Source organism: Coffea eugenioides, chromosome 11 (genome assembly GCF_003713205.1).
Source record: "Coffea eugenioides isolate CCC68of chromosome 11, Ceug_1.0, whole genome shotgun sequence".
Lineage (NCBI taxonomy): Eukaryota > Viridiplantae > Streptophyta > Magnoliopsida > Gentianales > Rubiaceae > Coffea > Coffea eugenioides.
Genome location: NC_040045.1, coordinates 53,047,620 through 53,112,746, shown reverse-complemented (window position 1 = coordinate 53,112,746; position 65,127 = coordinate 53,047,620). Strand labels below are relative to the sequence as shown.

The 65,127-nt window shown below is 36.3% G+C and overlaps 6 protein-coding genes across 9 annotated transcripts in view; 2 read left to right on the top strand and 4 right to left on the bottom strand.

The window, feature by feature from the left end:
- Positions 1–5,685: 5,685 nt before the first annotated feature.
- LOC113753321 (transportin MOS14) lies at positions 5,686–27,133 on the bottom strand. Of its 4 annotated transcripts, none has more exons than XM_027297443.1 (24): positions 26,691–27,133; positions 26,160–26,258; positions 25,852–26,076; positions 25,625–25,744; positions 24,871–24,954; positions 24,724–24,783; positions 24,328–24,456; positions 24,105–24,166; positions 23,665–23,721; positions 23,350–23,473; positions 22,596–22,742; positions 21,496–21,576; positions 17,816–17,929; positions 17,552–17,631; positions 15,925–16,060; positions 15,276–15,425; positions 12,868–12,953; positions 12,006–12,193; positions 10,398–10,490; positions 9,624–9,811; positions 9,327–9,438; positions 8,231–8,388; positions 6,848–6,964; positions 5,686–6,059 (listed from the first exon to the last, which is right to left on the bottom strand). In XM_027297443.1, the coding sequence occupies exons 1-24, from the start codon at positions 26,904–26,906 to the stop codon at positions 5,835–5,837; spliced, it is 3,051 nt and encodes a 1,016-aa protein (XP_027153244.1). In that variant the 5' UTR covers positions 26,907–27,133; the 3' UTR covers positions 5,686–5,834. The 4 variants fall into 4 exon arrangements, with proteins under 4 accessions (XP_027153244.1, XP_027153246.1, XP_027153245.1 ...); XM_027297445.1 differs by having other exon boundaries at positions 22,596–22,730; XM_027297444.1 differs by having other exon boundaries at positions 25,852–26,073.
- A 7,129-nt stretch (positions 27,134–34,262) lies between these two features.
- LOC113752878 (zinc finger BED domain-containing protein RICESLEEPER 2-like) lies at positions 34,263–35,621 on the bottom strand. Its single transcript, XM_027296918.1, has one exon. It carries the CDS (start codon positions 35,619–35,621, stop codon positions 34,263–34,265), a length of 1,359 nt encoding a protein of 452 aa, XP_027152719.1.
- Positions 35,622–41,131: 5,510 nt separating this feature from the next.
- LOC113753711 (monothiol glutaredoxin-S7, chloroplastic) lies at positions 41,132–42,708 on the top strand. Its single transcript, XM_027297938.1, has 3 exons — positions 41,132–41,507; positions 41,791–42,060; positions 42,518–42,708. Exons 1-3 carry the CDS (start codon positions 41,279–41,281, stop codon positions 42,571–42,573), a joined length of 555 nt encoding a protein of 184 aa, XP_027153739.1. The 5' UTR covers positions 41,132–41,278; the 3' UTR covers positions 42,574–42,708.
- On the bottom strand, positions 42,684–53,155 carry LOC113753710 (acetyl-coenzyme A synthetase, chloroplastic/glyoxysomal-like). The gene is made up of 18 exons (XM_027297937.1): positions 52,536–53,155; positions 52,122–52,265; positions 51,809–51,964; positions 51,583–51,705; positions 51,292–51,460; positions 50,020–50,102; positions 49,518–49,619; positions 49,333–49,421; positions 49,130–49,220; positions 47,499–47,612; positions 46,727–46,803; positions 46,546–46,624; positions 46,382–46,450; positions 44,617–44,792; positions 44,404–44,460; positions 44,124–44,214; positions 43,935–44,033; positions 42,684–43,168 (listed from the first exon to the last, which is right to left on the bottom strand). The coding sequence occupies exons 1-18, from the start codon at positions 53,088–53,090 to the stop codon at positions 42,983–42,985; spliced, it is 2,460 nt and encodes an 819-aa protein (XP_027153738.1). The 5' UTR covers positions 53,091–53,155; the 3' UTR covers positions 42,684–42,982.
- A 3,765-nt stretch (positions 53,156–56,920) lies between these two features.
- Positions 56,921–59,904, bottom strand: LOC113754019 (SWI/SNF complex component SNF12 homolog). Its single transcript, XM_027298333.1, has 2 exons — positions 57,870–59,904; positions 56,921–57,352 (listed from the first exon to the last, which is right to left on the bottom strand). The coding sequence occupies exons 1-2, from the start codon at positions 59,348–59,350 to the stop codon at positions 57,283–57,285; spliced, it is 1,551 nt and encodes a 516-aa protein (XP_027154134.1). The 5' UTR covers positions 59,351–59,904; the 3' UTR covers positions 56,921–57,282.
- Positions 59,905–63,412: 3,508 nt separating this feature from the next.
- The window catches only part of LOC113751299 (ATP-dependent DNA helicase At3g02060, chloroplastic), a 10,122-nt gene continuing 8,407 nt past the window's right edge, over positions 63,413–65,127 (top strand). The window contains exons 1-2 of the mRNA XM_027295254.1: positions 63,413–64,361; positions 64,938–65,127. The exon at positions 64,938–65,127 is cut by the window's right edge and continues 36 nt beyond it. Coding sequence (XP_027151055.1) covers positions 63,571–64,361; positions 64,938–65,127 — 981 coding nt within the window. The 5' untranslated portion in view covers positions 63,413–63,570. The remainder of the gene's footprint in view (positions 64,362–64,937) is intronic.

Sequence of the window (65,127 nt, the reverse complement as noted above, 5' to 3'; positions counted from 1 at the left end):
CCTAAACCCTAAACCCTAAACCCTAAACCCTAAACCCTAACCCCTAAACCCTAAACCCTAAACCCTAAACCCTAAACCCTAAACCCTAAACCCTAAACCCTAAACCCTAAACCCTAAACCCTAAACCCTAAACCCTAAACCCTAAACCCTAAACCCTAAACCCTAAACCCTAAACCCTAAACCCTAAACCCTAAACCCTAAACCCTAAAACCCTAAACCCTAAACCTAAACCCTAAACCCTAAACCCTAAACCCTAAACCCTAAAACCCTAAACCCTAAACCCTAAAACCCTAAACCCCTAATTACCCCATACTTTTATAAATTATATTATGACCCTAATATTTTAGGTAAATTATATTATGACCCTAATATTTTAGCTAAATTAAATTATGACCCCTATATTTTTATTAAATAATATATTTACCCATAATTTTTTAAAATTATACTATGCCCCAATATTTTAACTAAATTAAATTATTACCCTATATTTTATAAAATAAGATATTTACTCAATTTTTTAAAATTATATATTACCCCATATTTTAGCTAAATTATATTATGACCCCTATGTTTTTATTAAATAAGATATTTACCCCTAAATTTTTAATAATTATAAATTAATCTCTATTTTTATGAAATTCCAAATTGGCCTAAATATTTATCTAATTTCTAAATTAACCCATAAGCTTCAATGAAATCACAATTTATTCTCTATTGGACCATTAACTTCATCATTTCAATAATTTTGATTTTTTAATCCTTTCTGTATACAATTATACTTGAAGCTAAAAATTCTTTTTGTAATTGTTAATTTGTTTTTAAATAGTAATTAAATTATGAAGAGTATCGCAATAGTAGTTGTTATTTAATAATTATTAATAATAATTAATTATCAAAAAATAGTAATTATCAGTAAACAGTTACTGGTAATTATAAATCGATTGATAAACATTTCATAATTATCAAAAAAAAATAACTATTAATGATGGTTTGATTGATGAACAGTATAACAGTTAATTTATGAACAGTAGGGTAAATAGTAAGTACTGATAAACAGTAATTAATAATTGTCAATTAAATAATGAACAGTTTAATTAGTAATTAATTAACAAATAGTATTTAAACTATAAATTATAAGTTATAAATAAAGTAATGTTTAATAGCTGGTCTTTGATTACTATTAATTAACTATGTAGCTAATTACAAATTGCTTTTTAATCGATAAATGCATGAATAAACGAATAGTGCAATGTTCTTGTCTTAAGCATTACAACTACAAGTAATACTACTACTAAAAAAGTACCACTACCGCTACCATTGCTACTGCTACTACGGCCACTGCCAGCTACTAGGGGTGGGCGCGGGTCGGGTACTCGCCTCTAACATGATTTGGTTGATTCAACCCTAATCTATGGAATCAGCTATTTTGTGACTCTAACCCGTTCATAATATCTTTAGGTACTCGAAAAAAAAGAACGGATCATAGGGTACCCGTCCCTAAAAGAAAATTTATTTTTCAATAAAAAAAATTGCTTTGCACTTAATACCAACATGTTTTTCAATAAAAAAAAAAAACATGCTTTCCAATTAATATTGGTAGAGATATTGTAATCAAAATCCAAACATCACCGCTCTCACGCATTTCATCCAACAGTCAAACCGATCTCATAAATTTAGTACATATTAGAATTATAATATCTAATAGACAAAACGAAGTTTTATGATAATTTTGAGTACATCACCATTTTCACACATTTCATTCTTTTATAACACAGCAAACACAAGGATAATAAGTATCTGGCAACTTCCCCAACTTCCTTAAGAATGTTATGGTACAAGACTATGTTGACCTTGGTTCCTAACTTTTGATGATTACAAAACAAATGGGTGTTGCTAACATCTCCTCAAAGGCTTTTTCAGTAATGAAACAAATCAGGTTCAAAGATTAAGCATATTTGAAAAAGACAGAGTATGCTGAACCTGTCGGACGCTCAAGAAGACAGTACCGGACGTCCGATAATCATTGCACAACTTTGGACGCATGCTTCGAACGTCCGATAGGATCCTTCGAAGTCGACAAAACTATCGGATGCTGAATATGTCTCTACCGGACGTCCGATAGAAACAAGATAATTTTTCAAATCTCTTTGTTTGCTGTCGAACGCACAAAAAGCTTGCACCGGACGTCCGAAAGAATTGAAGAAAATCTCTTAAACTCACTGCCTGCTGTCGGACGCATAAAACAGGGCTATCGGACGTCCGACACTCCAACGGCTAGTTGACTCTTCAGCTACTTTCTATTCGTTGGAAGCACTAATAAGGCACTTTCTTGATCCTATATAAATAGTGGTTGGTCAGATACTTCAAATAACTTTTGCACACTGAAGATACAAAAGATCTAGAGTGATTTTAGTGAGAAAATACTCTTCAAGGAAGATTTGTAGTCTTAGTGGTGTGAGGTTCATTGTAAGCTTTTCATTTGTGAGTGAATACTTCATGAGTGTAGCTCTGTGAGGGTTGTCCTGAGGGATAGTAAAACGTCCTAACTTGACCGAGTGGAGTTCGGGGCAAGGAGGAGGTGAACCTTCATTTGTACACAGGAGTGATTGTAATTCATCAACTTGAAGAAGCTTGTTTGAATTAATCTACAAGCTCAATAGGAGTTGGGTAGTTAATTGGTTTGCAATTCTTTCCTTTTTATTTACTTATTGTTACATTTGTGATCTGTACATTGTTGTTTATCTCTTCCACTTGGTTGTCTTCGATCCTTACAGACTACATCCCAAATGAGTCGACTGTGGAATCAAGTTTAGAAAAGAATTGAACAGAGCTAATTATTTTTAAAAAAAATATAACCAAAATAAACTTGAAAAATCTTCCCCAACTTCCTTACATCTTTGGAATAGACCTTATGGCACTGAAGGTAATGAAAAAGAGACAAATATAAGAGACATAACTGCAATACAATAAATCAAATAAATAAATAAATGAAAGACACAAATGTTTTAATTATTTAGCTAACAGAAAATTGGAACTCCAAACACAAATCTTTGATTAAATTGATGAAAAATTTGCAAGAAAGATCGATGGAGGTAGCATAAAAATAAAAAAAGAAGGAAAGGGATGAACAATTTTTATGATAGAGTTTCACAAATTTTTTTTCATTTTGTTCATTTTATTTAGGTTTCATTGAGAATATTTGCTTGACAATATAAGGAGAGGCTGATCATATAGAATTAAAATATAAGGTTGCGAGTCACTTCACTTACATTTAGGATTAAAAATTATAAAATTATCCCTAATTTTTTAATATTTGTATAATATACCCTGCAGGTCGAGTACCCGTGGATTTTTATTTTTCTAATCTGTATCCGTATTCGTTTTTTGCGAGTATCCGACTTTCATCTGCTCCACTAAGAAAAATCAGATCAGATATCCTATTTTTCGAATTGAATCAGATTGGATTCATGGGATTTTTGGATTGACGGATATTTTTGCCCACCCCTACCAGCTACAACAATCTCGTATTAAGGAAGAGAACACCCTACTACTCCTAAGTACTATCACCACTACTCCCATAGCTATTACTACTACTACAACTTTTGTCTGTAAAGACAAGAAGAATGCGAGTTAATTAGTTAGTGTGATAATAGGAGTTGATGGCGATAATTTCCTATTTTGTTTATTCTTAATTTCCTATTTTGCGTAACAAGATTGCAATTACAACCCAAGAAATAATAAGTATTTAGTCATGGACTTAGAAACCCCCTATTTGTCAATAGAAATATTCAAATGCTAGAACATTCATATTTCCTTTTTTTTAAAAAAAAAAAAAAGTAAACTTTATTTGCTTACATTCATTCACAAAAAGAATGTCAGAGATGATAATTTTTATCTTCTTTATTTATTTATTTATTACTAACTATCCTACTTTTCTACTTTGAACACATGCACTTAATTGACATTCTCTTAAATTTGAATTGTTACCTGTAATTCAATCATGACTTGGACATGTAACTTTTACATATTAATCTTACTCACACTAATGGTGCAAAACTACTAGTAGTAAACGGGCCTAGATACATATATTTATGTATTACCTCATTTGTTCAAATTCATCTCTTCTACTCCACAAACTATTACTTTTCACTGTACACTACCTTCAAACGTCTAGATGTCAAGAATGAAGCAAAATACAATTATTATTTTATATTTATTACCATTAATGGATACCACATACATATATTTTTCCATAATTTGTTTATCAATAGATACTTTTAAAAGCAAAGTAATTATCACCATACGTTGATTTTAATACTTTCTATAAACGAAGTCATGTAGCTAATCCAGCAATGGTTTGTAAATGTGCATATGTAAGCACAGGAATCCTCACATATATTAGAAGGTAATGTTGTGATATAATAAGTATGAAAATAAAAAATTATTAGTTATCTCGATGAAGCTATTGTTCTTATTTTGTGTCCATAACATAGTGCATTTACATCTGACATGTAAAGGAACCAAAAATGATATACACTATGGTAACATCGTTATGGCCAATGTCTAACCAGCCCAACTCAAAGTTATTTCCTAACATGTAATGGAACCAACTAATCATATGATTGTGCAATCAATTTAAATATCTAAACAAGATTTGGTATAGGTGCTATTTGTACACCTTCAAGTTTTTCCTTTCAACTTAAATATGATATAAATGTACATGCATATCTCTATCTAAGTAAATGAAAAAAAAATGCTAAATAGAGTATTCATAAAGTGTCATATTGGGTAAATATTTAACAAATAATTATTTAGTTGCCAAACATTTTAAAGTTGTTAACCAATGATGCCTAACCTCATGTTTACTCATTTTTCCAACTCGTTGCCAAATAACCCATACATACTACTACAACAACTCAATATATACTGAAAAAAAGAAAAGGATCAGCATTCATTTCAAAATTATTTACAGTCATTCTTTCTTGTTCTTATTATTGGATTTGAATGATAATACACATATGATTAGAGAGAACTCTATCGGAAGGAGAGATTAAAAGGTGATTTGACTTTTCTAACATGATAATTGTTTTAGAACATTCCAAAATGAAAAGTATGACACTTTCAATAGAACGGAAAGAGTGTTGAATCATATTTGAATCATGGATTTGAGATGACCCAATTCAAAATCAACCCAAATTAAAATTGGACGAGAATAGATATAATCCATTTAAGTAAAAACCTGATATCAACCCATCCAAAACTCACCCAACCCGTCCAATTGCCAAGTGTACACCTCTCTTTTAAAAGAAAGAAACAAACAGTGACAACCTCATCTTCAAACCATACAGCAATAAGATTTCTTAAGTGCATGCACAGTGACAACCTTTAATGATATCATACACCAATAAATTTACTGTTGACTTACCCTAACAAAATAAAATGAAATAAAACTTCAATCATTGCAATTAATAGCACAACCAACAAAGGAAAGTAAGTCAATCCCATGAACGGCCTGCAAACAAGCTCTACTAGTGCATGCTCCAAGAATCCAATATTTGCCCCTTATTTCATGTCCAAGAATATGATTTGATTTTCCCCTTTCCCAACCCCCTTACCTCTTTTTCCCACGCTTCCCCTTTCAACAAAATTTTAGAAAGAAATGTTTTTACATATACAGCACAAAGATGGGAGAAAAGGTACTTACAATTCTCTAAATGCATCAACAAAATTGGAGATACTATACACTGGTTATGCTACAAAAGAATGAGAATCATGCAAATGGAAGGGATTTCATAGTCAATGATGTTAGCCAGGTCTGAAATTATGAGCAAAACTTATGCTAGGTATGAACAATTCCGGTGGCTATCTGCAAATTCTCGAACCAGCCGTTTGAGAAATCTTCCCCCTTTCCCATTTAATAACCCATGATTATCCTTTCCTCCATCACGGCATCTACTCTCAAGATATTCTGAAGATGCAGCACCGAGGGCCTTCAACCAAGTTGGCACAAGAGATTCAGACTCTCCCTGCTTCAAGTAATCAGCTGGTAGAGCCAGCACCTGGAAATAACTTGAGCTACTCAGTTAAACCTTCAACAATATAAGAACATGAGCACGTTAATTGACGTCATGATTTTTGTTATATTTGCAGTAAAGAGACATATAGGCAATAGAAGAGCTAACATCTGACATCATTAGACAGCAGAGACATAAAGGTCACTTGAGTTAGCAGCAAGATACATATTATGGCATAACCTCTTTTCTGCATAAATTTTGAGTTCCAAGTTGCAAAAGAACCATTCAACCAAACAAAGCAGCTACCTTCCTTGCATGATTTTGCTCTAGAAACCAAAGACCTTTTTATACTCCAATTTCCAGATAATAACAAAAACAACTAACTCATATACCTACCAGTACCAGTCCAACCTCAAGACTTTAACAAATTGGTGGAACCCAACATGCTAGACATGTAGTAAAGGGCTTGGGCAAGGCGTGAAGTGGAATTGAATAAGGGACCAACACACACTATAAAATACATGTGCTTTTAACATAGGATGATTTGAAAAGAACTGAATATGCAAGAAAATATGTAAACTTTCTCTATTTGCACACTTATAACGTTAAAGATAACATGTTCAAATAGCTCTAATAGAAGTTAATTCGTGATCACCACTAATGCCAATAGATAAGCAAATGGCCCTGCTGGCACATAGAAAGCCATAATACATACAGATGAATGAACACATTGTATGTATCATGAGGGCCATTATCAAGAAATTTCCATGGAATAGCGACAGAGGGAAGTCCAATAGGTAACTTTGAACCTAGAGAGAGAGAGAGAGACTGACTGCAGAATGTAGCCATCCATGTAAAGACTCCCAACAAAGAACAGCTTTTGATGTCATTCTTTCACTTAAACTGCACACCGCAGCCAGTTGTTGCAAGATTGTTGCAGACTTGTGAACCTGAGAAAAATAACTAGCTGTGAAAGAAATCTAAAGATGAACAATTTTCATAACATATTCCCAATCATTACAACAAGAACTTCAGCAAAGCATTGGGCTGGCATGTTGAAATTTAGGATTCATTTTAAGTATGCAATTCTACATAAAAGGCACATGCCTCCCCTGATGGTGAAAGGGACTAACTCAATATATCATAAACAGCAAGAAAGAAAGAAATCATTTGTGGACAATCTTTAAAGCTCCTCTTGATATGTAAATAGTTATATTTGATATAGTTTTTACAGACCCCGCAGACGAACATCAAACTTATCAATAAAGCTGTAGTAGACATCACATAACATAGATCAGAATTTACTGGAGTTAAGGTTGTTAGGCTGAAGATAGTTCTGAATCAACTTTGCCTTAGCATACATGCAGTTCGGTTTGCCAAATGTTTTCCACCTTAGAATAATGGTATAACTGAATAAATTGCCAGTACTCCCTCAATGCTATATCCTAGTGGCACAGTTTCTTCATGGCTTTGGATCACAATGTTGCTTATGAGGTTGAAAGTAAAATGTCATGGCTACCAAAGTTCCCCTACATAAAAAGGCCAACTTTTCAGTTTCACTCTCTAGATTATAAGATCATTTTGATAAACACAGGACATGCACTGGTCCAGTAATCAGATACAAAGTAAGAATAGACCGAAGATCATATTAACAAGGAGAGATGTACTGTACACGCAATTTGAAAGATAAAAAGAAAGCACAAAATAGCTCCTTGTGAAAGTTAAATTTAGCTAATTACCCTGTCAAAGCGAACATGCATATTACCATTCTCTGTTGGTTACCCCCTACCTATGTAAATGAACAAACAAGGGGCCTTTTTGCACAAGGTAATAAGGAAATTCAACCTTGCTATGAGGACGGGGCATTTTACATTTTACCCAAAAGGAAATGCATAGAGTTCTTGTTCACAAAAGTCAGCTAGCTATATCTCCATGATTATGCATATAAGGGCTTTTCTATAAATAAAGAGATAATGAAAATTTAACAAGTAAAAACATGTTCAATTCCAAGTTTTTCTAACTTTCAAAGTTTACTACGTGCAAGTATGTGTACGTTTCTGATTTCAGTGATACCCACTTCAGGTACTACACCTATCCAGATCAAAAGATGCAGAATGTTTAAGCATCAATACTTCGGCAAAATCTAAGCCAATCAAATTAAAAGGACATGAAAGACATAGTTCATCTGGAAAGATATTCATTGGTCTAGTATTTACCCTTGACAGTGCTGAAATACCCAGCAAAGCATACACCAGATTTGATACAAGCCCCTCACCACTGTGAGATATGACTTGTATTGCCATTGCCTCAACTGATTCTTCAGCAACAGAAGCTTTACATTCCAGCAAAGAAGTCAGGCCAACCTCCAAGAAGCCTGAGACCCCCAGAAAAAGTAATGGAGATAATTTACCTCACAAAAGCACAAACAAGATAACCCAGGATAGTTGAAATTAACATTGAAGTGGGTAGATATGAGACTAATATCTTGAAATCATCCTCACTTACAGGTGACCTGTAACCTAGACATGCTTCCAATCTGAGTTTTTTTTCTTAGACTTAGTGCCCATTTGGGAGTACGGCATTTTTGCTTTAAAAAAAATTACTTTTGCATGCTAAAAGTACTTCTAAAGGGTTTGGCAAACATCATTCCATAGATTCAGGATTACAGCTTATGATGCCAAAACCACTTGTAGCAAGAGCTCAAAATTGGTGCTTTTAGCACTTTTAGCAAAAGCTCAAAAATGGTGCTTTTAGAATAACTTTTGTGTTTTAAAAAATTAAACATAAAACTTGATCATTTAATCATAAATTATGAACTGAAATAAAGCAATAAATACATCTCAAAGACAAAATCACACATTATCCAACACCATAAGCACTTATACCTTGTATGCATCCAAACAATATATTTAAGCACTTAATAAGTGCTTTCATTAAATGCTCCATTACATGTACATTTTAATAAGCCACCGCAACACCAAACAGGCACTTAGCAATATCAAACTAAATTGTCCCAAAATGTTGTAACCAGCCAATTTACAGGTTTAAGGGTTACATACATGCTCTTTAATGAGAAAACATCCATATGGATCTAAAATTGAAATGCCTATGGAGATAAAATGCTGTGTCTATGGTACTTTTTTCCGCTATCAGGCCATGGACAAGATTCCCCTTAAGATATACACAGCTGGTTAAAAATGTGGATGACGTAGATTCAGAAACATCAAGTCTCCTGACAGACGAATCATTCATCAATCAGCACTTAAATTTCTCGATAGAATTCTGTACTCAGAAGGAAGAAATTGAGCTTACAGGACATATATGACATTGCTGCCAAGGCTGCACCTCGATGCATGGCTGTACAACATATAGCAGCCTTCTGGAAGGATATTTCAAAAATAGAGCCAGAGGCAGCTATTACTTCCTGAGATATGTAAGAAATTTTTTCAATTTCCAAAATTATAACAATAATAACAACAACAACAACAATAATAATAATTAATAATTAACAACCAAAGGTTGAGAAACTCTTAATCAGCCTCCCCTAAATGTGTGCGCGTGTGTACGTAGAGAGAGGGGGGGGGGAGAGCGAATGAGAGGGTATAGCACCTTGGAACAGCTTCTGACATATACAGATGCAAAATTAGTATAGGCTTCCACCAAATCAGGCTCCTGGTCACATATGTATGAAGACGTAAGAGCAATTATTGATCTTGTATAGGTAAATCTCTCAAAAGTGCAGATGTAAAGAGGCCCATATTCTTCTCTACTCCCAAACTCCTCAATAATGTTAGAAGCTGAAACAGGATCAATGACGCATGTCAATAATAATAGCACATTTTGGTCATTAAAGGAGACAAAAACGAATGCAGACAGTTGACAAAAGCTGTGACATTCAAGAAAATCACAACAACATGGAGCTGATGGTCCAGCAACTCCATTTCAAACTAAGCTTCAGTGTTCACAACAATTGCTAGTAAAGTAACACTTTCATCAACTAGCACTTTGATAACACTCAAAAAATTCAAAATATTTCAATATTTTCACATTGCGAGTACTCTAGAACTGCATTTTCTGTCAGAATGATTAATCAACTGACTTGACAGCATGAGCTCATCTGGGATATAAAAACTTCAGAGAAAAGTTTGCTTGTTGGTTAGCTGATTCAATACTTGTGCTGGTATCTATACATTGCTGAATTGCAGGAAACAAATATTTAAGAAATTGTATTTACCCACAGTTTAGGGAAATATAAGAGATGAACTAAGAGCAGACATACTTTTACAACTGCAAATTGGTGGAAGAAAAAGACTGAGCAGCGTCCTTTTCAAACGGTGTCAATAATGTGAATTGCTATAACCTACTTCATCTTAGACAGTTTACCTGTTCTGATGTAGCACTCATGACTTGGGAATGATGTGAAATTTGTTGACAAACAATTTAGAACTTTGGGCACTAGTGTCACAAAGTGATGAGCTGCGGACACATGGAACAAATTGAATGAAGCATAAGGGTCAGATCATTTTCAGTTTTATTAATATATTCAGTAATAATATATATAAAACAAGAAAAGAACAGACATGGCAACTCCAAAATTCACTGTTTGGTACAACTTGAATGCAAATTACGCAACTTGAAGCAAAGGGGAAGATGACAGCTAGTATTAGGGATGCATTTGAAAGCTGCAACTAACCCAAACCTCAGTATCTGAAAATCTCTACGCATGGAGATCCTTTTTTCACTTCAGCAGGTATACAGCATAATGACAAAACTTAAGTAGTTCATTGTGCCCTATTCTCACCTTTCTAGTTTTCCCCTTTTTTCCTCTAAATCCTAGCAAAAGCAGTAGAATTTTTCCCAGGCAACCAAAAATTACAGACATCACATGCTGAATAGCTGGTTGTTTTCCTACATATAGTAAACACTGGTTTAAAATTGATCAGAGTAAGGCAGACTGCCAAACAATCTGAATTGTGTCTAATGGCTTCAGCAGGTATACCAAACTTTACTGCCATAGATTGTTTCCAAGTATTATTATCTTCACTAATACTACTAATTATGGGCTATGATTAAGGCCTCTGAAGTCTGCAGCTTGACAATGAAGTTTGTGCTGTTTCCATTTGCCCAAGACAGGTGGTTAATATAAAACCAAATATAGTGCTTAATCCTTTGAATTAAGTGTTGCAGTCAGACAATGAATTGGCAGGAATACGTATTCCAATATAGTGATTTGATAGCTCAGCTAGTGATGCATAGGTTGCTTCTTCCCACCATCCAACTGGCTAGACCTTAAGCAATAGGTTGGACATCACAACTTTTGCTTACCAGCACAAGACTCAATAATAGGATTAGATGTTAAGAAAAAGTTAAAATTCTTCATTTCAAGCAACCAGCTAAAAGATCTAGTATCTCTTTCAGCAGCAAGTTGTTGTGTAACAAGATCACTGTCTGTTCTTAAAATCTTTAAATACCACTGAGCCAATCTCTGCCAGCGTGAACAAAATAACAACTTTCAGTTTCTAATGAGCCAAAAGATAGGAAAGTTCAACCACCTATTAGTCACTTCTTAAGTCAAAGAATGAAGGCTTAGCGTGAAGGTCATAAAACAAATGCTGAAGAATGATGGGCAGCCCAACTAAGAAAGTAAAGGAAATGAGAGGGAGACGAAGCAAGCAAGAGGTAGAGTGTGTGAAACTCTTTTGGAAGCCTAAACACTCTACAAATCTTTGTTATTGTTGTGCTTTTGTTATTAATTATACACCTTTTTTGTCCCAAGCATCATTAAAAAAAAAGGTCATTATTTCTTTTTTTTTAAGATGTTCTTCATATTAATTCTCTGCATTGCATGCAACCCATTCATCTCGAGTTGGGATCCTAGGGCAGCCTCCACTTGACAGATTACTCTGGATCGGAGATGCAATTGATTTAATCCACTTGCAACGAGTATGTATGAGGTGTCACCAACATCCAGAAAATTAAAAAAAACAATACCTGATGACTTAATTGCTTGAGACAGTGCCCTGCAAGCTGCAGCAGATAAACTTGAATTCTCAATGTGTTCTGATTGAAAGACGTTCTCAAGCACTGGCCACAACACCCCCAGTAGCACAAGAATAGAATTGTCTACAGATGGACCATTGGATACATGCGTTGCTAGATGATTGAATACAATTCCCATTCTGAAACCAAAAAGATCTAGTGCAATTTAGGTTACAGCATACTGATTAAAAGATATGCTAGATCATATTAATTCACTTTGGTTATGTGAAATTATCCTCTAATGTGTTGATTTAGTTATCAGACGAAAGGATACACATTACGAGAATCACAATAATTTGCAGGGCAGAAAAGTGGTAATTACCATATACTAGAGAGCCCAACAGAAAGAACACATTAAACTGGAACCCATAATTTCCTCAAATTATGAAGCTCATTACGACTTAGGAGAGGCCGGAATGGTACATTACTCCAATAAATACAGTTTCCACAAGAAAACTATTTCTCCAGTAACAGTACATTAAATGGAAGGAAACACAGTAAGCTCATTTTCAACGCCAAAATTGTTCGCAGATTATGTCATTTATTACATTGACTTTGTTTGTTAAACATATTGTTGGGACAGCATAAATTCATTATCAAGTAGAAATTATACAGCAAATCAGAAATAAAGAGTTTGGTTTTCCCAAACTCAAACAAGTGAAAAGGAAAAGAAGAATAGTCAAAAAGCATAAAGGTAAGCTTCAAATTATTTATTAAAAAAAAAAAGGAATACTCCACTACTTTCCAAGGTAAAAATGCAGCGAACACTACATACTAAGGAACGAGCAATAAATCTTAAGTAGAAAGATCAAACCTATATAGTCCTCTTCTAGCAGAGTAGATAAGCCGAGTATATATAGCTGGATCTTGCCTCAAAGAATGCTTATGTTCTTCACTGATCTGAAGCAAAGATAAAGAAATTGAAGGGGGATATCAATTTAAGCGACGGTTAAAAAAGAAGCAAAGATGTTGCTTCTCCAATAAACTCAAAGCTGGCTCAAGTAAATACACCACCAATGCAAGTTCGAGTGGCAACAGAAACAACAATAATGGTCTTAGTACAGTTCCTGATTCTGCACAGAAGCCTTTCCCAAAATGCCATAAGTTGTTCAAATAAGGCATGAGAAATGGCGAGCCTGATAACTAAAGACCTCGACTATTAGACCTTAAAAAGGCAGCTCTAAAGCTGGACGATTAGGTCAATGATAAGCTCTCATCCCTGGTAAGGTTGGATGCTCATGAGTAATGACACAGAAAGGCTATAGTTGTACCACTAAAAGGTGTATTGCATGCTGTCATCTTTTCTGATCTCCAGATAATCAAATGAACTTAGATTCAGTGATTTCATTATTCTCCAGGTTTGAGCCATTCAGTCCAGTATATTATGCCTTAGCTAGAACTTAATCACTGTCCTCTGCAACTCTGTATAACTACATAAAGGACCTTATTTACAAGCTATATAATCTGAGTCTCTTAAATCTTAATGGATAAGCAAGCAATTTTGATGATTCTCTCAACATTCTTAAAGAATAACATGCAATATCTGAAGCATCTGTCCAACTTATGACAACCTGATGCCTGCCATTTCATCAATTTTGTGTATAAGTCAACTTAGGACAACCATTTCCAGTTGAATGATTGAAAAATTATAAGCCGGAAATACTTTAAAAAAAAAAAAGAAGGAAGACTTGAGTAGTATAACAAATGGGTTCATTTAGCAGATTCCAGTTTCAAGATGGTCTTGAATTTCAGAGTTACATTAGTGTCAACTCTAAAGATGCTTTATGCTAGGGATAAAAGAGTCATGTTACAGAATGACCCAAGAAATAAGATTTTCCAAAATTTTATTGTGTAACCAGATGTAAGCAGAGCTATAGCTGTCCATATGGTGTCAAAAGCTTTGGTAACAAGTATTCTTGGAGATTAAGCACCCTTCTGGGTCTCAAACTCGTTATCATAAATATGATGTCTTAAGCTCATTTTAAGCAGCTTCAGTGACAAACCCCACTTTACTTAACAACGAGATCTAGTAACCATTAGCTCTGTTTTCTTCTTTAGCTCAAGTCTACTGCAAAACGTGACTTTCAGCTACCTAAAAGCGCCATTCAAAGCCAGCCAACCAGAATTTTGAAGACTCATATCACTAGCCTTAAGCCGAACACCATTGGCCCATTAAATATTTTTTCACCAAACCTTGAAGGGGTAAAAGAACCCTGCATAAGTAACTATTTTTTGGTGCTCCAAATCAAAGATCTGCATCAAACATAGCCCTTCTCACTTCTATACACTTGAAAGTATAGCCTATCATGCTAAAAGAATTGAAGTTGAGGTTCAATCTTTAATGCCATCACTTAATCTATGTACTGGCATATCAAGGTACTGGCATTGCATGGGTCGCATAAGTCATAATTAAGTCACTTAGCGAAGTTAAAGGCAGAGTACAGAAGCCTGATCAAATCATCTAGTTGAATTAGGCCCTCCTTTTTTTTGGTGAAGTGAAGAAGTTTTGTGGCACAAGCATAGATATGCCCTCGCTATGGGACAAGTTTTAATGAGCAAATCAAATATGCTGAGGTCAACCACCATTAATACGGGTCGCTTGGTCATTTGGTCAAAACTCTCACCCTATAACTCACAGAACCTGATACAACGGCCAAAAGAAGTTAAAAAAATAAAAATGAAAATAAACTAATTCAGTTTCAAGAAACCATGCATGCCAAGCACATGCAAAATGTAACGAATCGCAAGCAAGAGGATGTTTCACCTCATATCGGACATGTTATATGTTCTATGGAAGCATAGTTTATCTGAAGTGCTTGAGGAAACTCCTATCAGTTAAGCCTATTAGAGACAAAAAACGCAAAACCAGAGGATGCAAAAACGAACAACACCAAAAGGAGAGATGTTAAATGCTTATTCACAAGACAAAATGTAGATTAGGAACCCTCTGCTTTAAATATTGTAGTTTACCAAATGAGAGCATGTTCTTACTTAAACATTTTTCATATCAAATTCATCTGTTAAAGCAGTTTGTACATGTTTAAAATTCCATGATTACAAAAGTGAAAATGACAAAGGAAATAGCAAGAACATATCGAAGATAATAAGGCTTTACAATGGATCATGAGATAAGTGAGTGTTAACCATCAGAGCTAGACAATTTTGGCACCACCAACCACCATCATAAGACAGAGGATAGAGATCAGGAGATCAGACACTCACAAGCTTTCCAATAGCTTCATAGCTTGGAGAAAGTAATCTAACTAACAAATTATTCTTCAGCTCCTTGTTAGGAACAGAACCAACAACAAAAGTGATTGCACCAACTACTTCTTCCTCGTCCTCAAGAGAAAAGTGCCTCTCTTCCAATTTCTGTAATCAGAAGATTATTAGATATATCAGGAAAAATAGAAAATTTGAAGGAATTGGAAGGATAACGTTTCAAGTGCTAATTTGATAATTTCAACACAAAGGATTACGGTAAATGCTACTACTTTCATATGTTCCACCTAAGAAACTCAACAAAAAACAAAGAAGGTACTCTTGAAGAAAGCTTTATATTTACTAAATATCCCACTAATAAAACTTCGAACTATAACTTCAGAGTTGAAAAGAAATTTCCAAAAGGTAATCTTGCATGGATCATATTAGGTCATCTGAGGGGAGCAAATAAATAGCATAAAGTATCATAAAGTGTAAATGAGTTACTAAGAAAATGTCTCATTATAGAACAAAATGTCTTGGTACATAACTACATTTAGTTATTAATTACTTGCCACAAAATATCCATTTGTGAGTTGATAGTAGAGTTGGAATGCTATTAAAGAGCCTTAAAATGAAGCATCAGGTTCATGCATATAGCATGACACACCTCTCCAATCCAGATTAAGATTTCCAAGTTTGAAGGTTCATGCATGATTGCACAAGCATCTTCACAGAACTTGCGCAGGGCACATGAAGAAGCGTTTGAACAGAAAGGTTTTGAAATCCCTGTGGCAAGAAAAAGCCTGAAAATAGCACATTAGTCTCAGAACAGAACTGATAAGAACCGATCTAGTAAAAGAAAAGCAAAAGTCACAACAAAATGCTACTGCACTACTACAATATAATGGTAGAAATATGTACATTCCATACGCTCTTCTGTCCATACTCCTAATAGTTGTTAGGTGTTATAAGCTTTTATGCATACGATATGATCTCTAATAATAAAGTTAGTAAATTGCCTAAAATACCCCCTCTTAATCTAGGGTAACCTTCATTAACTGATGCAGCATTTTCCAGGGAGCAGTTTTCAACTGTTTGAAGCTTCATTTCCCTCCACTGAAGGCCCAGTTTCCCTTCTGACCATGCTTTTTGGGGCTTCATTATAAAGCGTACCACAGATGCTCCATAAAAAATTTCTGTGTCTTGGTAGGCCATATTGGTGAAAGCACAAAAATTGCTAAAATGGGTAATTGGGCTGGGATCAGCATATGCACATGCCCAAGTAACTATAAGCACATTTAGGTTTGAGTCAATTCCCACTCAATTCCTCCGATTTGTTACATTATATTTCATATATGTTACAGTGCTCAGTAATAACATGATTAGTATTAGGGTTAATTTCAGAAACCTCCCCCGAGGTTCATCCTAATATCACATGGCACCCTCAAAGTTTCAAAAATCTCACTTACCTCCCCTATCAATATGATGCGACTAGAAGTCCCAATCAGAGACATTGAAACGACAAAGTTACCCCCAATGTCTTCCATCTTTTTTAAGTAGCAAAAGGTTGGAAGATATTAAAAAAAATACGAGCTAAAGTATCTAAAAACAAATAACAAGAATGCCATCTAAAATATTTTTCTCCCTCTTTGTTGCAAAAATCTTTGCTTTTAATGTTCGTCTTTGCCACAAACGATTCAAAAATCTGTGCTTTTAATGTTCGTCATTGCCACAACTGATCTCCTAAAATTTTCGTTCTAATTTCCCTCTTTGCAGAACTTTTGTGTTTCATTGCTACAAAATCTTTGCTCTTAATTTCCTCCTTGTTGCGACCAATCTCCTGAAACTTTTACCTTTTTATAATGTTTAATTTCGTCCTTGTTCCTACTTATTGCACTTACACCTTCTCATATTCTAAGTTTAATATTCCACCTTATTTGTCTTTTTTTCATATTTCAAAATTCACAAATAAAATTGCACAAGGATAACAGTGGAAGGATAACATAATCTCTCTCCTCCAATGCATTGTTTAATATTACTTTTATATGTAAGGGGTGACAATGTTACACAAATTATCATTCAAGGGGAGCTATATGAGATTTCTGAAACTTCAAGGGTGCTAGGTGATATTATGATAAACCTCAGGGGAGGTTTCTGATATTAACCCTTAATATTACTCTTACTTGCGAGTTATCTGATAATCATCATTCCCTAACATATTTGTTAGCTTCTTGCTTTTACTCCTAATTCATTTGATATCCCTTATAAGTTGAAAGAAATAAAATAACCCTTACAGTAATGGCCTGCCATTAGTCAGGAAAGCAGATATCCACTTTGAATAGGAACTAATAATGTCTGCAACCGATTTATATACCTGGTAAGGATAAGCAATGGGAGGCAAAAATAGTTAGATTAGTTAACCAAATGCTGAAAAGGAACAAATGTGCTCCGACTAGAACTGGTGCAAAGATATGTCTCTATTATATATCCTTTTTGCCAAATGAAGCATAAAAAGCAAAGTACCATGGAACAGGAAGTTAAAAAAGCATATACTGTACCATAAGCATTAAGCCCTTGAGGTCATCAGACGTTCTATTGGACAAAATTGTCACCAATTCGATTAAAACAGAGAAATCCAAGTTTGCACCTTCTTTGAGAACTACTTCAGCTACCTACAAATAAAGAACAGAAATTATAACCAATAAAAACAAGAAACTAAAAGAGCAATTGCACACAAAATTATCAGATAGCAAAACTGTTAGTAAAATGTGCAGGTATAGATAATCCGAAGATTAAAACAGTATTATGAGACACTAACTTTCAACTTCTGAACAAAAAAAAAAGATTGTTTCTACAATACCCTGGTATGACTTGACATTGAAGCCAGGAACTATAAGAAACAAGTTATTGGACAGCTCAATATGTTAAAAAAGAGGATCAGATACTGACGATATTTAGACCACATAGCTCTCTGAGTGCCATCCAAGAGTAAATAATTGCTTATGTACTATCTTTTCAAAATACTGATGTGGTTCTGGGTCCAATGACTTCAAATAAACTACCAGTAGGGAACTAAACAATAATCAAAATGTCAAGATATTTGCATTCTTTGGACCAGGGAAAAAAGTGAGCCTTGAAAAGGTACCATGCACACACCTAGCATATTCTTCAGGTGCAGCCTTGCAGATCAACAAATAATTCAAGTAGGACCATCCCACAAGCACCAAAAAAAACTATGAAAATGAGGACATGATCCTAAGAAACTTAAAAGCATAACATTAAAAACTAAAAAAAAATCCTCTAACTGTTGTCTGAATGGATTAAGACCATGTAGGGACAAAGCAGATTGAGTAATGCTATCCAGCAAATATCTCCTTAAAAGCACAAGGAAACCTCTTTCGTGCAGTTCTGCCATTTGGGCTGATGAGTGCATTTAATATCAAATGTCAAAGCCAGTTCCATAAGTAGAAAATCTAGAGGCTGTTTGTCTAATCCCTCATCGCTCAATCATGGACGAAAATAACTTAAGTTCTTCACAGCTTTTCTCCAATTCACCTGCAGAGATGGCATTTGCTTCCCACTCCTCATGATTATAGAAGTACATAGCCTACAGCTACCGATCTCAGGAGAATACTTGCACCAAACTTGAGCTTCTCATGATACGTTTTCCACCAACATATAAATGAAAAAAAAATGCAACCAACCACCCAACACACCTACAGCAAAGTGTACATGCAACTGGTCCTCTGAACCAGTGTGAATAGAGACTATAAACTAAACAGAAGCAAAGATTCACATAATCTATACACCTACAGAACAATGCAAGTACTGCATTCATTCCTGTAATTAAAGAGAGAAACTCTTGATACAGCATACGAGAACTGGCCTCTCTATAAAATCAACGGCGATCATAAACCAGGGTTTTGGCATTATCAAGTCATTTTTAACATGTTACTGGCAGAAAAGTCAAACCTAATGATGCAGATGGGGAAGAAATGAGAATATGAGAAATGAGAAATGAATATGAACTGTTTAAGCGAAGTACCACGGCAGCAGTTTCCTTTCTAGCCAACAAGTGGCTACTCATTTTAGCCTTAATGTGTATTAATTTCTTTCCTACTTGATTAAGGATTTCAAAGTTTGTTTTAACTGCTAGGAATATAAACATTTCATTGGATTATGATACAAGAACTGGAATTACGGGGATTTTGACCACTAATGACATTGTCATCCAAGCTCAATGTTTAACAAAAACAAAAATTGCCACCTTCCACCATGAATTCTTAATATTCTATTGGGTTGCAAAATTAGCCATCAATCAAGTTTTCACAGTTTTGGCATCTTCTTCTTGTGCATCCCTAGAGCCAAAGACAATCCACAAAATGGAAGCAAGAAGAAATCAAACATCCACTTGAGTGATTGGGTTGTGAAACATAGAAATCAGAGATTTAAGGTAGCACCCTGTGTTTAGACATAGTGGAATGTTGTGATAAAGAAGAAATCTAGAGCAGTAGATTTGACAGGAAAAAAGTAGTGCAACGGATAGGATTCCTTATCAAGTTATGAGGTTTGTCGAGGTTGATATAGGGGGACACAATATGACAATTTGGAATTGTGTACCTATACATGATGTTTATGAGACATAGTTAACATAAAATCCACTCGTGCATTTTTAAAATCACCAAAAACAAAAGAAATATTCTCCAACTGTTTGATAAAATATTCTGGGATAGCCCAGATCATTGCTTTAGATCAAGTGCAGGCTCGTGTGTTGCAGAAAATACAATCCATACACAGTGCTTGATAGAAGTCCTAACAGCAACCATAGGAGGCATGTAGCTCATTTTATGGCATTAGAGCTGGATTAGGAAGAAAGTTCCTTCAATCAGAATGGATTAGAGCCATATCCCTTGTCTGCTTGGTGGATGTTAAGGTTAGAAAATCAAATTTTTCCCCTTTTTGCTTTTTTCTTCTTTATTCTTCCTCTTCTTTGTCTTCTTCCTCCTGCACTACCACTGCAATCAGAGCTTCAAACTGTTGTTGCCTACAAGCCTAGTACAGTCTCGGGGACAAGCTGGTGACACCACCGTCAATCTTGTTTTATCATACTATGTGCCTCTAATCTCCATTCTCCATATAGCGTATAATCCCAACATCCAAACTATCAAACTCCCAACTGTTCAGCTCCAAATCAAAGTCACCACACCAATGTCATCCCCACCAAAATCAAAACCTTTTAAACCAAGACATATCTCGCAGTCACACAGACATAAAATCCACTTAAATCGACCAAAATTACACCAAGATAAACCCAAAAAAATCTAAAATTCTCAAACAAAGACTAGCTACAATTCTATAATTTCACAATATAAACAGAAATTAAGTGCATGATGACTTGTAGACATCGTATATTCTCTTGGATAGGAAGGTTAAGAATCCAAACCCTTAGGATCACGAACCAACACCACACTATGTCACAACACCTCCAGCATGGTGTCACATACAAGTATTGTAGGTGCCATTTCACTGAATTTCTAAAATTAGAACACAGCCCAGGACTCTGACACACCTTCAAGGGTGCTTCTTACATGCTCATTTTGCTTTTTGTGTAAGTTCTTTTACTATATGAGTGAAAAAATCAAGGTAAAGGAGGACAGTGGTGAAAATCTTTAATTGTGCATCTCGATTCCAGTAGGTATATGCCAGAAAGATATTGTCACTTTAATACCCATCAATGACTGCAATTTCATCCAACAGAAGAGGCCCTTAAATGTCCTGGTTTCAATTAAGCACTGAAAACAATTTAAAATGCTCTCCATTTTCTACATGCACATGCTTATAAGCAATATACCATAATACCTTCCCCGTGAAGTTTTTCTTGAGATTTTTCAAATGCATAGACTACTAGACTTTCCATCACATTTATATTCCCGCAAACCTCACCTGTTGAAATTGTCGATGTCATATCAAGATTCCCATTACAACTACTATGGCATCAGCAGATTGTTGCAATTAAAAGATATTGGTCAGTTTTAGAAAAACACCCAGAACTCTGGTCCAATTAAATAACTACAAGTTCAAAATCTTCAAGGGAGGTTTCTGGAATTATAAAGAATCTGAGGGTGCCTAGCCAATGAGTACCTGAGCAACTATGTAGAAATGGTAAAAGTAAACAAGGACCATAGAAAGCAAGAAAAGGAATAATAGAAAAACAAATCAAACTTAACACTTTACATACCACATTGAGAGCAAACAATTTGGCTTCCACCTCCTTCCAAGGTACCTGCACATTGAAAGACACCCATCCCCCAAGAAAGATCTGACATAGAAAAGGAAATATTGATATGAATTTAAGAATACAATTAGAAAGCAATTTTCTAACTAGAACGAGAAAATGAAGCATTTTCATCCTTTTTCAGGGTAAGAATCATGCTCAAAGCTCTTAGACCTTACCTCACATGGAAGAGCTACAATGACTGACACTATCCTAAATCAATTAGGAAAATAAGAATTCAACAAATTGAATACTAATGCTAAGACACACTACATAAGGGATGATGATTAGGCGCCATTGCTATGTCAGGAGTCAGCACTATTTTTATGAAGTTCCGCCCAGGAAACAGTGTAACGCGAGAACAGGGGAGCAACGGGGGAAAGCTTTTCCAACAAACTGTATTTATAAGGAACATATGATAAATGCCAAGTAGAATATCCCATGATCGAAAATTCCTCAATTAAATGCAGTATGTGACAAATGGCAAGTAGAATATGCCATGATAGAAAATTCCTCAATTAGATGCAGTAATTATGTTGTGAAAGAACCTCTATACACCAAGGCGGAAACCAGAATGATTGTTGCTAATTTGTTTTACCTTCACTTTCTCCTAACTTTCCACTTGCTACTGCAGCACTATAAACAAGAAGGCAAAAAGTCTACACATTTCCTAGAAGTCTGAAGCCAGTGCATTCCACACATGGGAAAGCTCACTATAAGTTAGGATTAAAGCTTTGGAACTGGCCACAGCCAAATTTTCCAATTTAAGAGAGTGCTGGAAAGGCACAGTGGACACCTAGATTCAAATTTTGGTATAGAGAATCTATCCTAGCACACATGCTAGAGTTCCCAACACCACAGCACAAACATGATTTTCCAAGTTAAGTATTAGCTACGATCTCATATTGTACTTGAAAACTCAGTTGCGTAACCAACAAAAATATGGGTTTCCATCTGGTTTAAAAGCAAAAGCACTCCTAACTTAGATAAATAACGCCATCAGTTAAAACACCAACTATAGTGCCAATTAACATGTATACTCCGAAATATCAAATAACAGGTACCTTTTGAGCAAATGCAGCAGAGCCTAGAAGCTGACAGATATCAACCAAAAGTTCCACCAAATTCATCCGAAATTGAACAAGGCCATCAGGCAGATCAATAGTTTCTCCATCATCATTAAACATAGAATCGTTCACCTGTCCAAAAGACTACAAATTAATCATAATCCAGACAAAAAAATGAGGAAAAGGAAAGAATCTTGCAATACATGTATCTGAAAACAAAATTATTCCCACAGACACAATATTTTCTCAAAATGGCAATATGACCAAAAATGAACTGACATATGGACTCTTTCTCCATTGCTCGCCTATTTTCCAATTTGCAGGGAAGTGTACAAAGGATGAAAAGGTCACAATCTTTGCAACATAGCAAAGATTCTGTCCTCACTAATACGATAAACCTTCCATCATCTAACAACTTAGCCAACGATGAACAGGCCTCTAGACTTGCTTTTAAAAGCATTCACAGTAACCATGAATCTCGTAAGCAACTACCACCCCTGGAAAAAGATAAACTACTTTTACCCACTAAGGTCATTCTCCAGCTCAGGTGTAATCAGGTACTAATATATTATTCCAACTTATTCTTCAACTTTGAATGATCTAAGCATGTTTGTACAATGTTCTCTTCAATATATTCCATCACAGCACATACCTTAAGCATGTTTGCATAAACCAATAGAACTAAGACTTGCACAAAAATGGACAAACCAAATATCTGCATCCAACGAAAGTGGAAACAAATGAAGCAAACCTGTGCCCGCAAGAGAAGAGCATCAAGTAAAGCTGAGTAAGCAGGGAGAAATACTTCTTGAATATTCTTTCTATCTCCTCCACCACTCAAATCATGCCCAAGAATGCAACCTGCAAGACTTGACCTGACATGTAAAGAGAACAAAAGGCTGAATTTGCATGAGATATAATTAATTCATAAAGTAAACTGTGAACCCAGCTTTAGCCACATCAGAGCGCTCAGGAACAAACAAAACTAGGTTACTCGTATCAGGGAACTAACACTGTGGGAAAAGGCAATGATAAGCAAGATAGGAAAACAAAGAACTATTTCTACCAGAACTGCAAGGTTGAGTCAGCAATTTCCCAATCTTCACCTGGAAAAGCAGCACAACTGCATGCATAGATAAGAAATCAGAACATTATAAGTTAATATCAAACAAGGGACATTTTGCAGTGCAATTACGTAAGTATGCACTTTGCATGCCACAAGGGAGATGTACAGTACCCTAAATCTACTGAAGTAGGCTCATATGGTCAAACATCTTCAACATTCATACTCCAATGATGTAATTGTTTACCAAACTAGTTGTTTCATCTTTAATTACTAAGACAGTTCTGATTTCCAAAAAAGTTACGATGTTGATGAGTAGGAGAAATGCAGAGAGCTTAAGTTAGCATTTTAAGGCAAATGCATCAAATTATGACCCACACACCTATGGCTATGATACACGTTATCTTCTTAAGCACATCATTGTCAAATGTTCAAGATCTAACCTCAATAGAGCATCCATGAGTATTAGTGCCTCAGGACTTGCTTTCAAAATCAAAGATGGTGCCTAGGATACATCATAATCAGAAAAAACCAGTTTAGGCCACATCAGATGAGCATTAGTACCACTCTATGATTTTATGAAATCTAAATTGGAATCAAGATTCTATAAGAAGCAAGCCATGAAGAAGGAAAACTCCTATTGAATAGAGAACTTTGAACACTCACTGTCTGACCAATTTCTGACATCAAGCAAGCAATACCAGCAATCACTTTCTCATCTCCCGTATTAAGAGCTGGAAGAAGAAGCACTTCCTTTAGAAATCCAATTCTGCTTAACAAAGCTTGTGGCAAACCCTATGCAATAAAGGACGAGGAATTAGGATATAATAGAGAAGTTCTGATTCAGGAAACTTGATTGTTTATACTCCCCAGAAAAGCTCCTAAATAAGCATGAAGAATAACTGCAGTGGAATCAAAACAGTATAGCTAAAGAACTGCAAGAACAACTCTCCCTTGTTTTGTCAGTAAGGTTGCTGCTAGGTTCCCCAGTATAATAATCTCTTATGGCAAAATAAACTGATAATATTTCGTGCACATGATCATACAGAAGCAAGTTTATACCTCATTTCGACTCATAAGTTCAACAAGAACTTCAATAGCCAGATCAAATGAAGAGAAGACCTACAGAATAAAACAACAATATCAATATGTCATCACTTTGGGACCCGAGAAATCTCCTATAACATGTCAAAAAATACAAAACATTACTTGCAAAGCATTAAAAATAAAATTAAGAATTGGATGCGATGGCAATGAGGCAGCTGGAATCTCCGAGAAGCAGCCAGCTCGAACCTACATGCAGAGATAATTAAACAAAGAAAGTCAATAACAAGAAAGGAGAGACATCAATACCAACCAATTATGGCATATATTTGATGTAAAATTCCATTCAAGGTTCAAAAGAAATCACGGCAAATTCATCTGTCCAGTGGTCCAACTGAATCATTTTTTCGTATCAATTATATCCTGTGCCAATTGATAATTATAGGCTAGCGTAATTTGGAGGCAAAGATCCTACTTAATTTACATCAATAGGCAATAGAAACGTTCTAAGTCTATTGAACCTACTACTCAAAAGGGTATTCCTAGATTTTCAGAACGATCATTTGAAACTGTACGTCCTTATCGCACTCTAAAAGAATGGAATCCATTAATCCAAGATTTATTAATCACAGGGAAAAATATTGTTGAGAATTTTCAGTATGTCAGTGCATGAAAAATGTATAAATCATAGCACAAAAATTATATTTAGAGTTTCTAAGACAAGTCAACCACAAATCACATAAAAACTAGAGGGTAGACGGTCTGAAACTTTAGTACTTCCATCTTTCAATCATGCCTTGTCCTCTTAGTTATGGCTCTTCCCATCATTAATTTACGCATTTCCTATATGAAGAAGAAATAACATATTTGTCAACTTGCTTCTTTTCCCAATCCTCTTCCTTGTTGAAAACTGTCTTACCCAACTTAACAAGCAACGCAATATCTTTTTATTGGTGTCAGCAAGTTGAACGCCACCTCCAAACCTCTTCTCAGATTGCTGCAGAAGGAACTCAATGACCATTGGAGTATGCAAGAGAAGCTGTCCTTAACAGAAAAAAGATATAGTTGAGAAGAAAATATGAAGTATGTATTCATCCTTTGCTGGTAAAAATAAAAGAAACTATGTAAAATAAACTAGTTCGACACCTGTTGTTCATATTCATATCGAATAGTCAAAGTTTTGCAGTTATTGGTGATGTGATCCTCAAAGACTTCCGGTAAGACCGTAAGCATCTCTAGGACAGCAATATGGCCACCTTCGTGACTTTGCAGATTCTGCACACTGTAGAAAAGCTTCTCAATGGGTCTCCCATGCTCTACGGCGTGAAGTAGAAGTGTGGAGAGAGCAAGGCAGATTTGTGTCAATAGCTGCTGTGGGAATAGAACAAGCATGTGACTCAATTTCAGTCTACTAGTATTAGTCGATCACAGAGCAAAGTAGGCAGTTGGATCACCTTTGAAGGGCCAGCACTAAATCTTCGAGCAGCCAACAGAAGAGCATTCAGCAAAGCATCTTTTGCTTCGGACTGTAGATAATATCCTTCACTTTGGATCTACAAAGCAGTGAACAACCAGAATCATAATTAAGAAGAGATACTGCACCCAAACACAACCGGCATAATAACAAACGCGTATAACCACGTTGAGTTGCCAATATATAAGTTAAACCGGTTATGAAATGAATGCAGAAAGATTCCCAACGTCGGCCAGCAAGCCTCGTGGCGTAACATATGCTTCACTAGTGTCGGCCCAAACATGACTGGAATCAACAAAACTTGTATCGTTATCCTCAAATTTGATTCTATAAACCAAACTTAGAAGATTAAGGGAGCCAAAATGCGCCCATATTCTGGTTAATGTTTTTTTTCCCTTTTGTACATAGTTCTGGTTACTGATTCAGCTGTTCCGAAATGAGGATAGTACATTCACAGAGGCAGCAGAGCGTAGCGATTCTATATAAGATCGGTGTAAAACAGCCTACAGACCTTTCGCTTGAGAATCTGAGCTGCAAAAAACTCCACTTCATAATCCGAATCAAATTGCTGATGGTGGTCGGAGGTGAGAATGGAAGTAGCGACTTCCCAAGCGGCGTCGCTCTGCTGGAATTGAACAAGCCATTGATTCGCGGCCACGCGGTTACATGACTGGGTGTCGTGATTTAGGAGGTGAACGGCCTGAGCGACCTTGATTTGAAGCTCCATCCGTCCTCCTCCTCCTCCTCCTCTCCAGTCTCCAACACTCTAAAGAGCAAAGGGCTATAGTCAATCATCAATAGGAAAGGCAAAAAATGAGAGGACGACGCCTGTAAGTTTAGACAGCACCATGTCCTCCTCCTGCTTCAGAGTGAGTCTGTATGTGTTTTCGTAAATCGTTTAGCTATTTATTACCTACACCAGGGGCCTCAAAGGGCGTTGAAGAAATACTACCAATCCTGCTACCCAAAGGGGTATTTTGTCCCCTTTCCTTAACCCTTCTGCAACTAGTAATATCCTAGAAGAGTTGCAGGAATCATGAGTAAAATGTAAAGGGATGATTTCAAAAACCTCCCCTAAGGTTTCTCATAATATCATTGAGTTCTCTTGAGGCTTTTAAAATTTCACTGACCTCCCCTGTCAACTTGACAAAACTAAATATTCTTATCAAATGTCATATATTGACAATATTATCCTTACTCTTAATAACTATTTAACCAAAAAGTCAAAACAAAATAAAATTTTTAAACCAAAAAATATTAATACAAAAACAAATTGTTATCTAATAATGGTCTATATATCTTTATATCAAGATCATGATAGTACAACAAAGGATGTGGATAAATTAAATCTAGTTAAAATCAACCATTTAGGAGGAATTTGGTGAGTAATTAATACCTTGAAAACTTTCGTCGACAGCTATACAAAAGTAAATAAATTATTTTTAAAAAAAGTCAAGAAATTTTGTTAGGAAATAGATTTTAATACATGATGTAGTTTAAGTTGTATTAAAATAATAATCTCTTCATATGTGTGAATTCTTCAAGGTGTAAGTTTTGATTTGTTTCACGACAACTAAACTAAAAAATTTAAATCAAGAAATTTACACCTTATAAAAAATTAACCTTGTTTTATTTTTTATAGTTGTTGTAAACTTTATAAGTAGGATAATATAAGGGTAGTACTGGAATGAAAGTTTTATCTTTCTTGCATTTCCTCCAAATGGACTAAAATGTTACAGTAAATGTCAATTTAAGGGAGGTAAGTGAGGTTTTAAAAATTTTAAAAGAATTGAGTGATATTATGAGAAATGTCGGAGAAGGTTTCTGAAATTATCCCAAAAGTAAAACCCCCTAATAGCCATCATTACTACTACTTCGCTGACCAAAAAATTAAAACCTTGGCTATACCCCATAAGCGCTGACTGTTGATAGGGCCAGACCAACCCAAGTTTGTCTAATCAACCTTGTATATTATTGGATTGGGCAGAGTTTGAGCTTCAAATTTGAGATTTGATTAAATTATGAGCTAAATTTGGATTTAATGAGGCTTATTCCGATATAATTAAGTATATAAGTATATATTTTTTATTAATAATGATGCATATTTTTAATAATTATATTTATTATTGCATACATCCGTATAATTTATATATAATGGTAAAATAAAATAAATACTATATGCATACTCTAATATCTTTATGAGTTGAGTATGAGTCGAGTGTGTTTGATAAATTTGAAATTTGAAATCTAAATTCATTAAATTTGAATTTTTAAGTACTACATTTGATATATTTGAGCATATATTACATTAATTGATAAATGAATAGATTATTACTTATTTTTTGAGCAAGTTTTGTCCAAGAAATTCAGTGCCGCTTAATTAATCAGATATTCTAATTTTAGTCATCAGATGCGTTTAAACATGTTAAAATCTGAACTCATTAAGTTTAATTACTAAATTAGATTATCAAACGAGGCCACGTAATAGACTCGAAATTCTAATTCGAAAGCTCTACTTTGGCCCCATTGAGGAGATGAATTTCTTAGGTGTTTGCCTAAAATTTTATTGTAAATTAACTTAGAAGTTGTAGGAAAAATTTTTAAAATATAAACTTTTGTTCTTTCTTTCTTTTTCTTTTTTTATTTTCTTTCTTTCTTTCTTTTTTCTTTTCTTCCTCTCTTCTTCTTCACCCTTCCCCCTCCCCCTCCCTCGCCACTTTCCCTCCCCCGGCCGAAAGTTCCATTAGCAGAAACAATTTTTTTTTCTTTTTCTCTTCCTCTCTTCTCCCTCTCCCCTTTTCCTCCCCCTACCCCTCACCCGTCGAATGTTGCAACAACAGAAACAAATTTTTTTTTTACTTTTTCTCTCCTCCTCTTTTCCCTCTGCCTCTCCCCCTTCCCCCTCCATCTCCTGCCAACTCTTTCTCCCCGGTCGAAAGTTACAGCAATAGAAACAACTTTTTTTTTTGTTTTTTCTCTCCCCTCTTCTCCCTTCCCCTTCCCTTCCCTCTTTCTCTCTCCCTCCCCCTCACCAGATCGTGGTTTTGACTTGGTCGCGACCAAATCGGGCAGAAAGGGAGGGAGAAATGAAGGAGAAGGGGAGGAGGAGGTGAAAGAGAGGAAGAAGAGAAAGAAAAAAAAAAGTTGTGGCCAGAACTGGCGGCGGAGGTGGTGGTGGCTTGAGGTGGAAGAAGAAAGGAGGAAAGAAACAAATTTTATGTGTTTTGGGTATTTTAAAGTGAATAATTTAAAAATTTTGAGAATTTTTTTGATATTACTATATTTAAAATTGTTAAAAAAAACTGGTAGGAGTTGAACTTGACATAAAACTCATTTGCCAAACAGGCCCTTTATTGTGTCACTTAACGTTTGGACTTCTCAAAACAGCCTCGATTGACATTCCTATCAAAAACTAGGTTGCGTCTGCCTGGACCCCTTCGAAGGACTTAGAATCATTGGTTTACCATTTCAGCCTAGGGATGTAATGATGGCATTTAGAGGAAAAAAATAGGGATATTTCCTTCTTTTGTATGGGCTCATTAAATACTAACTTAAACCCAAAATTCAACTAGTGCAGCTAGTGAAGCTATAAGTTTTTACTTTTAGCTTAGGGAGAGATGAATAAAAGATGGAACTGAATCGAGGAAAAAAAAATTGGATTTCAGCTTCCAATCAGGCCTTGTTCCCATTCAAGAAGGAACCCTCTAAAAGATATTTTCGAAGCAGATATCACAGCCTGGTGATCCCTAGGTTGCAGCACATCCGCCCGTTAACTTCTCGCACCATTGCTGTCGTTTATAGAACCGACCCCTTGGACCTTTGAAGAAAAGTGGAAGACCCCGCTTTAATGTTGAGTTAGAATAACGAGCTGCTCAGCGATGGTCGGCGAAACGATTGAGAGTAGCTGGTATCCTTACCAAGCTAGCATTTTCATAAGGCTACTTTACAAGATGCTGACCTGGAAAGGTAAAACCAACGGTTTCATCTATGGTGGAAAGCTAACTCATCTGTGCATGGTGGGAAGAGCAAAGGAAATTTGGCCAAGACATTATTGTGGGGCCGGGCAGGATGCAGCTATTAAATGAACTACTGGATACCGGGGTTGATTATGGGTCCCATTGTATTTCTAGGAAAAATAAAATGTAAGTCTCTCAACAACTCATGAGCACTCATTTGCACCCAAAAATTGGCATGAACCAGGGAGCAGCTCCCCAGGCCAAATTGGTCAAATGCAATAATCCTTGGAGATATGTGGAAATGAAGCCATGTGTACTCCAATTTTAAACTATAAATGCTTACCTGATGAAGAGTTATGACTGTTTAAATTTAATTATTAGTTGACGTAAATGAGTAATTATATGCATAAATAATTAAAAGAAATTAATTTTATATAATTTTATTTTTACAAAAATAAATTTATTATAAATTTATTGAAGAATCTTGGTTTATAAGGTTATAGTAATTTGGTAATTACAATACTTAGGGTAGTTATATTGGCAAAATGTGATTAGGTAATTAGAGCAAAAATTAAAAGGTTTTCCCTAAGGATAAAATTGAAAGTTTAGAAAATGGCATTAAAAAGCTTACACTAACTGCGATCCCTCTAACTTTTTATATTGCATAGATAGTGGCTTTTTAACTGGAATCAAAATTATAGATGAATAATTAGAAACATAATTAACATAGTGTTACAAAAAAAAAAACCAGAATCGTGACATAATTGACGTGGTAAATTTTAATTTAAATTTAGAAATTAGATAAGTAATCTTATACGCAACATGGTGACTTTCAAATCGATATCAAATTTGTAGATGAGTAATTATAAATATAATTAACATAGTACACCAAGAAACTATAATTGAGATTATAGATAAAATAATCATAAATATAAATCACATAATACAAAAGTTTCAGAGATTGAACGTTTGAACTATTGAAATAAGTTCAAATAACTAGATAGTTACCAACTTAAGTTCTAACTCCGCAACTAGTTGTACTGGACATGACAAACTGTAAATCACAAAATTAACTAGTAAAATAGTGTCAAAATTTGAGAATTTTTAAATATTAACATTATCTAATGATAAGGATACCCAATTATAGTAAAAATCAAAATTTACTCTTAAAAGTAAGTGCTGAATTAAAAGATTTTGTTGTGATAAGGATTATCTAATGAGAGTAAATCCATTGAAACAAACAAGCAACGATATCTAGATAAATGTCAATTACAATCTCGTATTCAAATTAATATACATATCCAAACAATGCACTTGACGATAAAGTAAAGAGGTGAGACCCAACACATTATTTAAAACACAAACATTCTTTAGAGTAGTTACAGTAGTTATATTGGTAAAATGTGATTAAGTAGTCACAGCAACAATTAGTTTTTCTTTAAAGATAAAATAGAAAGTTTGAAAAATGACATAAAAATGTTTACACTAACTGCGATCTCTCTAACTTTATATGTTGAATAGATAGTAGCTTTTTAATTAGAATCAAAATTATAGATGATTTATTAGAAACATAATTAACACGGTACTTCAAGAAACTAGAATTGTGACATAATTGACCTAGTAGATTTTAATTTAAATTTAGCAATTAGATAAGTAATCTCATACGTACATGGTGACTTTTAAATTAATATCGAATTTGTAGATGAGTAATCATAAACCTAATTAACATAGTACTCCAAGAAACTAGAATTGAGATTGTAGATAAAATAATCATAAATTTTAGAAGAAAATACTCTCCTCTTTGAATAATAAAAAATATAGAGTGGCAAGTATTAATCTCTTTTCCTTGGTAATCTTATTAATATTGAAAAATATATATAAAGATTAGGAGGGGGAGGGGGAGAGGGAGTAAGAGAAAGAGAGACCTAGAATGTGTCTTATGCACTAACATAATATTAAGTACCAATCATTCATTGACTTTTCTTTTTCTTTACTTACAATTGATCATTAATTCATTTTGCATGCTCTTATAACATTAAGTTAAAAAAAATTACTCATGGTTTGGGGATTGCATCGCATATTTCATGAATTTTCACAAAAAAAAATGATCTACACAAATAGGAGTGCAAACAAGCCAAGTCGAATCGAGTTTTGAATTTATCGAGTCAAGTTACACTTATTTATACGCGAGCTCGAGCTCGAAAAATGAAGCTCGAGCTCGGCTCGATGTAGGAAAAGGAAAACTCAAGATCAACTCGCTTATGGCTCGCGAGCTTAGCTCGAATTCTGGCTCGCAAGCAGCTCGAATTTCGCTCGATTTTCTGACTCGCATGAAGCTCGAAGTCAGCTCGATTTCTAGCTCGTTAAGAGCTCGAGTTCGAACTCGAAAACAACTCGATTTTCTGGAAATTTAAGCAAGAAAACAGCATTTTTGTCCGCATATTTTTGACAAAATTTGAGCATGATAACAATAATTTTTCACATATTCTTGATCTTGAGGCCTACAAATTATGCACTAATACAATCATAAATGTCCAAATGTCCACTAATACAAATTATCAAATGTCCATCCAAGTACAAATTATCCAAATGTCCACAAGAAGTCTAAATAATACCAGCTTGTTGTCCACAAAAACCAAGGCATGACATGAAGCGAGAATTTCCTGAGTGCGTCCTGGAACTTTACTCATTTCTGTTTCTAATTCCTCACGATCAGTTAGTCCACAAACTCCAGAAAATTCCTAAAGATTAAAAAAGTCATAAGAAAAACGATTTGGGAAAAATGCAAATGCCAAATACGAATTTTCAAGCTTCTAATTTTCATACCATATCATCAGATGTCATTGTGCCAGTCTTGTCAACTCATACAACTCATATCCAACAAATATCCTGAAGTTTCATGAGTATAATCACATTAAAAGAGAAAAGCAAACTGACAAGCATGCTAATCAAACTATATAATATAAGAGCTTTTAATAATTAGTCTCATGATACCAACAACTATGAGTTATTCAATTTGACACCTGTCATCAAACAAGTAGCAGAAACCCACCAATAAAAGGTAATCCAACATTCAATAATAAAAATCTTATCCAAATTGCTCCATATGACAAGTCTGCTAACAAATACAAGCTGACCCTTACTGATACAACACAGCAACATGGCAGAGGCACCCAAGTGACCCAAGCCAGTACATGATTCCATTACAAACCTCCACTAATGGATACAAGACAACGCATCCTAACTAATATCATTTCAAATTCTCTTCCCAGCCAGAGAAAAAGAGTGTTTATGTGTTCTACATATAGAAGTAAAACATTCACTCTAACGTTCTTCCCTTTATTAGTACTAAATATAGTTCAGTACCAGCAATGCATCCACTAATAATAGAGAACTCATATCTCGTCACACAGTATGATTGCCAAGGTAACTAAAAAGTATTAAGCATGAAATAAACCATCAACAATCTTGTCTACATTGGATACAAAATAGTAACTAGCAGCCATACACCCAAATTTGCACAAGGTCGCACTATGATAATCTATATCACAAGCAGCTCATTTGTTTGGATTTGTCGACCAACAACCTCATATCCTGAACAAGTACAAATTTGATTACACGGAGATCAAATCCAGCATTCTAACAACTTCAGAAAAATTGATGTAACTTCAAAATTAAAAGCATTGAGGTCTTAATACCATGAGTTACAATTGGACAAAACTCTAAATAGGAAATTAAAGGTGAATTACCTCAAACATCTCCGAAGTCAAGAAATAGGCAACACAATCTCTTGTCTATCCTTCAATTTCTGAAAAAAAAAAAGAAATTAAGAAATAGTAAGGCCGAATTTAAATATTATGCGTGATAATTTTGTTTTTTTTGTTACCTTTTCTTTTTTCTTCACCCCGTGTAGCTTACGACACCAATCTCTAACACACATCAACATTTCTACAGTTCTGGAGCCAAGGAAGCACGGTAAGAGTCGATTACTCTGGTTCCAGCACTAAATGTAACTTCTGAAGCCACAGTGCTTATTGGAATGGCTAAAATATCAGCAGCTATCTTGGGAAGAATCTTGTATTTTGTTGTGTCTTTTCACCACTTCAAGGCATCCAAATTCACGATGTCTACCGTTGAATCATCTGCAGCTGTGAAGAGACCATCTTCAAAGTAGGTATCCAACTCATACCCGAAACATGGGACACTGATGAAGATGCACTACTGCTGCTCTTGGTTGGGTGATCATTGCCGATTAGTAGTTGAGAAGATGATCCACTTTGGCTTGAAACATGTATCTCCACATATTTATCATAGAGGTCATACAAGGCTTGTTGAACCTTGCCTATATTGCTTTGCACTTCATGTGGAGGATAAAGCAATGGAAAGCAATAGTTTATGACTCTCATCTTGTATCTGGGATCCAAAATAGCTGCTATAGATATTAACAAATTATATTCTCCCCAATACTTATCAAATTTTAGCTTCATCTTTTGCACCATTGACCGGACAAAGCTATTTTCATCATCAGCCTTACTATCTAGTAGTACTTTTATCCAACAAACTTCATTTAGATACAAATTTGCTGTCGGATAATCACTACCAGATATCACATGAGTTGCTGTCCAAAAAGCTTTTAAAATATTGCACACTTTTGAAACCTTTTTCCAATCTTCTGTGGTAGGACAGAAATCATAATTTGGCTCTCTATCTCTGTATCTTGGAAAAACATCTTGAAACTTCAGTACACAAGTCAGCATCTCATAAGTAGAATTCCACCTTGTTTTGCAATCATAAATTAGCATTTTTTCTGGCAACTGCAGTTGGTGTACAATTTCAGCAAATTGCAAGTATCTTCCATATGTCTTATTGATAAACTCCACACTGTCCCTGATTGTGTCAACTATTTCCTTGATTTGACTGAATCCGTCTTGAACCATCAAATTCAGTATATGAGCACAACATCTCACATGAAACAACTTTCCTTTTGCTAATAGACACTTGTTTCGGGAGAAAGTATCCTTCAAACATCTCAGTGCACTGTCATTATTTGAGGCATTATCGACTGAGATTGTATAAACCTTGCTCACAATTCCCCAATCCGTTAAACATTTGAAAATAGTATCCGCAATTTGGATGCTCCGATGTGGAGGAAGAACGTGCACAAAGTTGAGAACCCGTTTCTGCAATCTCCAGTTACTATCAATCCAATGCCCGGTTATAACTATATACTCATTTTTTTTATTCTTGGACTTCCAAAAATCTGTAGTCAAGCTGATTTTCTTGACTTTCTTTAATTGCTTTTTCAATTTTGTCTTCTCTCTTTCATAAACTGATGTGTAGTCATTTTTGTTCATAGTCCGATTAATTCTTTGCCATTCGGGCATCCCTCTTTTTTGCATCAAATTGAAGCCTTCTTCCTCCACAATTGAAAATGGATGCTCATGCATAAGCATCCATTCAGCAGTAGCTTCTCTCGTGGCTGTCATATCAAATCTCCGGAGTAAAGGTAGGTTTGAGAAGCTTCGACAGAATCAGAAGATGGGAAATTGATCTTTATTTGTTGTGTTGCTTTTTTGAGTTTTTGCAATCGGATAGCACATGACTTCCTATGCCTTAACAAATTTGAAGTTGTACTGGTTTTCGTCTTCTTGAACTTTGCATGACAATGAATACACTCCGACATAAGAGTTTTTTGATGGCCAACTTCAACATCTTTGAAGTCATCCCATGCTACTGATTTTTTTATCCTTTTTTTTTCGAAAAGCATCCAAGCCATCATCCGCAGCAGCTTCTTCCACAACTGTTTCAGTGATTGTATGTGTATCACCTTCTAATGCTTCATCTTCACTTCCTAATTCTTCATCACCAAGAGAGAATTCCAACTCTTCGTCAATGTTAACAGCAATACCCTTGTCAGTGATATTCACCGGACTAGCGGAATCACCAACTGATCTAATAATTGGTGAAGACTGCTCTTGGTTAGACGTATCCATTTTATATTCTCAATTTCTTTTAACTATACCAAAAGAAAAAAAAAGGACATGAGCAGCATTCTTTAATTCCAAAAACATATTACTATTATTAGGAAACAAGTTAGTAGTAGTAATTATTTTCAAGAAACAAGAGGATAGCAAGTCTCATAATGACAAGAACACATGACCATGGAATAATAATAAGTGGCTTGCACTGTCAACACAGTTTTCACCCCCAAAGAAACAAGTAAAAAATCATAAAATCATGTCTACTAGAATTGAATGAAGGTAGAGATAGTTTTCACCCACACATACAAGTCCCATAGTAGCAAGAATACACGAAACCTGACCTAGTCCCTTGGGGTTAAATGACGGAAGGCTTCCTGATTGCCTTGTTCCCTCATTTTGGAATTTTTCTTCACTAGATTTTTAAGTAATTTATCTGTATGTCTCCTTAAATGCCATTGTCCCATAGTTACTACAAGATCTAGAGAAATATCAAGCCTCTTAGCACTGTCTCACTAGTATGTCAAACGAATTTTAGCTAATTTGACAAATCAACTTTTCTTATTAATATATCTTCATTTCATTTTGCCCTCAAAAAAGTTTTTAAACTCAATATTTTGCTCTTTTTAGGGATCTGCATAAATGAATTAATAGAATAACACCATGGTAAGCTGTGGAACTTATCAAGCTATTCCAAACATTAATCTTCTCTGAAGAATTGATAACAAACAATTATGCAACTATGATATTCGCCCTTTATTTTTAGAATCCAAAAAAATATACAATTTAAGCATTATTATTAGCAAAACACGGGACATCACAAATTTAGCGCCAATCTAGGCATAATTATTATCAAAACACTTTGACAAAGAGCTCTAGCACTTGTTCCTATTCATATTTTCAGTGAGCGTGTTTGATCAGGCTTTTAAATGGGAGTCTCTTTTCACTTTGCCAAACTGGTGCTAACGTTTCATATATAGAAATCATAAGTGCCAGAGCTCATGGTAGAGAAACAAGTGCAGAAATCCAGATTCCAATGTGGATCACCTTCCAGATTCCAAACAAAAAATGAAAAGGAAAAGAAAAAGAACCTGAGTACATACCTGCAAAATCTAGGAAGAAAATCTAGTGGATTGATTTGAGGATGTTGGACACGGTAGGGAGTGGTGGAGATGGGCTCAGTGGGTTGCAGACTTGCGCCGCTGGAAAAGTTTAGACAAAGCCCTGAGATGGGAATGCGCCGGAAAGCTGGTTGGGTTCGGAAAGGCCGTCAGTCAGCCTCGTGTGAGAAAAGAGGAAAAGTAAAGTGCTAAAGTAGAGCTTCTTGCACGGCTTGGAGGTTGCTGAAGTAGGAAAGCAAAGAAACTCAGATTCTTGCGCGGCTTGGAGGTTGCTGAAGTGGAGCTGGCAGAAGTGGTGGAGATGGAGCTAGCAGTAGCAGCGATGGCAGTAGCGGAAGTGGGAATTGGGAGTTTGGGACTTGGGAGTTGGGAGTTGGGAGTTGGGACTTGGGATAGTCGGCACTCGGCAGAGAAAGCTTGGAGGTTGCTGAGGAGCTGCCGGCAGTGGTGGAGGTGGAGCTAGCAGAGATGGCGGTGGCGGAAGTGGGACTTGGGACTCGGGACAGTCGGCACTCGGCAGAGAAAGCTTGGAGGTTGCCGAGGAGCTACGAGAAGTCATGGAGGTGGGACTTGGGAGTTTGGCAGCTGGGACAGTCGGTCGGCGGAGGAAGAAGATCGATCGAAGGAAGTGAGGAAGGAGTGAGCAGAGAAGTTAACCTAATCGAAGGAAGGAGAAAAATTAGGTAGCCTAATCGAAGGAGTGAGCAGAGAAATTGTAAATCTTAATTGATTCAGGGGTATTTTTATAATTTCACATTTACTCGAGCCCAACGAGCAGCTCGTCGAGCTATCGAGCCTAAGAAACGAAGGCTTGAGCTCGCCTCGTTTGTCTTAACGAATGGCTCGAGCTCGGTCAACACAAGCTCGAGCTGAGTTTCGCGAGCAGCTCGAGTCGCCAGCAGGCCTAACTTCAGTTAATATAAACTTTGCCGGTTACCTTTGGCCCCAAACAAATAGACTAAGATGCCTATGCTGAGCTGTCATCTTAGCAATAGTTCTGCCTACGGTGCATAATTGATCCGACTTTCCACCATAGAAGCAACCTAAAACCAACCACCAAAGTTTTAGCAAGACGTCAGAAGGGAAACTCGAATGTATTGATCGAGCTTACCTCCTGCATTCATTTTCGTGCCGTATAAAGCTTATTTGGATCTGCCTCTTCTTCATTCCGGATTTCCCAGCAAATTCTTGACTCCTCGAACACTGGATTTCAAATCTCCCAGGAGTACATTTGCTACTGTTTTATAAAGCTTATGTTTTCCCTTTTATCCTTTTCTAATATAAATGAAACAAAATAAATATTTGGCTTGTTGCCATAGATAAAAGAAAACGAGTATATTTAATTGGACAACATAACGTAATTTATTATGTGAGAAATCCTAATTATGCGAGACATAGTCTGGTGCATTAGGTTTTTGAAAGGGATAGAAGATGGTAGACATGAACATCAAATTCAAATAATTTTTGTTTTTTATAATTGTTTATTTTATATTGCTAAAAAATTGTAAAATAGTTATATTTGTTAATATTTATTTTAATGCACTTATATTTAATTTATTATAAATTATTTTACTTTTATTTTGTTTCTCTTCATTTCTATAACTATATATTAGGATTGTCAATTGAATGAGACCAAAACAGCTAGAATATTGTTCGATCAGCCAAAAAAAGTTAACACCGAGCCTCATATATCGTTGGGCCAGATTAAACTTTGGTCTCAAATAAGATCTAATTAAATTGTGAGCTGAGTTTAGATTTAATAAGACTTAGCTCAATTGATACTTGAGCCAAATAATCAAGTATATAGTTTTATTTATAATGATGTATATTATTTTTTAATTAGATGTATTATTACACACATAATAATTTATATATAGTGATGAAATGAAGTAAATATTATATGCACATAATATATAATTCTGGATTATTGTGAGTTTAGTTCAAGGTTGAATTAAATGTGAAACCCCTAATTTCTTTGTGAGTTAAGTATGAACTTTATACATAGACTCGAATGACACCCCTACTATTTAAAAGAACAAAATAATCTAGAAGGATAGGGGTAAAATTTAAGAAACGGTGAGGGAGAAGAGGGGATTGAATTTCAAATTTTTAATTCATAAGTCTAAACTATCAATTTAAATAACTTTTTTTATTATTATTTGTTTTAAAAGTGAGCAGTTTTCAATTTAGAACCTCTTATTTATAATTTTTTCTATCTTATCGCCCAAACCACCTCCCTCAAGCTCAACAACTAGATTAAAGTCTCTTTGGTAAAACTAGAAATATTTGAACTACCATAAATAAACACATTAAAAGCTAGAAATATTTTTTACAAAATTTTGCAGCCCCATATTGGCTGTAAGCCCATTTTGAATAATGAGCCAAGATTGATCGCATGAACTTTGGGCGGGATAATTGCGATTGGTCAGTCAAGTTTTTTAATGAGGCTACGATTGGTCACTTTGAAGCCCAACTAACGAGCTCAAATGATCGGTGCAGACTCAAATGATTTTTTTTTTTTTTTTTTTGTCTGCAACGATAGATGTCTTATAACCTAAACTAGCCTAATTTAGGGGAAAGGGGCAAGGGGAGATGGTCAACTAAGACCAGCCACATATTGTGGCAAATTTGAGGGAGGCAGGGGTTGAACCCCTGACCTCCAGCACCACCAAAGAGGGTGATGACCACTGGACCACATATTGTGGCTCAAATGATTGCCAGGTTGTTTTCGCTTGTTAAGTCCTATAGGATCTAGGGGCTAACTACAATTGAGATATTAGTGTGGTTATCAGATTATTGTATATTGTATATGATTTAACATATACATTAATATTATTTTGAATTTTGTTTAGGTATATTAAGTTTATAATTTTTTTTTGGTTTCTTCCCCTCATCCCTGATCCGTCCATACTCCCATACCTGGCAACCAAGTTCGAGCCCTGGTTTGTCAAGTGGGCCACAAAGCCCCTAATCCCCTCCCTTAATCCCTCCTTACCCCTAAATCTAGCCGTCAATTTGAACCTGAATTTGCGAAATTGGCATGAGGCCCCTGATCCTCCTTCCCTATTTCCTCCCTACCCCCATATCTGACAGTTTGGTTCGAATCCTGGGCATAAAGCCCTTAATTAAGAGTCCAAATGAATATTTGTTATACTAAGTTAATATATATTTTTTATACTTTTTTTTTGGTAAGTTGGAAGGTTTGAACCCAAGAATTTCTAATTATTATCCCTCCCACCTTATATTGTATATGATTTAATATATGCTAATATAATCTTAAATTTTGTTTAGGAGTATTAAGTCTATACACACACACATATATATATATTGTTTCTTCCCCCCACCCATAATTCCTTCCTACCCCCAAACTTAATATGTTAGCAAAGTTCGAACCTTGATTTGTCAGACAAAGCATGAAGCCCCCAATCCTCTTCCTTAATCCCTTTCTACACCTAAATCCAGTAGTCAGGTTTGATTCATGTTTTGTCGGGAAGGGCATGAAGCCCCTGATTCCCATCCCCTAATCCTTCCCTAACCCCAACCTAATAGCCTAATTCAAACCCTTGTTTTCCAGACAGGACATGAAACTTGTAATTAATAGCTCCATCGGTTGTTTGTTATATTAAGTCTATATATATATATTATACTTTTCTTTATCATGAATGGAAGAGTTTTTATCTAAAATTTCCTAAATACAACCATGTCGGCAAGTCATGTACATCAATTTTTGGGAAACCCAAAAGACCAATTGCACCGATTGTGCCAAAACAGAGTTCTGGGGAGGCCGTTATCTTAAAAAATGAAAAGAAATTGAATTGGATTAGACTTGTGCACGGCGTGGCCCAGTGGAACATTATACTACCACCCAAATATTAAATAGTTTCTCGCATCCATTTCTAATTACCCTCTTGTCCCAACTCCCAAAGATATTTTACCGCTGCTAATAGGCGATGACGTGAACCCCTAAGGTCAGCCGGAAGGGGAGCATTGGTTTTATAGTATCGAATCCGAATATTAAGACTAGGGTCATCTGGGTGGTCGGAGATGGAGCTAGCCTCTTATTCACCATTGAGGAGGGCTTCTCCTTCGGTGGTCTTCACCTCCACTAGAATCACTGGAAGACTGCCGGCCATAGGCAGCGGAAAAACTGTTTCTAACTGCCTCGGTCCCACTATCACAGGCAAAATTAATTGCCGCGTCACGCTTCGCCGCAGCACCGCTCTTTTAAATGGACTTCGCTCAAAAAAATTCAGATCATTTCGGTGCTTGTCCGGTAGGTGGTGAATTTAATCACTAATTAGAATGATTAGTTATAGTCTTTTCATCCCTGTTTATTTATTTATTTATTATTATTCAGTAGCAGTGCTGACTAATGATGAATCTAAACATCACAGTCTGGCACCAGTCGTTACATTTCTTAATACTCCCTGATTTATTAGTATTACTATCATTCTCCTGCGAATTCAGGTCGTTTCGTCAGTAGGGAGATATTTTTGGTACTCCAAGTCACTTGTTTGTCCATATTTTGATGCAGACTTTGATGTTTTTGTGTGCAGCTCTAACCCCTGAACTGAGGACGACCTTAGATAAGGTCGTCGCATCACAAAAAGTCCTTCTGTTCATGAAGGGAACCGCAGAATTTCCACAGTGTGGGTTTTCCAGCACCGTCGTACAGATGTTGAAGTCACTAAATGTTCCTTTTGAGACTATTGATGTTCTTGAGAATGAGATATTACGTCAGGGGTTGAAGGAGTATTCGAACTGGCCAACATTCCCTCAGCTCTACATTGATGGGGAATTCTTTGGTGGCTGCGATATTACAGTGGGTAAGCACAAAATCTTCCCATTTTACCAAATTATTATTGCTGCAATACAATACGTCCCCGCACATTGCTTGCTCTTTGTTTGTCCATTCCATCAGAGTTTTGTAAAGATTTGTCTCGGTTTTGGGTCTCAACTGTCTAGAACTTAATGCTTAAAACGCGAGAAAGTTTTGTAAAAGATTAGTCACGAATCAGGGTCTCAACAGTTTACTGATCACACGAGCTTGAGAAAGTTGGATTTGCCACGAATTAGGGACTTACAATTTTCTGATCGCACAAAAGTTGAATCGTTCCCTGTATATTGACTAGAAACTTGAATCGTTACACGTACATTGACTCGCGGAAAACATGTTACTAGATCTTCTCCTTTAGTTGTTAGAATAATAATATGTCTTAAATAAGTTTTTTCACTATCTGTTGCGACAGTAATGTCTTAATAAGTATTTTCTCAATTTGCTAGAGGCATACAAGAGCGGGCAGTTGCAGGAACTGTTGGAGAAGGCACTGTGCTCTTGATTACATCAAGTTCGGCGTGAAAAACTCTTGCTCTTGCTCCGTTCATTTTTCTGGTTTCCTTTTATGGAGATGGTCGGTGTATACTTTAATTTGTGACATAAATGTGACCATTTATGAAAATTTCCAATTTTATTATTTCAATTCCATAATTAGTTCCATGGCCTTGGTCTTTCACATTGAGTGCTTAATATGGCCATGCAGTATACAAATCTCGAAATATGTCCCGTTCCCTCCAACACCTTACCACTTTCAGGCAATAAAACTTGCTTCTACATTGGCTTTGCAAAGCAGAGCTCAAGACCGAGAAACAAAAAAAAAAAAGATTGCAATAGGCGTAGTCTCTTGAATTGGCATGGGACTGAGCCAATCCTACCTTATAAGGTGAGATTTCTTTCCTGGTAACATGCAATCAGCAGTCAGCAAGTTTGATTAGCTGATCAACAACACTTGGATCTGCAAGCGTGCTTGTGTCCCCGAGCTCATCCAACTGCCTAGAAGCAATTTTCCTTAAGATTCTTCTCATTATCTTTCCACTTCTTGTCTTCGGAAGGCCAGGTGCCCAGTGTACTTTGTCGGGAGCTGCAAATGCTCCAATCTGATACATGACGTTAGGAGCTTACAATATTAACCACCTGATTTTCTAGAAAATTCTACCTTGAGCTATTGCTTGTAGAAGGACATTGAATATCATAAACAATGGAAATTTTTGGACAACTGCTACAAACTAAGAGCACAAGAGGCATTCATAAAATGGGATCCAAGAACACACGCAAAAAAAATAAATAAATAATAATAAAAGAACCTCCTTTTCGCGTCAAACCATCTAAACTAAAGTCGCAATATAACCTCACAAGATGTGGCACAGAAACTAGGTTCCAAACGTACCTACAGTGAGGAATTGATATCAAGCTTCTAAAGCAATACAGATGCATTAGGACTATTGGATGCAAATTGGTCAAACCTATTACTCGCATCATGCATGTTTCTGACTCTTACATCGGTTGTAGACATAATCGTACATTCTGAGATTCAAGTTTGTTTGACAACTTAACTTTATGACAAGCAAGACAAGCAGATAAATTCATATATCTGGGTTATGATATGGTATTTTACTGCCAGCCAAAAAAACAGGGCAGAAGGGAGATAACTAACAGGAAGCAAAACCTCTGCATTAGGGTAGAAAACTTAAGACCAAGTCAAAAGTTATACTAATGTTGAGTGGCCAATCCAAAAGCTGAGCAAAGATAACTGTGCGTAAACATTACTACAAGCTACATTTACAATAACTTCTGAAAAAGCATATAGAACAAGAATATCACTTCTTCAAGATATGGACCACAATTTTTCTTCTTCTAACATACCTGGTTTCTCACTGTTAGTATAAGACTTCTACGCAGATCTTCACTGTATGGGATGCCTTCAACTAGTGTAACAAATGCATATATGCCCTGTCCTTTCACCTAAATGCATTCGAAGTCATTTAGCCACAGGAAAAACTAAGACATTTTGCATATCAAATACTCAGGAAACATGTCGAGAAGAACACATACCTCATGCTCAACACCAACTACAGCAGCTTCAGCACAATGCCGGTGTGAAACTAGAGCTGATTCCACTTCAGCAGTTCCAATACGATGGCCGCTATATGCATGACAAACAGGAAATCACAAGAATGCTCAACAGTGAAGAACCCAACAAATATGAATAAAAGCTTATTCTTGTCAACAGAAGCATGGCAGAGAGTGAATCAAATTTAGATGAACCTTGAAGTAGAAAAGGATGTGGTTTCTGGGAATTCAAACTGCAGTCAATGGAACTTGTAAAGATTACCTGACATTAATAACATCATCAACTCTTCCAGTGAGCCAGTAATAGCCATCCTTGTCCCTGAGGAATTCATTGTCCCTAATTATTTAGCGGTACTTGGAATTTTGTGCTTCCAGACATGAGGAAATTAAAATCCTAATACATAAATGACCTAAGAATTTATTATGCCATGAAAGATGTCTTAACATGGTAAGCGCACATAGAACAGTCAACTACCTGCTGCAGCCATCACCGCTAAAATAATAACCAGGAAATGTACTGAAGTATGTAGTTTCATATCTTTCGTGATCCCCATATAGAGTTCTAAATGCACCAGGCCACGAGCTTTTCACACACAAATACCCACTACATTCACCTTCAATTTCAGCACCTTTCTCATCTACTATGACAGGCTGTAACAAATCACAGGATCATATATCATGCCATTCCTTCCTCACTTTAAAAGAAAAGGAACACACAAGTAATGCACCAAATAAGCTTTAGCAGATAAAATGAGAATTCAGGTTCTAAGTTGTAGAAATTTTTAAGAATTATAAGATACAATTTTAGAAGAACAAAACAAGGAAGAGGAAAATGATTAAAAAAAAAGAGTAGAAATTGTAGGAATTCCACTTAGATTTCCTTGGGATTAACCAACCAAGGTAAGGCTGCTTTCAGTACTCAAAGAAAGCACAACACAAAATCCTAACCTCAGAAACCTCATTTCATTCCAATCTTTTTTATGCTGTTACAATGATAAGCCGGTTCACCTCATGGCATTATCTAGAATAATATACTTACTTCCAAGTAATTCCAGGCCCTTGTTTGTTTCAGATTTCCGCCTAGAGTTATTTCTCCCATTTAAAGTTTTAATGTCACACATGCAGGAAAACTTGACCCTGTCTAGGCTAGTGGGGATATTTATCCCATAATAAAGGTTGAGTTGGAGATGACTTGTTTGCCTATCTCTTAAACTTGGTGATAACTTGTTTTCTTTGTTTTAGTCCGTTCTTTGATCTTTATTTACAGCATAAAGCTGCAACTGGATGTGAATATGAATATCCAGTAGGAGAAGAATTTTAGATCACAAAGAGAGCACAAGCTTGCAAACTTCTAAACAAAGACACAGATGATTCATTTCAGTAGATTTTTTATGCTAGTGACAAGTGCATATCATTGTAACCACCCAATGTATTATTAAATTGGTTTTCCACAAAGCAATTCAAAACCAAACAATCACAAGATTCTCTCTTTACAAAGAACCTGAAAAGGAGCTAACTTGACTGAATGTGAAAGTCGAATTTGAGTGTTCTCAAAAAAAAGATACAAAAGCTGATTTTGACCTTTTGACTAACTTCACTTCCATTATATGCTGCATCAATGAAGTTTCGTGCTAATTCATTAACTTTTGCTATAACTCATTACTTTTTTATTAGGATTAAACTTCATTGATTTAAACTATATGTTACCCTGTTTAGCTAAATAACTGATTTAACAGAAAGAGACGAACAAAGAAGAGAACAACAGTAGGTAATCGCTCTTTAGATTTTGTCAGTAATTATCTTAAAGTCTTGAGGGAATTTTTCTCAATATAAAATAGTAGCCCTTAAAGGATCCAAAAGCAGCAATTCTCTCCTGATTCCAATTTTCAGCATTTTTGGGCCCAGAAAATCTAAAATCAGTTGTCAACATTAAACAGGTCCTGAAAAGTGAAATACTGAAATAGCAAGGAATTTCCAGAAATCTGTCATTTCTGGAATTCTCCAACCAGCCTTGTTTCCATATTTTATTCTGCATGCTAACAATGGCTAGACTTACAAAAGTTTCCACAGAACTTTTTTAAGTGTCGCTAGTGATTCAACTGGAAACCAGATAAAAAGGGGATATAATTATAGGCTGAGAAAAATCATTATTAACCTCCCTCTTTACATATGCTTGTAAGCCATAATCTTTCTTTTCTCTTTCCCCTTTGAGAAAGGGTGGCATAATTTATTGCAAGTACCTGAATTCCAAAAAAAGGAAATGTAGCAGAACCAGGTTTCTGAGGCCATGCTCCTGGCAAAGGAGTAATCTGAAACGTTACAACAGTGCTACATATTAGAAATATAATGGTTCCCCAAATAAGACAGGCACAGGCACTAAATACGAAACTATTGAGAAACATACCATAAAACCACCAGTCTCCGTTTGCCACCAAGTGTCAGAGATAGGGCACCTTGCCGCACCAACTACATTGAAAAACCACCTGGCCCAACAAAAGGATCATTAACAAATGCACGATAAACAGCTTTAGAAGTTTTGAAAAATTTGAAATAGGGTACAGCATTAAGTTTTGTAGACCAAAAACCTCCATGCACTTGGATTGATCGGCTCACCCACACTTCCAAGCACTCGCAATGATTTGCGTGAGTTACGGGTGACGTACTGTGCAAGTAGATGGAGGAGGAAAGAATAACCAAGATTACCATACATGTGAAAAAAGGGGAAAGGAGAAAAAAAATGGAATATCTCAAAAATGAAAAAGCTTTGCTTCAAATGCAATCTAGAGTGTTGCAGGAACACATCTAAAATAAGGCCATAACTATTTTAACATGATCTAAGGCAGCTACTAAATTTTTTCTCCTGTAGTGACTGTCTTCATAGAAAGGGTGTAGAAACACAAGATCAAACACTTGAGAAAGAGACTGTTACACCTTCAAGCTAACCTCACAGTTTCAATTGTGAAGCACGTACCTCACTGACAGCACAGCTATTTATGCTTGAAGAAGCACAAGACCAGAAATTTTTACTTAATACGCATCTTAGTGCACTTACAAATATTTCACATTTTCTCAACTTGACTGCAAATGATAGACAATAATGTCACCCTTTTTTTAGACAATAATGTCACCTCTATCTTCCCTGAATTGTCAAATCTTGCTTCTTTTTGTCTTTCCCACAACTCTCTTACAAATTTATCCAATCTAAAGAGAAAAAAGAAAATAGACACAAGCGCCTAGGCAGTACAAGGTGACTGATAATTTTCTTCCAATTACAAATTACATAATAATAAACTCAGAGCCATTCAAGATAATACGACTAGAAAACTTGGACAGGACAACATTTGATTGTATCCTTGCCTGATCGCCTTCACGCATTAGCGACCGCACCAAAGTGGGGGCAGTGTAGAATATTGACACCTTGTATTTATCAACAATATCCCAACACCGACCAGCATTTGGATAATTTGGAGCCTGCAAAAAATATATGATGTGTTATATGAATGCCTAGCACACTAACATTTTAGAAACTCTACAAATCTGAACAACTATACGTGCTATCATCTTAAATTTCATACATTCATTTATCAACTAATCAAACAGACTGACTAGGATGCTACCTAATATTCTTCAATTGCCTATTTTGTTGAGATAATGAAGCTCTTAATGATGCTCCCTAATTTGTTCAAATGGATCTGCATTTGTTTTTGCAAAATCCAGCAAACCTCCCAAACTAACAGCCGTGTTTCACATTGCCCTTTGAACAATTATTTGTGACAACCCCAGCCATAATTTCTTAATCCATACGCATAGCATCCCCAGCCATAATTTCTTAATCCATACGCATAGCATCCCCAGCCAACCCCGATGCCTCTGACCAAGATTTCACACATCTGATCACCTAAACCACATCTAGAGCAGCAGTCTCCACAAACATCCACCTTCCCACCAACCCCTCTCTTCTTCACACTAATACAATTTTTCCATCACATTCCCCACCACCAACCCAATACAGCCACCCAATCTCAACTCCTGCCACCAATTCTTCCATCTAAAACACAAGTTGACCCCAAAAGCGACTCTTTTGCTACCTTGCAGTTTGCTATCACTGGTCCTGTCCTGTTAACAACCTTTTAACACCCCCCACCCGACACTCACTTTCCCCTGTTCCCACCTTCCTTCACTGCCCAACTCCACCAGCCCATCCCAAATTCTACCACATCCCACTAGTTCATGGAAAATGAAATCTCTATCCTCACTAATTGTGAGCTCTCATCCCCACCAAATCAGAGCCCCACTCCCTTCCACCACCCTCACTTGCCCCTAAGCATTTTCTTAGGGCCCAAACCACTCATCACCTCAGCATATCCTTATCCCTCTTGCCCGCCACCAACAATCTCACTATCCCCATAGTCTTCCTTCCTCTCTCTCCCTGCCCTGCCTCCCTCCAGCTACCATGTCGGTCACAGCCACCACTAACCCTCCCACCATCTTAACATTTACATGCTCCATTACTGCTGTATACTTTTATGCATCTGTTTGTGGGTGTATGCACCATTGCTCCAGAACCAATACAGCCTTTGGGTGTTTTACTTTATGCTGGCTGTAAAATCAAATTAGGTATGACACACTGGGGAAAAGAGCTGACAATATCATGATAATCATATGCTCAACATTGCTTGGAATTGCATGACATTCTGCGCAGGTGTATGTGCATATAAACATGCAAATGTATACATTTTAGAGTGTGTGCAGGTGTAAATGTGTATCTGTACCTATAAGATGCACTGTGATACTAAGCATGTGAGTCAGTTTTGCGCACATGTAATTTTGGTGCTTTTCACCAGTATTCCTATTTCCCTTGCTATTTTAAATCATTTTGTTAATCCGGATGTCAAAGGACTAAAGGAGACTTTACCAATTTCACTGAGATGAGTTATCTGTTTTAGACTTTTACATTGGACTAGTCAAGTGTGTTTCTAAAAGGTTACCCCTTCATAAACCACAATAGTTGCTCCATTTAGCAGGGGTCCATATGTAACGTAGCTGTGCCCAGTAATCCAACCACAGTCAGCCGTACACCTAAATCAAAATTGCGGAGGGCCAAAGAAATGTGTCAGCAACTCTAATCCACTTCCAGTTTGCTAGGATTATAAGTATTCAAGAAAAGGACAACTTTTAAACTATGAAGTACCAGTATATATCAGATGGCTTGTAGTCAAATGCATATTTAAAAGTTGTTGCAGTGTATACCATGTAGCCTCCAGTTGTATGCAGGACCCCCTTGAGATTTGCAGAAAGTGTTTCTTAATAAATCAAAGAAGAGAAAAAGAAATGAAAGAGTCAATAGTTCAGCATATTCAGGATTAGTCCACATACCTTCGGCTTTCCAGTACTCCCGCTGGTATAGAGTAGGAAAAGCGGATCCTCCGCGTCAACCCATTCCACAGCACATGTAGTGGGATATTGAGGAACAACATCCTGGAAAATAACAAACAATATAGCATTTGAAATGAATGTAGAGAATACAAAATTCAGAATTTCAAAACCATGAAATGCTCCGGGATGTATTATAAAGGTGGGAGAAAGAAAATGGGGGACATAAATGCTGATCTCCCGACCTAGGAATCTCTTCCAAAGCAAGGGGTAGACAACAAAGTATTAAATTTTTCTGTAGTACTATATCAAAGATGGGTAACGGGTAACGGGTAACGGGTAACAGGCAACGGGTAACGTTAAACATAAATTCAATGTCCAATTAGCAGATGCAGCTACACTGTAAGCCTGTAATTAGTTGATAACTGATCACACAACGGTAACAACTTTCATGTTTCTGTGTACCAAATACTAGGTATTGCTTTTTTCGTTTTTTGCTCCTAACCTGCCACCATATATCTCTTCCCTCTTGCCACTTCGTAGCTTCTCTCTTCATGGCTGATTCATTTTCGTACGTCAAGCATATATCTGCAATAAGTAATATAACATGCTACATAAGAAAGGAAGCACTCTCAGCTTTGTTAAGTTGTCAAGCACCAGCCACTGAGCAAAGTCTCTGAGGAAGAGGAAATTACAATCAATGAAGAGAAAGAAAAATTCAGAAGTCAATCCTAGATCCTCCTAAATCAAATGTTCAACTTGTAATGTAAGAAGCATCCTGATTCAGAAAGCAACTTTAAGCAATTCCTATAACTACAAACATGCAATCAACAGTTCATGTCCAATATGTTTCCCATGGAATGAGTGTAATATCAATGACAGTTAAAAACACATAACAGGCTGGTGATAATGAGAAATTTACCCTTTTGAAAGTGAGCCCAGTTGTCATTTAGAAGAAACTTGCGTGGCATTATAATTAGTGCTCTGGTAATATCAGGTTTTGTTATGGAACCCCTGTTTTAGGAGTGCTTTAGAAAGACAGTTTTGGTAAAACACCATCTACATTAACACTCTAAAACACCAATAAAAATATACATTAAATAGGGAACCAGTGGCAGAGGAGGGTAATAGTTGTGAGAGGGAAAGGGGCGTTTAGGAAAAATGGTTGTTTTGTACAAACACCCAAACAATTTTTCTAAAACAACTACAGTAAGCTACAGCAAAGTTTTAGAAAAACACACACAAAACACACTATCCAAATGGACCCAACACTTGCCCATATAAGAGAGATAGTCATGGGAGTAATCAGAAAGGATCGATTACATTTTCTTCCTGGATGCTATGTTTTGGTTATTTATCAATAGATGAGACCGAACAGTTAACTGATTTATTATTCCAAAAGTTAGCAGTGCATCTCCAAGCATTAAGACAGTTTAACCCCACATAATTTAGTAAACTTGCAAGTTTAAGTGCTGTATTGACATGATTTTAAAAACACAATATTGTACCTACCAACAATCAGTGGCATCAAACAAATAATAGACTACAGGCAAATCATTCTTGTTCTTCAAGATAAATATTGTAATAAAAAATCAATAGACAGAGAGGAATTATGTCCTCCAGAACCCTCTCAACTCCATTACTTCAATCACAAATCCCCCCGCCCCCCCTCTTCCCAGGGAAGAGAACTTAAGCAAATAGAGGGAAAGAAGCTGCAAGCATAGTAACGAAGGCAGATGTTGCAATCATATCATAATGCAATAGCTCAGTTTCTGACCCAAAAGAATGCCATTTCGGGCAGATTCTGCAAGGGCAGCATCAACTATGTCCTTGAGATATATAACCTTGGAACCTCTCCTAACAGCATTGCAAGTTATAACAACCTTGGGTTTACAATCCATGATTCTCTGGGCAAGAGATTCAGCAGAGAACCCTGCAAATACCACCTAAAGTACCAAAGAGATGATTAAGAAATATTAGAATTGCAAATTTTTTTTTTTTTAAATCTGCAAGGTGTATCATGTAGGTAAAGATAGGGAGCAAGCAAAGAAGTCTGGTTGCCTTGTACCGAGTGAACAGCACCAATGCGACTGCAGGCAAGCATAGCTATTGGTAGTTCCATAAGCATAGGCAAATAAATCACCACAGCATCTCCCTTGCGGACACCAACATCCTTCAAGTAATTTGCAAGCTATTGGCAGGAATAGTCAGGAAAGCATCGCATAGGTCAAGATCACAATAAATAAACAGAGTATTCAAGTCCTGAGAGAGAGAGAGAGAGGTTATATAGAGACCTGGCAAACTCTAGATAGCAGTTGGTTGTAGGTCAAGGTGCCATCAAAACCAGGTTCATTTCCTTCCCAGAAAATTGCGACTTTGTCCCCATCCCCAGAATCTATGATCCTATCCAAAGAGTTGTAGCATATGTTGGTCATACCACCTTTGAACCACTGTATTGAGCGGGCACAAACGCAGGCAGATAAAGATAAAACGGTAAGGAGATGAATGGGGAATAAAAGAAAAAGAAATGCACGAGCAACGAGGTGGGAGGGCGCAAGAGTGCTACTGGTAGTACATAAAAGAAGAGAGGATAAAAATGGGATAGACCTCGATCTCGACATTTCCTTTACGAATGTCAAGATTCTGGGAGTAAACCAGCGGGCCCCATCTCTCTTTCCAATAAAACTCCGAGGCGATGTCTGACCAAAATCCGGCTGGATCTTCAATTGACCTTGTATACATCTCCAAGTACTTGGATGATAAATTGCAAAGTAATAGAAAGACAAAAACAAAGAAGTGAGAAAAAAAATCAGAATTCCAGAGTAATGGGAGGGAAAGTCCATGCCTGTACAAAACAATTTAGCATTCAGAAGAAAGAAAATGCACAGCAGCAAAATAAAAGCGGAAAAAGGGGTGGGGTGGGGAAGGAATGGAAAAGGATCAATTAATGGTTGTGAGAATGGAATGTAGGATTAAAACATTAGGGCGGGACAGAGATGGCAAAGAGTTGTTTCTTATTACCTTCTGGGGTGAGGGAACGTGAGCCTGCTTGGAGAAGGCCTCGTTGGGGAAAACCAAATCATCCTCCTCGGAAGCGAGCGACTCGCCCAGAATAACGGCGTTCAATCTGGATATGCGGCCTGCGCCGGAGGGCAGGATGCTCATGGACTCCACGTGGCGCAGGTGATTCGAAGTCTTCAAGCATTTCGTAGGACTACTAGAGGATTGGAGATCGTCTTCCATTGCCCTCCTCCTGTATGCCGCCCAGGTCGTGCCACAACAGAAGGCGCAGCAGCAGCAGCTTCTGACCGGGTGGTGGTTGCGGTGGCGGCAGAATTGGCACTCAAAGCTGGAGGAAGATGAGGAGGAGGGATAATTTAGGGGGTTCCTTGAGTTGACCAGCGAGTAGTTGGACTTTGAACTGCGGAAGATCGGGAAGGAGGGTTGGCCACCTGCCAATCTATTACGGGTAATTGATCTACTCCGGATATTGTTGATTATAGTATTAGTGGGAGCAGTGTAATAATTACTGCTATTAGCTGTACTAGTGGCATCGTTCAAACAAGAGAGGGCCATCCTCCCCCCGTCCCTCCCTGCCGCCCTTTTCTTGCCGTTGACTTGAAAATCTTGCCCAGACTACAAATAAGTGCACTGCAACCGTTACAGCCTCTGTCTACGCATGTGTATAAGTTTATATTTGTTCCTTTGTACAGGCGGAGGCGGACATACAGAGGTGTCCAACCCTTTTGACTCTTAAGTACCCGTTAATCAATATAATTTTACTGCGGTCTACTGGTTTAGTTTACTTTACTTAAATATTTAGTGACAGTTTAGGCACGAGTCTACTGTAGGGGTGGCAATTTTCGACACGATCTGAAAACACGACACGAACCTAACACGAAATTAATGGGTTTGGGTTGAGGTTTCGGGAATTCGGGTCAGAATCGGGTTGGACCCGATGAACCCGAAAAGAAAACAGGTCGATTTCGGGTCAACCTGTGGTGACCTGATATGACCCGATATGACCCGTTTATGAATTAAAAATAATTTAATAAACATAAAAATAATTTTATCTAACTAAACTAAGTTATTCTTTTTTTCAAAGGCATTAATTACTTAATTCTAAATGAATTTATTTAATTTGTGTGAAGTTGAAATTATTATATTTGGACAAATAATATATTATATTATTTTTTACTTTTATGCTGTTTTAATTTATTTTATATTTTGTTTGGGATAAAACACTTTTACGGTGTTTAATTTATTTTAGATTTGGTTTGGAATTATTTATTAAAATTTTTATTACTTGATTATGTAATTAGTTTTGTGAGAAATTGATTTTATTAGAAATTACAGTGATAAATTAATAAATTAAAATTAAGTTTCGGGTCATTTCGGGTCGACCCGTCAACCTGAAATTTTCGGGTTCGGGTCAGCGTACCTGACCCGTCACGGGTTGGCGGGTCGGGTTCGGGTCAACAGTTTTTCAGACGGGTTGACCCGAACCCGACCCGCCAACCTGATTTGGACCCGAATTGCCACCCCTAGAGTCTAGGGTGCAAACGAGCCGAACTCGAGTCGAGTTTTGGCTAATCGAGCCGAGCTCGAGTTAATTTTGTGAAGCTCGAATTCGAGCTCGAGCTCGACGAACTCAAAATATCAAGCTCGAACTCGAGTCAAATTCGAGTCGAGCTCGAGCTCGAACTCGAGTTTAAAAAATAAAAAAAAATTATTATTATTATTTTATTTTTTAAAAATAAAAAATAATAAAATAATAATTTTTTTAATAAATAATAAAATATTAGGGATATATATGTAATTTTACTATTAAAATAAAAAATAAAAAATAAAAAATATATATAATTGAGCCAACGAGTTTAATGTTTTTGAGCTCGAGATCGACTTAATTAGCTCGAGCTCGACTAGAGCTCGATATTGACGAGCTCGAGTCGAGCTCGTATTCGAGCCGCTCGCGGCTCGCGATTGGCTCGCGAGCGGCTCCATTCGCAAAACACCCCTAGGCACGACGGACGGCAAGCAAGTTTAACGCTGTTGATGATTTTTTGTTGGTGCCGTTCCATTTCACTCCCCCATGCCCAATTCTTAATTTCTTATAATCCAATGACTTTTGCCTTGCTTTTAAATTCACCAATTTATTTTTTTTTTGTTTTCAAATAAAAGATAACTAGTAATTAAGGCATATTCTATGTGTTTGCAAATAATAAAAATACATTTATTCATAAATGCTTTTTCATAGACATTGGTTTTATACTATCAAAATGAGTTTGGTTTTGTTCTCAATTGATTTTGGAAATCTGATATTAGCTTTTGAATATTTTGTTGTGCTCTCAACTGATTTTAAAAAATTGATTTTAGATTTTTTGGACCCAAAAGAGTTGAAAATCAAAAGTAGATCTCAATATGCTTTTGGATTCTAATTCTGGCTTACTTTTTTTATGTAGACAAAATCATCATTTAAATTTTAACATAATTATTAAATTAACTACATATTAGATAACTTTTTACGGTCTCTTCATTTTCTCATTTCACTCCCACATTTATATATGTGTCCCTTGTTTATCTCATCCATCATTTAATTTTCATATGAAAAGTAACTAATTACATCAAACAAAAATTCATTTATGTAGCATATAAAGGTAACTTAGTCATCTTTTTTTTTTTTTCAAAATCAGTTTTTAACTTTTTTTTTTTAGAACACCTATGCGTTTATTAAAAAAGCTTTTTAAATAGTAAACAATAATGCATGAATCATTCTGAAAATTTGATATTTAAGAATCAGAATCAGTCGGGAACAAAGCCTTTGCTTAAAAATTTAATGATAATTAAAATGTATTTCCTACAATTATGAATTGTTATGGATATAATTTCAAAATCATGACACTAAAAATAAAGGAGAAGATTATATTTTTATAAGACTAAATCATTTTATCCTTTATTTTAAGCGTAAAGAGAAGTAGATTAAAAAATAATGTACCACCTTAAACCCTCGTAAGGTTTATATATAAAAGAAGTAGGATTATTTCTCTTTGTAATAGAAAGAGATTATTCACAAGTTTTGCATTGAGGCTTGGATTGCTCTCATGAGCATATCCCTCTAATTTTTCTTTTCTCCCAAGTTTCCTTCCTCTTCCCCTTTTCCATTCCTTTCCGAATTCTGTAAATCGTTGAGCATAGTTCATTAATGGAAATTCGGGTAATTTTGTTGAATTGATTGTTGTTTAAAAGATGAAATAGTTAATATGGTCAAAATGGTTAATCTTACAACCCTGGTTGATGCTATAGAAGCAGCAAAACTACAAGGAAAAGAACCTAAAAGCCATGCAAAAGATTCGCAAGACAACTACTACTATTCCTTATGGCCAAAAGACTCTTTCCAAACCACCAAATAATTTTAAGTGGATCCCATCCAGCTCTAAAACCATAGATAACCCCTCCCCAAAAGCGTCAAAAAACCTCACCAACACACAGGCCCAATATAGAAGATTACCCCTGCTGAGCTTACTTATAGGAGAGAGAAAGGGCTATGTTTCAAGTGTGCTAAACCATACACTCTGGGCCATATGTGTAAACAATCCCATTTGCATTATATAATCTCAGAGGAAGGAGAAAAGGAAGCAGAAAATGAGGAGAAAAGGGATGAAGACTCAGAAGTTTACTGCGATAGTGTGTGTGTTGAGCTGGTAAATGAACAGATGGAGGTCGCAGGAGGAAATGATCATAAAACTATCAGGATGAAGGGGAACATCAAAGGAAGAAGGATCATAGCACTGATTGACAATGGCAGTACCCACTGTTTTCTGGATAAACAAGTGCCTAGGAACTTGGGGTTAAACACTGGTGGGAAACATTGACTGTTAATGTGGCCAATGGAGAGAAACTGCAGTCTAAAGGCTTGGTCAAACCAGTGACATGGAAGATGCAAGGGCATGAATTCCAGCACCAGTCCAATACCTTGAAGTTGGGTGGTTATGATTTAGTGTTAGGAGTAGACTCGTTGGCAAGGTATAGTCCTATGGAATTTGTTTTGAAGAAGCTAAGCATGAAGTTCTATAAGGGAAAACAACCAATAGAATTGACTGGAGAAAGCAATGAGGTGCAGTTAAAACTTATCAGGAGAAGCAGGATACGAAAGTGGTTCAGAAAACAAGCTTATGGAATTGTTGCACAGGTACAGGTGGTGGAAGAGGAGGAGAAAAGCTAGGAGGAATTGATTCCCGAAATGGAGAAGGTATTAGAAGAATTCAAGGATGTATTTGAGGAACCATAGGGTCTGCCACCTATGAGGAGCCATCATCACTCCATTACACTCAAGGAAGGAGCTAAACCCTTCCAGATAAGGCAGGCCTTATAGATGTCCTTATGTGTAGAAAGCAGAAATCGAGAAGTTAGTAAAAGAAATGCTGCATAATGGAATCATCCAACTCAGTAGCAGCCCTTTTGCCTCTCCAGTACTACTGGTCAAGGTGAAAGATAGGTTATGGAGGTTCTGTGTTGACTATAGGCAACTGAATGAGCTGACAGTAAATGCACAAGGCTAAAATTTGTCCTACAACCTTCTATGCACTTCAAGAAGCAGTTCCAACACATTACAAACTAAACAGCATCCTTGAACTTATAACCTTCACCAAATGCCAAATTGCTGAAAATCTCACAATTATCTTGAAGTAGAATATACAGGAGACAGGAGGTGAAAACGCTCACACCAGATGTTGAACTCTTCTACATTAACAATCAAACAGTTCCAGTATCATTTGTTTCGAGGCTCAGCACTAAAAGAAGGCTTCCGATTGAGGTATCTAATGACAGCATCTTCAACCCTACAGCAGAGATTATAAGATTTAATCAGATAAAGTGTTTACAGGGAGTCAGTCACGTACCCTGGAAGATAAGTAAACAAGCTGAAAATAAAGTCAAAGCAACAAGCTGAGAGGAAATTCAAACTAGCAGTATTTGCTAGTTGAAAGCATATATGATCAAACAAATGACAGAGGGAAACTAGAATTTCTGGAAGTGCAAAAACAGTTTGCATTGTTTAATCATGACATATTGTTTCATCAGTTAATCTACACTCTCAAGTTGTCTGTCTCTATTATTATCAAAGCTAGATATAATAAAGATCATACAAATGCTCTGAAACACTAGATTGACTACTACTTCGAAAATTGCAATTACAAGGGCCAAGACTAAGAAGTGGATATTTGTATTTCAAAATAAATGAGTTGTAACATGAGATAAGAAGCAACATTCGATGTAACAATATGAACAAGAAGGTAGAACTATAAACCAAGTACAGTAAGATAGAGCTATACACAAGAAGTGGTATTTGTATTTTACCATGTTTGGTTATAAAATTCAGATCGGCGCTCATTCTCAGCATTGTGGCTGGTATCTGCACCAAGAAGCTTCAAGTCCCTAGCTTGAGAAGCAAGCAAACCATTGATGAACTCAGCTGGAGAATGACTAAATCCTAGAAAGAAAGCTTGTCTCTGATAATGTTCATGGATTTTCCTAATAGCAGCAGAAATTGCTTCGTCAAAGGCATCAACCTCCTTATTCCTCTCTAAATCGGTGAGGAAACTTGACATTTCCCTCTCTAATAAAATAGGAACATCAACCGGTACATCATAACAAGTATTTCCAGCTGGACAATTCCCAGAAAGCTTAATCTTATGTTCCAAATGTATTGGTTTGAGTGAAGTTAGATGTTGTATTATCTTCTGGGAAACTACAGCAAATTTCAAGTTCTCTTCTCCAAAAACTTTTCTCAGAGGTGGATCACACACAAAAGAGGATGTGTCACCTGGAATTTGTAATTTCCTTGTCTTTATGTAATGCCAAAGTGCAGCTATAGTCCTAGGGCGTGTCTCAACCTCTACCCCAAGAACTTCTTGCAAAGCAGGTGAAAGCCTAAATTTCTCTGGAACAAAATCCATTTCTAATCTAACAATCGCAGTAAACTCCTTATCTCCTTTTCTCTTCACCTCAAACCCCTCATGAAGTGCCGGTGACCGAGAATTCTCCCACAAGATCACATGATTATCAGGATACAGGTTCTGATCCAAGTATACAGTCATTTTCCTAATGAAAGAGGAAAACTTAGGATATGGAGAGCTTGAAATGTTGAGCGAACCAAGAGCTGCAGGATCAGCCCCATCTTCCAAGATCCTCCCACATATTTTAAGCGACCAAGAGGGAGGATCAGCGTTTTTGCTGTCAGTATGCGCCCCTTCCTGGTTGGCAAAGGTGTTAAATACATAAATCCTGAGCATCTTTTGAATGCGCATCGGGTTCTTAAGGGTATCTGCAATTTCAATCTTCTTCCTGGCAAGAAGAGCATCAATACGGGACTCAAGTTCAAGCAACTGGGCATAAAGAGCTGATTCCGGCAAGGACGATGCCGCTTTATGGGGGATCTCTTTCTTAGGAAGCTTCCGTTTCCTCCTCCGCACAGCAGGAGCTAATTCCATGGTTTTTAATGGGGAAGCAGTAGCACCTTGTCCGTGTCCACCAGAGGACACACCACCAGAAGGCCGCGACGGGGGCTTGTGAGATGGGGTCCGCCTACTACTGCCCGCTGAAGTTGCAGGGGTTGATGGACCAGGTGAAGATACAGCTGCAGCATTGGCAGTTGCAGAATTTTCAAGTTGGGCATGAGCAGCCAGGGCATGGCCCAGCCCCTGAGCCTGGAGGCGTTCAGACAATTGGAAATTACCGGGGAACTGGGGACCGCCACCTTGACGTTGTGGCTGTTCAGTGGGAAGGTGAGGAACCGCTGTTTGGTCGTGATTATTTTTGTGGTTCATGGAAACTTGCATCTATTGCCTCCCTGGACACTACAATCAAATGCAGGCAACTACCGCGCAATTTGAACCGGTCAGGGAACGATCCTTACAAGGCGGGGGCGGGGGCGACTCGCTCGGATTCGGAAGATTCGAGATGACTCGAGTCAAAGAGTCGAACAAGCAAGCCAATCGTATGACCCGTTTCAACTCGGGACTTATAACCAAAAAAAAAGAAACCCCAACAAAAAACAACAGCTTTCTGCTTTGCAGCAATTAGGGGAAAGACAATGAAAATCCCCACGAGAACATCCCAAAAACAGTGACAAGTAAAATAATCTGGACAAAGTTAGCGTAAGATAAATACAACCAAAAAGAAACTAATCTCCCTACCAAATTTAGGCCGAACTTGTCTGCTCAAAAAACAGCACGTGGTGGGAGAGAAGACGGGGAATAAGGAGATGGGCTGGTGAAGCTTCCATAAGCAAGGAGAAGGTGAAGGGCGAATGATGTTGCTTGAGCAAGGAGAAGGCTATGTCTGTGGGGGTTGCCAGGGGAGGGGGGCCGAGGGAAGTGGCTGTTCGGCAGGAGTCGATCGGGCACTGGCAGTGGGCTGGTGGGCTTTAGTTGCATAATAATAAATGTTTCTCAGCAAAAGTTGTGTAACACTTATTTTAGTGGGGTCGTTCGAAAGGCATTTGGGTTAGTCGTCTTCTTCAAGGGATAATTTCAGAAACCTACCCTAATTTTTTACTATTTCATTGACCTCCCCTAAGGTTTACAAAATTACGCAAACCTCCCTTGAGATTAAGTATTTGGTAACAAAATCCGTCCTTGTCAGGAAAAAAAAAGTACACTTAAAACAGGTATTTTGAGGAAAGACATGAAAAGTTCTCAAAAATGTCCCTTTTGTGGCTATACAAGTTGCAGTAGTAAAATAATGGTAAATAATAAAAGCTAGAAATAATTATTATCAATATAACAGGTGATAAAATCGATTTGTTCTTATTGTTATTGATGTCAATTAAAAAATGGGGCCATGTTAGGGTATCAATTCGCACCATTTTTTTTGTAATTATAGTTATAAATTTTTATTAAGAACTTCACCATAGTTATGTTCAATAATCAATTGGAATCAATTAATTTGAACCATAAGTATTCATTTGTTAGATATTAATCTTCTAATAATACATAATGGGTGTGTGTGAATAGCTAAGTTTTGTCAAATAATATTTTGCTTGCATTATAAACACATTTTTTCAACTCACTTTTTTATCTTACATATATCACATCATAAAAAAATGCATGTGCTTGTTAATATTAGTGAAAAAATAATAAGAAAAGCAAAGGATTATACTTTATTTTTATTTTTTGTAAAACTGGCTTAACTCATAAAATGAAATTGCTTTATTTACATTAGTTACTCCACTAACTCATAAATACATCATGTCCACGTTTTCATCAAATACAAATACCACTCCAACTAACTCTCATTTCCTCACACACCTTCTCGCTCCAATTAACAATTCCATTCCGATTAAAATTCCTCCAACCCAATAATAAGAGATAACAACATAATTTCACCAAAAATTACAATTTACCATCTCTTTCAAGTTCTTTCTAGAGAGAATGAGTAACAAGCGCTAAATTGCGGAGATATGGAGAAGGAATGAGTCAAATGTGAGACTTCCATTTGGGTTAAATAAATTATTAAGATAACAACCTTACAAAGAAAACAATGAATAGGGAATGCAATTTGCCTAACCTAGGAAATATGGTAAAACACATAATACTATCAAAATCTATATCTATATGTATTGTAGGGAGAGTTTTTTGGATGATTAAATTAGAAATCTTATAACTCATCTTTATTTATTTTTATAGAATTTTAAGTTTTTTAAATTGTTATATATATTTTTCATGTCTTTTGAATTTAAAGGTAAGAAGTGGCTCATCCGTTTGATAAACTGAATCTGAATTCTTAAATCTGAATACTGAAACAATTAATTTGCTGAATTTTAAGCACCGAAAAGAAATATATGAATGTCTGAATTTTAATGTTAAATCTATTTATACTGTTTGATAAACATTTATAATTGGATGTTTAATAAGTTAAATTTGATAATTTTGCCCTTATATCTTTTCATCCAAAAAAGAAATATAACTTGTGATTTAATTAACTTAAAATTGTTAGGTATGAAAATGAAAATATTTATTTTAAAATCAAATTAATATAAAAGATGAAATATATTATATGAGGAGTATGGAGAAGATGTGAAAGTCATTAACAATGGATAAAAGAGAAATATGAAATCATTAAATGGAGAATGTTAGGTTGTTTAATTATATAAGAATTTTAAACATAATTAACAAATAATGGTAGATTTTGTAGGTAAGATAAATTAGTTGAAGTAATTATATTGATTCTTATCAGAATTAAATGTTAAGTTAGGATTATTGTGCTTAAAAAAATACACACAAGTTCAGCAAATGGATTTTTATTTATTAAACACTCAAAACATATATATGAAAAAAGTTCAGATTCAACAATTTTCTATGTTATCAAACAAACTCATATAGGAATTTGATTTGAAATCTATTAATGTGAGGGTAAATAAAGAGGAAAACCACCAACCTAAAAGCAAAAAAGTAAATAACAATATTTTACTCTTTAATTTAGTAATCCAACTAAAAAGGCAAAGTATATAGAAAACAAAAAGAAAATAATATTCACTGGTCATGGATTTAAAATATCAATAATAGTACCATTTGTGGATAATAAATTATGAAATTACTAAATAGAAAACAAAGTACTACTAGCCTAAAAAACAAATTATGAATTTATAGGGTTTGAAAGAATTGTGAAGGGAAAAGAATAGAAAATTGGGTGGCAAAAATAGAAAATTAGAGGTTAGCTATAAACGAGAGAAAAAGAGTAGCAAAAAGTTAAAGAGTGGTGGGAAAAGTCAAAAAATAAAGGTAAATTACTACAAAATTGGACGAAGAGATGAGAGAAGAAAGAATGAAATTGTAAGGATATGACATAAAAGATGGCACCGTGATAAGAGATCTGAAAGTCATAAAAGACAGCGGATAGCTAATTAGTAGGTAAGAGAGGATAGAAATGGTGATAATTTTTAGTAATTTTGAAACACATCTCATGAAGATTATTTTAAATATATATTAAAATTTATGAAGAACATTATTTTATAAGCACTCAACAATTTTTGGATTACAAAATGAGAGAAAATTTTTCTAAATTTGAGGAAAATGAATTAGTTATACTTTATATTTTTAATGTTAAAAATTTTGATATATGGGTATAACATGATATATTGATATATTTATAAATAAGTTTATAATTGCTCTATGATATGAATCGTTATAAATTAAATTATTTTATTAAAATTGTTATCGTATATTGACAAACAATAGGTTAACAAAATTTGGTTTCAACTTATTTAAGATATTAAAATTAGGAAAGTCCATGTTTTGTACTTATGAAATAAACTTTTTTTTAACACGTTAAGCATACACTTCTTTAAATTTTTTTGTCTTTTTTATATACTTTATCTTATACTATAATATGTAAGTATTGTTTTGAATTGAAATATAAATCTGTGCAAAGAATGGATCAGATTGCTAGTAATAAATAATTTCTAACGGTGCTTTGAAAGCTAGGTGAGCCTTGGAGTTGGAGGTGGGCATCTTCCCTAAATTTTAAAAATTCATACTTTTTACCCTTTGACACTGAGAGTTTAGAAAAATCCCTATATTGAGTCCAAATGGCTTGTGCTTTGCAGCAAAGGAAAGAGAACGAGACTCAGGAAAAATGAATGAATAGATCGCACAAAAACTGTGCCACTTGGCTAGTTCCGCGTAAAACATCCATCTTTCTTCCGGGTTCCGGATCCTATTGAATCAAAATCATCGGTGGCATTCTATCCACCCATCCATACATTTTCTGTCCAGTACAACATGACAAGACATCCATTAGACCACTGGACTCAGTAACTAACTACTTGTTACAGTTTGACCAAAAAAAAAAAAAAAAACTACTTGTTACAAGCATAGAAGTGCCCATCACCATCTCCGTTAGGATTCAGGAAGTGCCAGTTGACCTCAACTCACCTCACCACACCAGACCGGGCCTCATCCTCGGCCTCTTCTCAGTTCTCAACACTGTGCATTACGCTCTACTCGCCTATTACAATTGAAATTGATGCCACTACTACTGTAGAAAATTGAAATAAAATATGGCCTCTACTAAAGTGCCACTGTTCCCCGCCTTCTGTGATGTTGCAAAAATGTCAAATCCTTCTTCTGCTTCTGCTACTAATAGTTGCGCCCATTTCCAGCCAAGGAGCAGCAGCAGAAGCAGGGATTGGATGACAAGAATAAAAATTTTCCTCCCCCTTTGCAAATGGAACTCTCGCTTTTACTCCATGCCAACCAAATTCAACCCCCCACCTCCTCCTCCTTCTTCGTTGCTTTTAGTTTCATCTTCATCATCATCTTCATCGCCCGTCCTCTACTCCGACGTTGCCCCCTCTGCTAGACGCTATAAATTACTGCCACCTCCGCCCCTCCGAACTCACGAGAATGTGACGGAGAGCAGCGACGACATTTCTCTGCTTAACGACAGAATTCTTCGAGAGCACGGCAAGAGAGATTCCTCCTCCCCGAGGCCCCCCGTCATGGATACCAAGGAGGCTGATAAATACATTCAGCAGGTCAAGGAGCAGCAGCTGAGGGGTTTGCAGAAGCTCAAGGGTGACGTCACCAACAAAAATTGGAAAGACGGCGTTTTTAGCTACAAGGTCGACCCCTACACTCTCTGCCCCGGCGACTACGTGGTGCACAAGAAGGTCGGCATCGGCCGATTTGTTAGCATCAAATTTGACCTGCCAAAGTTGAAGCATCCTAATACTTATAATACGGACCACAACCCCCAACTCCCGACTGAATATGTCTATATAGAGTACGCCGATGGAATGGCCAAGCTCCCTGTCAAGCAGGCTTCCCGCATGCTCTACCGCTATAATCTGTACGCACGCCTTTTATTCCTTGCCTTTCTTTACTACAACCTACAATGTTCACCCCCTCTGAAATAGACTTCTGAGTGACGGCTGGTGTTGACAAAATTTGATTGAATTTCCGAAGCATTTACGTGACTACTCCCTTTAATTACTCGATGCACGCCAAAAGTCTTGTGGTAAAACTAGATTATAGGATGCATAAACCAATGGACCTAAATGATGACTTGCTTGGGATAACCTTAAGGAGGCTCGTTTTGAAGCTAATGATCATATCTTCAGTAATGTTTCAAGGAGCGTGGCCTTAATTTTTGCAGCAATCAAACTGTTGATAATTTGTTCTTCCGGTTATTCAGCCCCCGGGGGGGGGGGGGGGGATTAGGTTAGGTACTTGGGCAGTGGGATTGGTTTGATCCTTCCCAGTCAGGGTAGAAACACTAATTCAGTAATACCGCCATTCTGGGAACAACATCATTTTATCTGACTTCTCCTCAAGTAAGTGCAACCATTAGTTAAGGTTGTTGCTAAGTTGTAGCCAATGTGCGTATCCTGCAGTTGCTCGCTCACTTTGCTATTTTATTTCTCAGACCTAATGAAACAAAAAAGCCACGTGCTTTGAGCAAACTAAGCGACCCAAGTGCATGGGAGAGAAGAAGGGTGAAGGGTAAGGTTGCAGTTCAAAAAATGGTTGTTGACTTGATGGAGCTGTATATACACAGGCTCAAACAAAGAAGGCCTCCTTACCCCAAAATGCATGCCATTGCAGAATTTGCATCT

Excerpts from the sequence above, each read along its gene's own strand:
- LOC113752878 (XM_027296918.1), bottom strand. The coding sequence starts at position 35,621 with ATGACAGCCACGAGAGAAGCTACTGCTGAATGGATGCTTATGCATGAG.
- LOC113754019 (XM_027298333.1), bottom strand. The coding sequence starts at position 59,350 with ATGCAAGTTTCCATGAACCACAAAAATAATCACGACCAAACAGCGGTT. Across the intron at positions 57,353-57,869 it reads GAATTTTATAACCAAACATG|GGTTGAAGATGCTGTCATTA; the intron begins GTAAAATACAAA and ends TCTCTGCTGTAG.
- LOC113753321 (XM_027297443.1), bottom strand. The coding sequence starts at position 26,906 with ATGGAGCTTCAAATCAAGGTCGCTCAGGCCGTTCACCTCCTAAATCAC. Across the intron at positions 23,722-24,104 it reads CTCATGGATGCTCTATTGAG|TTGTGCTGCTTTTCCAGGTG; the intron begins GTTAGATCTTGA and ends CTATGCATGCAG. Across the intron at positions 12,954-15,275 it reads ATGAAGCTATTGGAAAGCTT|ATCAGTGAAGAACATAAGCA; the intron begins GTGAGTGTCTGA and ends TCTTTGCTTCAG.
- LOC113753711 (XM_027297938.1), top strand. The coding sequence starts at position 41,279 with ATGGAGCTAGCCTCTTATTCACCATTGAGGAGGGCTTCTCCTTCGGTG. Across the intron at positions 41,508-41,790 it reads ATCATTTCGGTGCTTGTCCG|CTCTAACCCCTGAACTGAGG; the intron begins GTAGGTGGTGAA and ends TTTTGTGTGCAG. Across the intron at positions 42,061-42,517 it reads TGGCTGCGATATTACAGTGG|AGGCATACAAGAGCGGGCAG; the intron begins GTAAGCACAAAA and ends TCAATTTGCTAG.
- LOC113753710 (XM_027297937.1), bottom strand. The coding sequence starts at position 53,090 with ATGGCCCTCTCTTGTTTGAACGATGCCACTAGTACAGCTAATAGCAGT. Across the intron at positions 49,620-50,019 it reads GAAGAGATATATGGTGGCAG|GATGTTGTTCCTCAATATCC; the intron begins GTTAGGAGCAAA and ends GTTATTTTCCAG. Across the intron at positions 44,461-44,616 it reads AGCGGTGATGGCTGCAGCAG|GGACAAGGATGGCTATTACT; the intron begins GTAGTTGACTGT and ends TGAATTCCTCAG.